Source organism: Mytilus trossulus, chromosome 11 (assembly GCF_036588685.1).
Source record: "Mytilus trossulus isolate FHL-02 chromosome 11, PNRI_Mtr1.1.1.hap1, whole genome shotgun sequence".
Classification (NCBI taxonomy): Eukaryota; Metazoa; Mollusca; class Bivalvia; order Mytilida; family Mytilidae; genus Mytilus; species Mytilus trossulus.
In genome coordinates, this window is record NC_086383.1 from 34,099,609 (window position 1) to 34,171,697 (window position 72,089).

General features: G+C 31.4%; 3 protein-coding genes across 5 annotated transcripts; all 3 read left to right on the forward strand.

Annotated features, from left to right (window-relative positions):
• The first annotated feature begins 5,327 nt into the window (after positions 1-5,327).
• LOC134689982 (CD209 antigen-like protein E) lies at positions 5,328-7,646 on the forward strand. Its single transcript, XM_063549953.1, has 4 exons — positions 5,328-5,763; positions 6,354-6,442; positions 6,905-6,986; positions 7,420-7,646. The coding sequence occupies exons 1-4, from the start codon at positions 5,328-5,330 to the stop codon at positions 7,644-7,646; spliced, it is 834 nt and encodes a 277-aa protein (XP_063406023.1).
• A 10,312-nt stretch (positions 7,647-17,958) lies between these two features.
• LOC134689983 (GRB2-related adapter protein-like) lies at positions 17,959-22,094 on the forward strand. Its single transcript, XM_063549954.1, has 4 exons — positions 17,959-18,026; positions 19,091-19,299; positions 21,209-21,360; positions 21,884-22,094. Exons 2-4 carry the CDS (start codon positions 19,111-19,113, stop codon positions 22,092-22,094), a joined length of 552 nt encoding a protein of 183 aa, XP_063406024.1. The 5' UTR covers positions 17,959-18,026; positions 19,091-19,110.
• Positions 22,095-32,613: 10,519 nt separating this feature from the next.
• On the forward strand, positions 32,614-54,463 carry LOC134691013 (1-phosphatidylinositol 4,5-bisphosphate phosphodiesterase gamma-2-like). Of its 3 annotated transcripts, none has more exons than XM_063551199.1 (4): positions 32,614-32,744; positions 36,274-36,473; positions 42,812-42,963; positions 54,178-54,463. In XM_063551199.1, exons 2-4 carry the CDS (start codon positions 36,285-36,287, stop codon positions 54,371-54,373), a joined length of 537 nt encoding a protein of 178 aa, XP_063407269.1. In that variant the 5' UTR covers positions 32,614-32,744; positions 36,274-36,284; the 3' UTR covers positions 54,374-54,463. The 3 variants fall into 3 exon arrangements, with proteins under 3 accessions (XP_063407269.1, XP_063407270.1, XP_063407268.1); XM_063551200.1 differs by lacking the exon at positions 32,614-32,744 and adding an exon at positions 32,806-33,144; XM_063551198.1 differs by lacking the exon at positions 32,614-32,744 and adding an exon at positions 35,242-35,391.
• The last annotated feature ends 17,626 nt before the right edge of the window (positions 54,464-72,089 follow it).

Genomic DNA, 72,089 nt, shown 5'->3' on the forward strand with positions numbered 1-72,089 from the left:
AGAATCATGCAAAAGGTATTTACCTTATGTAACCAATATGCTTGATATTTGGTTATGTGACACAATTTGAGTAAAAATTAACATATGTTCAACTAGAATTGGTAATGCCTACTATTAATGTCATTCTAAAATTGTTTGTATGTACATTGAACGACAACTTTAAGTGACGTATAAAATGTTCTTACTATTGGAAAATCACAGAGCTACAGTTTTCAAAACGTTCAGAATTGCGAACCAGGTTCAGGTCACACTTATTGTCCAAACAAATATTGTTTATCGTACATTCTTCGCCTATTTTGTGAGCAATATTGAATCTCGTCGTGAATTGACGAAAAACAAGAAAAAAACCCATTTGTTTGATATAAAGGCATTAACTAAAAATATGGGATACACAATGATATTCCTAGTAGGAACACTGGCTGTAGTGAGAAACCAATCACTCTCTCCTCCAAAAAAACCCCCACCCAACCAATAATATGAATGAGGAATTAGTTCGTCCTGCCTTCGGTTTGGATGATACAGTTATGTTTTTTTGACAGATCCCTTTCTCATATACTATAAACAATAAGTCAACTTTATATGGTATAAATAATGTCTGAACGGAATACCATATCTACTTGACAGTGTCCATTGTAACCTTGATGTCATTTTGGAGGTACAGTGGTCAACATTTGATTCGTTATAAGGTCTGTTTCTCTGTTATTATTCACCACAGTGTAACTTTATTGGGTGCATATATTGATTGTATGGTTTTCATGTCTGTATGACAGATAAACTTACTTTAACCTCATTTTCACGGTAGTTTCTCACATACAAAAAATCTTAGATAGTGTATCAGCACTTTGTATGTTAGTATTGTATGATTTTTTTAATCTAAGTTCATTTATATGTTTTGGAGTTATTTTGAATTAGAAAATATGATGTTCTTTTTCACTAAACAAATGCATATTTTGGATAAGTGGACAGCTGAAGAGTACCTTAAGGTGTGTGTTGAAGAACATTTGGAGCCTTCGGCTGTTTTTCTGCTCTTTGTTTAGGTTAATGTTCCCCATTTCCATTCTCATTATTTGTTTTATTTATAACAATAAGAAGTGTTATTGTCAGTTGTTAACTGTAACCAAATTGTCTTGGAACCACATATGGTTGGTAATATTTTATTTTAAATACATTGTACAACATCAGGAAAACACAATGAGTTAGATATATTTTCTTTATATTTTCGGTATTTGATGCTAAAAATGAAAAGAAGAAAATAGGAGCATTAAATGTAACTGTCCAATGCCTGTTAGCTTTAGAAGCTATAGAGAAAAAAATGCAGATCGACGGCACATTTTGAAAATAGAACAATTACTGAGACAACAAAAACAGACATAAAAATTATAAGATTGTCAATGATAGGTGGAAAATAGAAAACTAATCAAAGTAATGATAGGACATTTTGTAAATGTGCTTACCTTATTATTACTTTTGAACAGCTATTCAAAGAGGAAATGTTGATGGTATCGGTTTGCATCAATAGTTTTCTTTTAACTTTGTTTTAAAATTAAGTGTTTAATTTTCGTTGATGCCAAAGAATTTAAAAAAAAAAATTGAATACTTGTATAAGAGGATTTTTCCTTTTATCGTGTGGAGATTTTGAGCGGATGAAAGCCTTTTTCTAATAATTCATCCGATTTTTTAAAACATATAGTCCACTTGTTTTTTTGTCCATCTGATGAGTTAAGCCTTTTTCAACTAATTTGTAGTAGATGTGTTTGTGTTCTGTTAAATTGTTCCTTTTAAAATTGTTTTACGATGATGACTGATGTACCCATATTAAGACTATTTAATGTATTGTGTCTGTTTAATTAACGCATCAATGTAAATATAACGGAATTTGTTGAGACTGTTATTCAAGTGAGAGGGTTAGCGCTACAGAACCAGGTTTAATCCACCATTTTCTACATTTGAAAATGCCTGTACCAAGTCGGGAATATCACAGTTCTTGTCCATTCGTTTTTGATGCGTTTTGTAATTTGATTTTGCCATGTGGTTATGGACTTTCCGAATTGATTTTCCTCTAAGTTCAGTATTTTTGTGATTTTACTTTTTGTATAGTTCGTTCTTATGTTGTATTGTTATACCACTGTCCGAGGTAAGGGGAGGGTTGGTATCCCTCTAACACGTTTAACCCCGCCACATTATAAATGAATGTGCCTGTCCCAAACCAGGAGCCTGTAATTCAGTGGTTATCGTGTGTTTATGTGTTACATATTTGTTTTTCGTTCGTTTTTAAAATATGGCCGTTAGTCTTTTCGTTTGAACTGTTTTACATTGTCATATCGGGCCTCTGATTAAGCTGACTATGAGCTATGGCCTTTGTCCATTGTTGAAGGTCGTACGGTGACCTATAGATGTTAATGTCTGAGTCATTTTGGTCTCTTTTGGACAGTTGTTTCATTGGCAATCATACCACACCTTCTTTTTTTATATTTTAAAAACATGTTCAATAAATCCTTCACATATTGTGGATATATACCCAGTTCACCAATAACTGCCGGATTTGTTGCTCTTTAACTTAATTCAAGTATAAATTTACTAAAGCTTAATTGAGCCTTCTCTACTGCCAATTCTTCGCTAAGTGTATGAAATAGTGACCCAATTGAGTATTTTTAGTTAATGACATCCCATATTTTACGCTGTACATTAAGACATATTTGACTGTCTGGTAAAATACAAGGAGTTTTTTTTTGGTTTGTGATCTGAAAATATTTTTTGAGTTTTGCTCCTTTATGTACATTTCATGTTTCGCATCAGCATGCATTCTGTAAATTATCTAAATGAAACTGAATAAGAGGAAGTATTATTCCGATAAGATCAGGTTTCAAAACACAACTTATTGTAAAACTCACACTGAAAAGTACTTTAAAACAAAGTTGACCAAAAACAGATAAAATAGACACTGACAGTATTTGTGTTACCATGAAATTACCACTGAACGCTACTGATAACATGATTGTCCTCTACAAGCATTATTCTAAATCATGCCAAATTATATGAGTGAATTATCCAAGTCCAAGGTCCCTAGCTCTCCACAAAATTATCAGACTGAAACAAAATATAGAACTTGATCTGTGACTTGTCATGAAGAAATAATATCAGATTATCAATCAATATCTTCAAGCATGACGAAAAGAGCATGAAAAACCCTCTAACATCATATATGATTATATAATTAGAGGATGTAACACAATTATATATATATATGAAAAAGATGTGGTATAATTTTTCTTTTCACTTGATAAAATATATTTACAAATGTAATGTGTAATTCAATGCATCACACAATGGTACATTAGCTGCTGCACCTTATTTTATTCACCTAAATCAATACAGCAATTTTCAAATCCATACATATCTATACAGTCTAGAAAGCCTGTTTTGACCGTTTATCTTCTCGTACTTATCTAAGTATATGAACTTTCATTAAAAATAAGAAAACAAATTTTAGTTGCATAAAAGGAAGTTATGATAACTTGCAAAAATGCCTGACTCCATCATTTCGAAATAATACCAACAGATTTGCCTTAAAAATTTGACTATACAAAAAGCATGTAATTATTATAATATTCTTATACATCATACATGTATCAAATCACCATGCATATGATCAATATGACGGTTTAATGAATGAAAGTGGTTAAATTGCCTCTCTTAATGTGTAATGTTCTATAATACCAATCTTTGGGCAATTAAGGAATTTGAAGTTTGAAGTTATACAAAGATGTTAAATTTGGTCAGTGAAAATCATAAATTGACACATGGATATTTGTTTGTCTTGCTATATATGCATGCATCACTATTTGTGCTGCATTTGTGTCAGTTCTGACTTTAAAACTGCCATATATATCATCACCTATCATTCTATCAAATGATCGAATGACTTAACATTTTAATTTCTATAGATGTACAGTCACATGCTTAATGATCTGCTTATCCATGATGGAAATGTCACGAAAAATTGTCTTGCTTAATGCATTTATTGACATTTCTTTTTTAACTGGATGATAATTGCTACAGCTTATTTGATTAATGAGATAATTTTATTTCACATTTCAAACGAGCAGTCATGGTGTATCAAAACCGGAAGAGAGTATCCGCTTTAGCGTGGTCCTTTAGATAGGATGTACATATTGCAAAACTAATAGTTTTTAAGGGTTTACAAGTATCCTAGAAACTTACTTGGTAAATTTACTAAGCAACTGTTCAGAGGGTAATTTAGGCAGAGGAGTGATGAAGGATATCTTTTGTGGCAAAAATGGGGTTGATTATAACTATAGGACCAAGTCAGAAGTAGGTACCAGTCAGTGCAACCTCTACTTTTATTATCATTTCTTGATCTTGCACTGATAACCAATTAAACTAGCTGTGAAAATGAAATAATTTATCTATTATTGACTTATTTTTTACATAAACGAAATTCATATAAACTGTAACTGTGATTGTGTATCTCAAACTCTGTGTATGATTAAAACAATGTCAGACAGACATTTTTATATTCTTTAGTTGAAAACATAGCAGAAGAATGTCAAATTTGTTTTTCAGTCAGGCAAATCCTAGACAAAATAACTATGACGTCTTGAAAGGCTATTTTTGTGGGGCTTTGCCCTTCACTTTTGCAAAAAAATATTTAAAAGCCTTTCAAGCCATCATTTGCGCTTGATTTCCACAAACCCCAAAATAGTTAAGCAAAGACTAATCAAATGTTCTGGCCTTTCTTTTGGTTTTAATTATTTCAGTATGTTTTTACGCAACATTCATTTAGAAATATTTTTAATAAGCTAAAAAACATTTATACATGTAATCACACGCCAATCACGTACTTTTGTTATGTCATGTGGTAGGAAAGTGCTTCGTATGGTACAAAATGGTTAATTTTCATGGTACGAAATGACAAATTCAAGGTACGAATTTGTTATTTTGGGTGCAAAATGCAATGGTACAAAATAAACGGATAACTTCAAGAGATTTAACAAATCAAGATTTATCCCCCCCCCCCCCCCCCAAAATAAAAACAATTAAAAAAAATATAAAAGTACGCATGAAACACTTAATGGCGAGTCATATTTCATTACGTTTATTTATATAACAATCGATGAAATATTATACTTTTTCTCTTTTACATTCAATAGTAAATACATGAAATAATATATCACATTTCAACACGTGTCACGTATGCATGAAATACGTTTTTATGTCGGTTTCTAGTATCACTTCATTGAATTTTTATTCTCGGAAACTTGTTGAGCATAATCTGATTTTGCACATTCGCCTGCTTACATGACAAAATGATTACTAGTAGTTGCTTCTACATTCTTTTGGTTTGGTCTGCTACTTCTTCATTAGCCACGGAGAAAAACTGTTCGGAAGAATCATCAAACAAATCTACCGAAAGTCCTTGCTTATGGATGATGATAAAACAAATTGTCAGTATAGAAAACCGGTTTAACGAATTCATGAATATCAGTAATCATAATAAAATAGCAATAAACAAAATCGTAGGAAAGCTAGAGAAAGATGAAGACATTAAAACGAAAGTCAAAAGTTTGGAGGATTGCTGTAAAAAACAAAAGGCACAGATAACAAGTTTAGCATCGAATGTTGGTACTCAAAAGAGAGAATGCAGAAGTATTCAAGCTAACCAAGCTGCAATGATCTCTTTACTTAAAGGGAATCAGAATAAAATGATGGGTATGCAGTTGGAAATAAATAACTTGAAGAAAAGTAAGTCTCATTGTCAATTACTTATGCATTATTGTAGAAAATATAGAATCAAATGAAACATATATATTTCTAAATTAATTAAATGATGCAGATGCAAGTAAGGTTAGAACAAATATTATCAATTTCACCGATTTATTGGCTAGGGAATTCAAATTTTGTACATTGTTTTCTATCTGTTAAAACAGACACTTTCACATACAGAAAATCACCCCAAGACAGATCTGCTATAAACGCATCAGCCAAAACCACGAACAGATATTGAGCCGTGACAATTTTAGATTTACTGCGGATTTATCTATTTTCGTAGGTACACATTTTCATAGACAGAGTTAAACTTGCACTCTCGTGAATATTTAATTTTTTTGCTTTGGCAAAGTTCTCAGTTACTACTTTTCGAAATTTATAATTCGTGTATCATTTGAAATTGTGGTTCCTTTTTGCACACAAAACCCACAAAATTGGTATCCAACGAATATTTATGAATCAACAATAACCTCAAATATATTAGTTAGTTAACCAAAAAATGTAACCAGGAAGAAATAATATATTTCAATCACATCCATCTTCAATGTCTAATATTTTGTTTTCAGAAAGTTTTTCATGTCCCGACGACTGGGTGACTTTCTCGGGTCACTGTTATTGGTTCGTGTATAGAAATGTGACATGGAATATTGCAAAGGTAATTCAAACTAGATCTATCACTTTCGGTTAATATGACCTCGTAGAAATTGTTCTTCTTATAATTTAATATCCTTATTGAGCCATAAAGACCAAATTATGCAAAATATGTTCACATACATAATTAAGGTCAATATCACAGTATACAAGCGATTGTAGATTTTTATTTTGATGACACATTCGTTGAAATGTCTAAGATTTTGCAAATACATCAAATTCGAAAAAATCTATGTCTACAACTTGTCTCTGGCTTTAGACAAAAAAAACCCAATTCAATGTAATCAAAATTATATCTGTTCTTCCCCTTTAGTTAAATTGTAGTTTGTTTAAATTATTTTACCGTTACATCTTGACCATGCCTACTTATACCTGCATATTAGGACAACACTAATATACAAATGTCTATGTTGAATCTTTGGAAATTTGAAAAAAGCTTCATCATTTTTTTTATGTTTTCTTGTAGAAAAACTGCCAACAAAAAGGTGGTTATTTGGCAAAGGTTGACAGTGGAGCAGAGAACTCATGGTTAATTTCTAAACTGCAAGGTATTTTCTATTGATTTATTCTTATAGGACGAATGTCACTTTTTGTTTAAGTATAATTTGATAACCTTATATATGGCTTCAAATGTTTTCTTTTGAAGAAATGATATTAGCCTGAGGCCACCAATGTGTCTTTAATATAGCGAGAAAATATTGCATCTGGAGACTGGCTTCAGCTGACTCGTAAACAATGAAAATAGACGTCATACTTATCACGTTAACATATAAATTATTTAGAATTAAAAAACCCAAATATACAAGATTACCTTACTTCAATTTGGACAGGCAGAACATTGTACAGGATGAAACATGTTTTGGGAGGTCTCAACTTTCCCCCTTTACCTGTAGCCAATGCAGAATAAACAAAAAAGACATATTTTTTTATAAATGAAACCTTTTGTTTACTAATTTATATTTGTTTTTTCTTTCTCTCAAGCTGAAGTATGGATAGGCCTGAACGATATCGAGACGGAAGGACAGTGGAGGTGGACGTCTGACAATACTGGAATATCCAGTAGTTACTGGCAGTATCCTGAGCCAAATGGCGAAAGGACAGAAAACTGCGTGAACTTTTGCAAAAAGACATGTCAACAGAAGGCTTATGGATGGAATGATCTCCCATGTGACTATCCAACAGGATATGTCTGTGAAAAACAACCTTAAACTATTACAAATAAAATGCATTTGTTTTTTCTCTCTCAAATTTGCCTTACAATCTACATATCTTGAATTAATACAGTGCATATTCTAATTATCAAACGTATGCTTTGCTCTTCGAGTCTGGTTCCTTAGATATTTACACAATTCATTTTAAAATCATATTCAAATGAAAAACGATTATTTAAAATCATACAACTGTGATTTTTCGTATAAGGTTTTTAGGTTACATACTAAATTTGGATGAACATGATCACGGTGGGTATGGTTGTCCTGCGATAGAACGTTCTGTGCGGGTGATTCGGTCCTGACGGGTGCTGGTGATCAATGAGAAAATGTAAACAAAGACGAAAATTATGATTTTAACGTTTTCACTCATAAAAAAAAGAAGAAAACAGTTGAGATTTTTTAAATTTTGTTTCTAATGGGTTCATATGTAAACCATTAAAAAGTTTACCTTCTAAACCGTTTCAGTAAGCGTAACACAAAAATGCTCATTTTCAGAAAATCTCGACTGAAAAAATAAAACAAAAATGTTCATAGAGTCTGCTTTCCACACGACAAAACTATTTTGTGAAAGAAACATTGCAATTTATTAAAATTTTGCATTTTTTCAATTTATTCATGTTCTGATACTGTGCTGGTAGGTCCAGTTATTGTGCTGGTGGGTCCTGATACGGTGCTGGTGATTTTGAATAAGAAGTTGGTCATATTTGAAACACATGTTACAAAATCAATAAAATTGGGCAGATAATTGTTGTCACTAGGATCTATGACTCCTATTTTAGCTCGTGTGCATCCATTTGGCAGTTAAATATTTGTCTTCAAAGGATCTTAATTTGTATTACATTATTACATAAAAGGGCAACATCTTTCGTCCAATATCAGATAATAATATATAGTATCTAAAATAAGAATAGTTTTATAAAGATATTAAATGCCCCTTACATTGATACTTCAACAATGTTCAAAGCCCATGCCGCATAGACATGTTTGTTAGCGATCTGCATACCCCTCCTGCACTTCCACTCAACCAACCCTCCTCATTTCCTCCTTCATTGTTACAGTGGTGTTCCAACAAAACAGTTAATCACATAAAATAATAACACAAAGACATACATTATTGAACAACGAATGCTTGCAGGTACTGAAAGCTAATTCAAAGCCGCATTTTCGACTAATAGATAAACCATGTTCTCATATATACAAAAATCCCAATCGTGTCGATTAAAAAAGTCTCAAAACTTAAGTTCACATGTTAATGTTTGATGAAGCCGAACTTTAAAAGTGTGAAGTGAATCCTATGCTCACAACAGTTATTGTCATAATTATGTTTACATAAGACTTATAAAGGAATTAAGAAGGTACCAAGACATATTTAACAGTTCAATTTAATGACCTTGAATGGAAGGAAATGGAACGGAAGTTTACATAGGACTAAAAGAAATTGATAGTATTTTTTGGCGAAAGACTTAAACGCTTCTTTGCATTATATAGTACAGCTCTGCTATAAAAGCATGCAAAACAAAACTTTGATTGAGTTGCTTGCTATGTTTGCTTGGGTGTTTTAAAACAATAGGTAAGCGGAGTTTCAATAATACTGGGATTTGATTGGACAAATACAAACTGACAGGAATTGAAGTTAATGTTTATTGTCCAAACAAATTCTAGTATATAGTAAACAGACTACTCACCTGTCGTTTAAAAACATCCAAAGAATCATAGAAAGCAAGTTAATCAATGGTTTGCTTTGCATATATTCATAAAAGAGCTGTAAATTGTAAAAAAAAATCTTGTTGTCGTAGATGGTTAAATCCTCAATACAATTTCAATAAATTTGTTGAAATGAATAAAGGTTTTAAATCAAAATTTCGTGAACTTTTAAGCTTCCACCCTGACGAGGCATGTTAGATGTTCGTATGCTGTGGCACCTGACGCACGAAAACTTTCACATTTCCATCTTCCTTTCTGAAATATTTTACTCAGCTCATTCATACTTGACAGGATTGTTATCCTAGTAAAAGTTGTAACCAATGAATTGAACACAAGTTAAAAATTCCACAATACGTTTTAATTCATTTTATGTGTGAATTTGTTCGAAAAAGTCGAAAAGAAGAGATTTTTTTTAAATGTAATGATTATCTGTCACTTTCTAGATCTATGCTTAGCATTTATTTCAGACGAAATGGACTCCTCACCCTGGTGACCCTGCTTCCTTTCATAACTTTATTCGTATACATATATAAATAGATAAACAAAAGGCTGCAACTGGTATTTTTGTATTTAAAATGATTCGTTGTAACGAGAATATTTGTGGTGAATGGAAACTGTGAGTCAAAATCTTAAATTGCTTATAAATGTTGCTTGCTTTTCGTTATCTGATCTGAATTTTCTGAAATGTGCAAGGTAGATAGACATTTAGATTTTTTTACTCGGTACATTTTGCCCTATTTGCTTGAACATTTGCAGTATTAAAGCCGATTTCAATGAGTGTGTAGACAAAGGGAATATCTTTGGTGATGTTGCTTGCTGAACAGAAAAGTCATTGTTAGGTTATGTAAACTACCCTACTTTAAGAGTAGACTAGTCCGACAAATGACAAATCTTTCTGTCTATAGGACCAGGCTTCTTCGAAAGGAGGATAGTATACCTTACCTAACAATGACTTCACGGTTTAGCTAACAAGCAAGCTAACCATAGATATTACCTTTGCCTACATACTCAATGAAATCGGCTATAACTACAAACTCGAATACATTTTAACAGACAGTGATCATGTTTGTTGATGAGTATTGTTTTTCCTAGATTCACTCTTGAAAAATCATTTGGTAACATTTGGTCACATTATTTCAGAAAAGATCTTTTTGTAATTGCGGACACCAAAACAATAAATGAACCCCACACGACACCTCGACACAGGTGAGCTTATATATTATCTTATAGCAATTTGGATTGATAAGCTGTTGAAATTAAAAGCCAGTGTTTGTGTGTGTGTAGATTTGTATTGTTTTAAACTGTTTGGACCTTTTAAAGTTAAAGGTAGGTGTGTGTTTAATCTAAAATTTTTATTTAAACTGATTTATACTTGTTTTATACTCAATTGGTAGTATGAAGCTACGAGACATTTTAATTTTTGAAATTGAAGGCACAGGCAAACGTTAGGTTGATATACTTTTAAATAGATTTTTAAGGATAATGTACCCTTGTGTTGATCCAATGCTAAACATAATAAAAATCTCTGTACAAAGGTCTGTGAATTTTCTACAAAAATAGTGATTTTATTTTTACCAAATACTCTTTTTCTACTAAATATAATAATGAACTATAAATAATAATGCTTTGCAAGAAGTTTTCCTAGATATATGTACAAAATTAAATCTCTATTATTCATTGTCTGTGCTGTTTTGATACTATTGTAGTTTGCACATTTCGTAATTGACAGGCCACAGAAGGGGTCATAAACCTTACACGAAAAGATAAAATATTAATCTAAGTACTTAATTTGCATCTCTGAACCCCCACCCCCGGCTTGTTTTTTTAGGAGGGTGTCTAAAAATGGTCGATTACAGACTGCCGAGTACGCATTTTACTTTCCAGGCGTGATTACGTTGACGGTTAAATTCCTGAAAACGGATAGATGAAAACAGAAATGTTTGATATATTTTGCTTTAGATTCAATTCTTTTAAATATTGATAAAGGCTACATTTTAATATAATAATAGTACTATGATCTCATAATATAAAAAAATACAGAACAAAATGGATGAAGTGAAATATCTTAGTAAGGAGTCATTACTACAGAGATTGTCAATATTAGAATAAAAGTACATTTTAGTTAGGTAGTTTTTCCATTTATTTATTTTCAATTATAATTAAGGCACATTTGATTTTTATTCATAACAATATTTAAATATAGAGAAGTAAGGCTCATTGCTCACTTCCTCCCCGTTATTCTTTATCAAAAATATTTATTTATTTTGGAATTTTGAAATGAAAAGGCTAAGAAATCTTAGTTTTGTTAGTGTTCTCTAGGTTATCTCGTCTTTATTCTCTGACATATTCTAGTCTGCCCTTTCATAAAATAGTGTATTTTTTTAGTGTTCTATCGAAAAAAAATACCTCATAACCGTTCAGACAAAAAACATATGTTGAAAAAATCTTACAGATACAGCAAGTGATTCTTAATAGCTATAAGATACATTTTTCTTTTAAACTACAACTTTAAAATCTTACGGGAAACTATTCCAAGCTTAAAACTTTCACTGTAACCTCGCTCTAACTTTTCCCCCATTCCCCCTCCCAAAAAAAACCCCGCAATACAATTGTCATTCTTTATAAAGTCAGCACTCAATTGTTTGCAAACAAATGTGTTTTAAGCTGCTAAAGACATATGATTCAAACGCTCAGAAAGTCCTCTGTTCTATATTTTTGCTCTCCATTTTTATGCAAAACCTTTCATATTTTTATTTTATGGACTATTGTTGAAGGTCGTACGATGACGTATGGTTGTTAACACATATTTCCTTTGGTTTCTTATGGAAATTTGTCCATTGACAACAAACATAACACATCATCTACTTTATATAAGTATTATATAAATTACAACGTATTTTGGTAATCTTGCAAAATGATCGTAATCCCAAAAATCGTATACATATTTTCTTATGTTAAAAAGTGGCAAGAAAGGTTCCATTAACAGACCAATACATGAGATTACAGTTATCTTTAAAATTAATAAAAAAAAATAGGGATATTTTTTCTCTCATAATAACAGTAAACAGATTCACAACAATGTCAATTTCAAGAAAGCAGACAAACCTTAATTAACCAATAACTGTTTAGCATCAATGATCTTGAATATATGCCACTTTTAACGAAAACATAAAGGCAGAGAACCAGGACATAGGAGCACAGAACCAGGACCGTTTTTTTTTATCACCAGCACAGCGTCAGGACAATTCCGTTTAACGAACTTGCACGACGTTTGCAATATAATATTGTTGTAATATACTTTACATGGTACTTTTGACGCATCAGAAAAATTAAGCAACATAACAGTCGTTTTATTGCCGTTCTGATACAATGTAAACAAACCCACCAGCACAGAATCAGGACCAACCAACACCTGACAGGACCAAATCACCAGCACAGAACGTTCTCTCGCAGGACAACCATACCCACAGTGATGATTACAACTTTCTTTTTTTTTTTGCAATTCAGAAGCTTTATAAGAAACCAGTACACGATATGATGAAGGGCATGTTTATTCCTTACTCTAAGTAAACTCATTATTGATACCAGGACTAAATTTTGTATATTTAGAGGGGTCAAAATTTGGTTGTCTAATTGATTCATATATTCTACAAATTTAACAGAAATCATCTACATATATACATAATTAAAGATATGACATTAACCATTAAAAATGACTTCTAAATCAGGTCAATAATCATGAAAATTACAAAAAGAGACAATCACGGTGTTAAGAAAAGGACATTGTAAATGTTCTTTAATGAACGACGGCGGGTCATAGTATGGTCATAGTTGAATTAACTAAAAAAAAAATGTTGGCAATTGTATTTCAATATTACAATCCTTATTTGAAGGTTTGGCATGCCACCAGACCAGGTTCAATCCACCATTTATATCTTAAAATGCCCTGTACCAATTCAGGGAATTGGCCATTGTTATATTGTATAAAATTGAAAATGGAAATGGGGAGTGTGTCAAAGAGACAACAACCCGACCATAGAAAAAACAACAGCAGAAGGTCACTAACAGGTCTTCAATGTAGCGAGAAATTCCCGCACACGGAGGCGTCCTTCAGCTGGCCACTAAACAAATTTATATAGTTCAGTGATAATGAACGCCATACTAATTTCCAAATTGTACACAAGAAACTAAAATTAAAATAATACAAGACTAGCAAAGGCTAGAGGCGCAAAAATGCGGCGGGGTTAAACATGTTTATGATATCTCAACCCTCCCCCTTTACCTCTAGCCAATGTAAAATAGTAAAAGCATAGCAATACGCACAGTTAAAATTCAGTTCAAGAGAAGTCCGAGTCTGATGTCAGAAGATGTAACCAAAGAAAATAAACAAAATGACAATAATACATAAATAACAACATACTACTAGCAGTAATCTTACATGTTAGCTTTAGACTTCAATTAAACTGATTGAAAGATTATGATTTCATCATATGAATATCAGGCACAATCCTTCCCGTTAGGGGTTTATTATCATACCATCATAACATATATGAGAAGAATATAACCCGTGTCATGCCAACAACTGGTTTTTTAATAAATGTGTTTAGTTCCGATGCAAAGACCTTATAAGTGAATCAATATTAACGGCAAAATATGCAATCTTTAACGACCTGACAACAGTATCGTAACTATATCCATACTTAATAAGTCTATTTAAAGGTTTTGTTAGTTTCTGAGGTAAATACTGACATTTTTGTGCTTTATACAGAATATTTCCATAACAAATTGGATGTGAAATAACTGAACGTATAAGAAATCTGCACGTAAAGCTATATTTACGGATAATGTCCTTATACCGATGATAAAATTTAATAAGTGTTTTAACTAGTTGGTGATATCGAAAACCCTGGTGTAATAATTTTTCAGTAATACATAAAATCTAAAACATTGTTACATTCACGAGCGAATCGTACAAGTTTAGATATATAAACACCGTAAGATGGTGACAAGGGAACGTCACCATCTAAAAATGGATAATTAACGATAGGAAATGGAAAAATGTAGTTCGTTTCTGTGTGTGTTACATTTTATTTTTGTGTTTCGGTTGTGTCGTAGTTCTCTTTCATTTGATGCGTTTCTCTCAGTTTTAGTTTGTAACTTTGATTTGTTTTATCTCTATCGATTTATGAAGTTCGAACAGCGGTTTACTACTGTTGTCTCTATTTGAAAGTTGAAAAAGACTGGTACTTTACACCAGCTGTTCATCAGAAACGATTGTATCTTTTTCTAATACAGGTTCTATGATGTCCTCCAAACGCTTTTGTGGTACACACACGATGAAGTAAACTCATTATAGATACCAGTACTTCAGCTGGCCCCTAAACCAAAATGAATACAAGTTCAGTGATAATGAACGTCATACTAAACTCCGAAATATACAAAAGAAACTAAAATTTAGAATTTAAAGAAAATTATCGATTTCCATGATTTCATGCAATTGTCAGATTTACACTACCATTTTTTTGTGTTTAAGGAAATGATTGCAATTTAGTTCACGTAACTCTTTGATACTTGATTTTAGTTATTCTAATTTTTTTTATCTATCCAGTTAATCTCATTATCCCTGCATTCATTGAGACAATGTTATATGTATGTCAATGTTCTAGTTAATTGACCTTCAAAAAATGAAACATTTCCTCTTCTAATGCCTTCTTTGCCGTCACTTGCTTAATTGTTTCTCTGAGGATGATCCGTTCAAATGTTTTAACTGTATTTAAACATTATTTAACTCATTTGGATTTCCTCTGAGCTGTTTATACTTTCAGCAACTCATTAATCATGTTAATATTACATTAGTTTTTCTAAAATTATTGCCAATGGAAAAATCTGAAATGAAATTTCATTTTTGTAATAACATATATAATTTGTATACGATTTTTCGTGTCAGAACTCACAATTAAATTGATATTTTATAATGACCATTCATCGTAGAGATATGTATGAAACCTTCACATTATGACGTCGAAAGTTAAACACTCTGTAAAAGACGTTTTCTTGTATTCGTATTTATATCTAAGAAATAGAAGAAAACTTGTTGGATCTAAAATAAAGATTAAGAACAGTATTTTAATGCCAACATTCTTAACAATACACAATAACTGCCAAAGGTTTTAATTTGAATTTGTATTAACCTCGTGATAATTCGTCATCAGACAAAAGTTAAGAGTTCAAATTTTAAGGTGACCATATATTACTTTGTTAGGCCATTTCTTTGTTATTGAGTGTTTTTGATTGTTCCGTTTCGTATACTTTACGAACTGGCGTTAGGCGTTTTTGATAAAATTAAATTAAAAAAGAGCTTCAGACGAATGAAATTCAGGATATGTTTAATTAATTTTGTTAACAGAGCTTTATGACTTTTGCTTTTCGTTAAAAGATAATCAAACAAATATTTGATATACAAAACAAAAATGGTTGTACGTGCCCCTTTTGCTGTTACTGTGCACATAGTAGAGTTACTAATTAGATTTCGATTTTAAAAACGTCGATTGAAATTTTAAAATGACTGCTTTTTGATGACAAAGGGAGGTAAGTTTATTTCAAATGTGTATGTCTGAGGTATTTAAATAGAAAAATCAATGACATTTAAATTGTGTATTATTAAGTTATGTTGTAATGGATACTTTTAAACATCGCATTTTCTAAGTTTGGATTAAATATTACGATTCATGTAAGTACGTATGTTGTTGAGATAAGTGTGTTCTTCTATACAGTATAAGGTAAGGTATAAAAGACGAAGAAATGGTTTCATTCATTAAGCCTGGTTTCATTACATTACAATATTCGTATCGAACACGTTAATGCCAACTGAGGAGTTGTTTACAAAGCATATCAGTACATGCATCTATGTGTAGAAGTGTTTACGTACAGTAGACAACATGCACATGGATGATGTAACATAATAATTCAATTACATTCTTGTTAAATTTATATGAACCAATCTCTAAAATGAAGATATTATAGGTGTCAGGTAAATATGTGAATTTATTACGAAACATAAAACATAATTAGTTATCTTAGTGTAAACAGGGGTGTACAGAATTTTACACCGTTGTTGAAAATTCATACACCCTCAGGCGCAGCCGAATGGGTGTATGAATTTTCAACAACGGTGTAAAATCCGTACACCCCTGATTACACCAAGATAACGAATTTATTTCTTATGAACAATTCCTTTACTCATTTTGAAACCAGGATGTAAAATTGTAAAAATGGTAATGAAAAATTTCCAGCGTAATATTTTTTCAATGTCCATGCTGCTGCACATTGGCATACCTTTTTACTTTATTTTTGGAAACATTCAGAAAATGTTTGTGTTCTTTTGAGTTTTGCAAAAAAAAATATATTTTTTATTTTTTTTATTTTTTTTTAGCATTTTCTTATGATTATTATTTATTTTTTTTATTTTTTTTCCCTTTATTTTGTCCAAATTTTACATTCTAAATTTTTTTGGCAAAATTTCATTTTATTTTTAAATTTGGCAAAATTTTATTTATCCACAGGGTAAACCAGGATGGGGTGATATTTACACCGGGGTAGTCAACCAATCAGATTGCAGTATTTTTGCTGCATAAGAAATAAGATGCATTGTGTGAGACATGGAAGTTTTGTAAAAAGTAGGGACCCTTATTTTCTATTGTATTATTATAATTACAATTTCAATACAGGTGTTTATGTGATTTACGGTATCATGTGTATCCTGGAGATGCATTAGGTTTGATCATTATATTTGCTGATAAGCCGACCTACCACATGACTTGTGAAATGATTATTATGGAAATGTTTTTATAATTCTTTAATTGATCAATTGATTAATTAATTTATAAGCAGAAAGATAAAATTAAACTTTAAGTAGAAAGTATAAATATTATGAATTAGTGTATTATTGTTTATCTCATTAAATGAAAAGGTGTGTAAGAATAGCACATGTCTTCAGAGAACAAAGAATTATCGTGATACCTCGATATAAAGCTGTGCTCTAGTAGAAATACATTGAAGGCTTTATAACATTTATATCATTGTTATTAGATTAGTTTTTATATATTTGTATGTAGCTCTATATCCGTTGATTAGATATTATTTTGAATTATTTTCTTATCTCATTTGGCCCTTATTGACCATCAAGTTCACTTTGAATTGGTATCAATGAAGATTTTCCGAGATAAAAGTAGATTTTTAATGTTCAAATGTACGTAATGAAAAACAAAAACATCATTGATTTAAGGAAATACATAGATTGTTTAATGAAAAAAAGTTTAGTTGATTAAATAAATGTTATGACAAGTTATTTGAATTAATTAATGAAGTTCGTTTAATGCATAAAAAGTATTTTAAGACCCATTAAAGTGATTTCAGAAGTTCAATTGACTCCTATACATAACAGAGTTTAAGAAATGTGTTAAGTAAATTATTCATCACGTACACTCATATGGTTATTAATTATGTCAGATATTATGTTATTTGTGAAACCTATCTTAATCATTATAATTCTGATAAGCCAACATACCACATGTATAGTAAACATTATGAAAATAATTCTTTATTATTACGTACCAACCAAACCCGGGTAACACTTGCGGTTAGTAAAGATAATATAAACCTTTACAGCAGAAGGTAGATGAAATTTACATACATTATTTTCTAGTACATTATCTTATACTACTGTTACTTCAGAAATTATGGCGATTTTTTTGAATGCTCATTATGTGTGAGTATCGCAAGATAAAAAACTCAAATTCTAATATATAATACTTATATATTTTCCAAAATTACAATAGTTAACCTCGCAGTATTTTCCATTCTTCAAAAATCGCAATTGTATTTAATGCACATTCAAAATTGAGATTATTACGATTTTCTTGTATATAAACTGACAATTTTCTATGTATCTTCCTTAGAATATTGATGTCCAAGGACACAGTTATCGTCCTTTTGGTTTTCGTTGTCTTCGTCCTTTGGTTTTCGTTGTTTACGAATATAGTCCCTAGTGTAAACAGCGTATAACTTGCATGTTAATTTGATACACTTTCCCAATGTATTTTTTGATATTAAATGCATGAAATATTAATTAAGTTGGAGGATGTAATTACATGCCAAAAAATTGGGTGCTGAATCTTTATGTTGAGTAGTGAATTGGTCCAGTTCTAAAAGGTCAAATTTTATTACGTCTGAAGCTGTCAAACTGAATTTTACACACACTTAACATAGAATTGTCAATATTTTGAGTTAGAGCTGGTAGAAGTTTCTATAATTTTGATATCATTTGTCTCACTGGTAGTACACTACACTGAAAAAATCTTTTCGAGATAGAGCAGATGCGAATTTATTATCTAAGAGAAATGCACTACAACATAACTGTGTTTTCTGGCCATTAGTGCATATATTATATGAAAAACACACTTACACAATAAAACAATTTAGATCAGCATGGTTGCTGAGTAAATCTTAAAAACAAAAAATTTGTACAGAAACATAAATGATCAGAAATTGATAGTTTTTTTTCAAAGTATGTATGATTCGATGCCGTATGAAGTTTGAAAGATAGATATAATCAATATCTCCAACAGCATAAAAAATGAAACATACATAATGTGAAACAATTGTGTTTTCTGTCTTTCTTATACGATAACAGTATAACTAAACAGTGGTAAACTATGTTTTATTTCATGTCAATTAAGCATTTCAGTAGGTTTTGAATATGGCGGAACCATTCAATGAAAATGAAGCTCAAACTGCTTTCATGTGTCAGTTTTGCGATCAACAGAATGTTAAATGGAAATGCGAGGACTGTGGTGTTTACCTATGTAACGCGTGCAAAGAGAAAATTCATCCAAGACTGAAGTCATCAGATAAGCACAAGATCATATCTATTAGAGAAATTGGAAAGGTAATTATATGAGTTTTCGTCATTTCTATTATTAGCTTATATTTCCTAAACATCTTGGCCAATTTTTTGTTCATGTGGCGCTGCTTATTATAAAAATGGCATTCCTAAAATTTACAGGCATTTACCACATGTATCCGTTTCATTCTATACACCAAGTGTAGTTGACCAACTATTTATAGTATCTTATACCAACTAAGTCACAAAAGCTGAACACTGTTTAACGAACCATAAGTGAGGTCGAGTTCGCATAAATGACCATATGAAGACATTGCAAGGATACAATGTACTAATGACCACCATAAACTTATAACTAAATACAGTTATCTGATAAAATGATCATATGACAGATGAAAATTTTGTAGTACAACGCATCTTTATACAAAGTCAAAGTGTGAATACAGCTATTTCAATATTCAGTAGTTTACTCCTTTGCTGCCGCAACAGTCACCACTGTCTTGTTACATTCTTTTGTTGTCTCAAAGTCTGCGACTTGTTTCACAGGCGAGACATAAAACTTTCATATGGGTTCTAACTGAGACTTTGTTAGTGCTATTTAAAACTAGTACAGTACTACCAATATTAGCTTGAAACTATTTGCTATGTTGTCTGGAAATGTGTTTGTAAAATACACTACACATGATTGTAAAGGTTGCAACGATATACTTGTTTCTTATTGAAATTATGATAACATAACTTAGATCATTTCCTCCCCTCTTCGTCTTTTTGTTCCTTCTGATTTTTAAGGTTTGACATGTGGCCACTTTCAAGAAAAACATGACTACTGCAGACAAAGGCGACCTGTGTATTTCGAAGAGGCACGCGATTCTCTATCCTTTGTTAAAATTTTATTGTTTTTTCCTTCCGTTGTGTTACAAATATACTATTGTTGTTTTTTGCTTCTGTCGTGTGTATTTTGAATTAAAATGTTTGATTGCCACTTTGGTATCTGCATGTTTTATTTAAATGACATTTAACGTTTACCTATTGCAAACTAATTTCGAATTTATCAACCTTAAGCAGATCGAATTTCAATGATACTTGTGACAAATCACTTTTAAATTAATGTTGTATTACTAAATTGTCTGTAAAATGGTATATGTTTGTCATTATGCTATAATAGGAAATACAAAACTCTTTGAAAATGTAACCGTGAAACAACGTGCGCAAACATGTATTTTGTTTTGTGCTATTTGTTCTTTTGAAAATTTCAGTACATACCATTTTTGAGAAAAAAAAAAATAAAAACTTGGTATTACATTTGTTAAAAAGAACATTAAGCCTGATTCCTGTTTCAAACCATAAAAAATTTGAAAAAAAAATAGTTTATCGAATATCATGTCATTAAAAGACTTAACCGTCATATTGTATATTTAGACGATCTCATATTGCTAAAATTACAAACCGTGAATGGGACATTAATTGTCTTGTATAATTTTACTCCCCCACTGTTATATCTATTATTATTCAGAACTGCCGAACTAGACCCTGGACGTTACTAGTCGGTTTAACTGAAAAATAAAATGCAAGAAAATTTGTGTTTTAGTACAGGACATGTATTGCAATATACGTTTACATATATTTTTCCTAATTACTGAAATTCATTCTACAATTGTGTCGTGTATACTGTTCAGAGATCACCCCTAGTTTTTGGTGGGGTTCGTGTTGTTTATTCGTTAGTTGTGTCATGTGTACTATTGTTTTTCTGTTTGTCTTTTTCGTTTTTAGCCATGGCGTTGTCAGGTTGTTTTAGATTTTTGAGTTTGACTGTCCCTTTTGTATCTTTCGTCCCTCCTTTATATACCAGTCTTAAAAGTAACAATCTTCATTCACACTGATTTTGTGTATTGAAAATAACAGGTATATATCTCAACGTCCCTCACATTGAATAGAAATATATCAATTATTGCAGATGCCATGTTTCGACGATGAGCCATGGTATCATGGGAAAATGTCACGTGAAGAAGCATTGGTGTTACTGCAAAAATACAAATACATGGGGGACGGTGCTTTTCTCGTACGAGAAAGTGAAACATCCAGTGGAAAGTATTCATTGGATGTATTGTGAGTATAGATGATGTTTTGGTCTTAAAGGAATATTAGATATATAAAGAAAAAAACTATGTGGACTCAGTATGGAATGGAAAACAATATGTACTTTAACTATATAAATCTATTATACCAATGAGACAACTCTCCATCCAAATAACAATTTAAAAAGTAAACCATTATAGGTTAAAGTACGGCCTTTTCCTGTCGATGGTCGGTAGTTTCTTCCATCGATAAGCCCTGATCGATACACACTCGCCAATAGCGCTGACAGTTTCGTTTATCTTCGATCAATAGTGGGATAATACAGATTAAGTAGATTTTAGAACAACTACGAGCTTTTGTTTATCACAGTATCTGCGAAAACTTTAACTTTAGAATGGTTGAACCGGACCTCTTCAAGTACCAACAAATATCAAATGATAATGAAATGCCCTCGGAAAATATACTTAATTGAAATCATTAAATTGGTCGTAGGTTAATCATCTGGTTTTCGATTTCTGTACAGTTTCATTCTTTTGCATACATTTTTTTTAAGAGTAAATGGGGAACCAGTTCATACAAGGATATTCACAAAAGAGGAGTCCGGACGGTTGAGGTATTTTTCCAGAGATGATGAAATGTTTGATAGTCTTAACGAAGTTATCGAACTTTTAAAACGAAAAAAGCGTAAAACGAAAAACGGTGTTTCTATTAAAGAATTTACACTTGTTGAACCTATTCCGAAAGAAACCATCTGTGACAAATAAAGTAATTTCATAGTTGTTTGTAGCTACATTGTATAAACATTGAACGAAAAATCTATGTTACGTATATAATTTTCTGACGTCAGACACACACATCAATGAATGTGTTTGTAGATAGATGTTTTTGTGTTCTGTTAAATTAATCCTATTAAAATTGTTACACGATGATGACTGCTGTATCCATATTTTGACTATTTTATTCTTAGTGTCTTTTTAGTACACGCATCATTGTAAACATAACGGAATTTGATGAGACTGATATCAAAGTAAAAGGGTTAGCGCTATAAAACCAAGTTTATTTCCACCATTTTCTACATTGGAAAATGCCTGTGTCAAGTCAATAATATGACAGTTCTTGTCCATTTGTTTTTTATGCGTTTTTTTTTTTTATTTTGCTATGTGATTAAAGACTTTCCGAACTTTTGAAAACATTGTCAGTCAACCAAGTTTAATCCATCATTTTCCACATTAAGAAATGCATGTAATTACTATGGAATAGAAAAGCAGATTCCAATTGGTTTAATGTTTTGAAGTTTTAATTAACTTTGTTTAGGGACTTGCAGTTTTGATTTTTCTTTGGAGTTTGTTACTTGCTTATTTTACCCTTTAATTATCTTTGTTTTGATCTCATATTTATACTTCTCCCCTTTAATAAAAGCTTTTCCACGGTTCAATCTCGAATAAAATAAATACAGGTTAATGGGACGTTCTTTTCATTGAATAAATGTTTGGAAGAATGAAAGGAAAATGTACGGTAAGCACAAGAGAACGGCCCCCAATTGTCGTTCAAATTAAAATAACATGTCATAAATTATAATACTACATTTGCAAACATCAATAGATTTGTAAATTTTGGTTGGAAATAATCATGTTTTGTTGCTGTAAACATATCAAGATTTGCGAAAAGGTCGAAACAATGTCAATGAACAAACCTTCTTCTGCATTTCAAACTATGAGCGTACCTACGGCCTACGATCATATTATACCTGACATTCCTGGAATATAAATGATGATTCAGTTCAAATATCTTAGTTATCGTTATGGTTAATTTTTTTTTTAAAGTTGAACAAAAGTCGTCTTGTTTTCATTGAATCATCGAAATATTTGAACGAACTAGGACAGGAGATGATATCCGGTATTCACTGGATCCGACGACAGACTTGTCCTTGTGTGCTATAATGGATAGTTTCTACAGGTTAGAATCAGTGAATATAAATGAAACCAAATTTTTTTAATAACTTGTTCAAACAATTAATATTTTTTTATACTTAATTGTAACTATAATGTTAAGAACACTGTGACAAAGCCATCAACTGTTTTGAACCATAACCATGTATTTTGTAGTGTAAAAACTGTAAAGATATCTTAAACAGGTAATATCAGTAGAATAGTGTATTAAAACAGAAATCCATTTTGAATTAACATTCCTTACTCAACAATTTTATTTATTCAATTTGTAAAAATTACAGTAATAAATATCAAACATACACTATAATTGTGTATCTTGAGTAAAAATTAAGACTTGATGTTGATTGTGTTTTTTTTTTGCAATTGTACACTGCCTTCCCGCCGATTTCTTTCAACGAAACGCGTGCCACATCGTTTTGTTCTTGTCCGAAAAGTATTCTCTTTATTACTTGCCGTAAAAAAATGATGCAAGTGTTTGTCATTAGACGGTCAGAAAACAACACACAATTAATCATATATACTCTTAAAATAGCAGTTCTATTGTAATATTAATTTGGATTTAATTGTTACCTGTAAGTATAATTGTAATCCTAATCGTAGGTGAATGACAATTTCCACAAATGTCTAGTATCGTGCATGTCTTTGTTCATTTTTTTTTTTTATAAAAACACAAAAACAAAACGAAAAAATACATAATGCAAAAGAACACATACATTTACTATGAATAATACATGAAATTTCACGAATCAATCGACAACGGCAGGAAAAATATTTTTTTCGTTTGTAATTGCAAATATCCACATCATAACTACAAATGAACAAAATTGTTCCACATTTCGTTAAATCATGAAAGAAACAGCAGTTTATTCAGTAATAAATCCTTTTTCTTTGTCAGTTTACCTGGCTTCTAAGCAGAACTGAACGGAAGTATTCTTCATACACACTTTTCCGAGCTGAAACTTGTTACATCTTTTTGACATCGATTTATGATATTTTGCATAAAGTGTTTAGTCATTATATATCATTTAAATATCATTATAACCTATGCTAGTGATGTCTAGGTCAAACTAATTGATGTTTCGTCAATCAGTTTTAAATTTAGGTTTTTCCATCTTATCGAAAAAGATGCAGAAAACTGTATTTAAAACTGATTGATATATACTGATAAAAATTAGAACATCTATTTGTGCATGAAAATGACGACAAATATGTTCACATGTACATGTTTGAATTGTTATATGATTTAGATATATTATCTCTCGCTTTTGGACTTTTAATTGTAATTAGGAAACTTTTAATAGTAAATATGTGAACATATTTTTCTTTGTTTAAACAGTGATTATTTTTGTAATGATTAATATTATATAACAATGTTGACTGGAAATATTAAACACCATACGATGAAAGATGTACAACATATTTGCTGAGCTTGGTGGATTGATATCCAAGGAAGTTTGGGACATTCCAATGGGTACCAGTTTTTTTTATCAATAAAATGACCAGATGACTTTGTTTTGTTTTTCTAAAATTTTCATTGCACTTACAGGAATTTCAGCATTTCTTAATATTGCGTGATCGTTTAATTTTCTAAATAGTGCAGAACTGATCTCTCTCTCTCACTCTCTCTCATACTTGTTTTATGTGCTAATACTTATCATAACGGTAACATGAAATTCGAGAAAATGCGCAATTATGGGTTAACGTTTTTTTAATTAAATTAATTTCACCATTTAATTAACGAATCATTCTCAAATCCTTTGGTGTACCTCAACAAATGAATCTGTTTTTATCTTATTTACCTTTACGTAATGTTATAGTGTAGATTCTTTATTGGTCAGTTCATTGATATTGTGTGTAACCAATTCGTCAACAAACGGTAACATGAATTAAGAAACAGGTAAGTACTACAGAAAATGATTGATTATCACACTATAAAGTTTTGTTCGTGAAAGAAAATGTGTTAACGTTTTTTTCTGCAATGCAACAAGAAACAAATATACAAACTTGCTACAGAATAGCTATATAGCCATTCTTTAATTTTATGCGTAGGCTATTTTCATTTCATATTTCTTTATAATATTGAAACCTTTTAATTCAACGATACGACACAGTTTTTCTTCTGTTACCTAATGAACAAGTTTACTGTTGAACATTGATAGATGAAAAAGGCATATTTTTGAAAAAAACGGTTAGAATTGTAATGTGGAGAACAATCTTGATCATAGACACGTCAACATTGAATTGAGAGGAATATTGTAAAAAAGCTGACTAAATATAGTGAAGGCTCTTTAAAAATTATAATTTTGAGCTGATATCGACGGCATAATATTTCAAAGTTCCAATCTTGATTTGAAAGTTGAGGAAGACTGTTTACTATTATTGTGCATCAGTCTTGACCCTTCGTTATAATTTTAGTTGAATTATCAATCACTTTTTAATAATATCTCAAGGGTTCCTCGATGCAGTTTGATACTTGATATTTCTAAATATATTGTATATAATCTTATCGACAACGTCATAAATTATTTAGGCTGTTTGTGTTTAACTCAAAGTACGTTACATTAATTTTGGCACGTTTTTGTAAGTCACAATATTTTTTATTTGTTAAATATATCCATCTATTTCACTGACAGCGTCATTTTAAAAATTATTTACATGTTCTTCTGTAGATTGTTGATACTATACAAACAAGTTCCTTACTTGCTGCTAAAACCCTTATCAAATGTGACTACCATGCTGTGCCTATTATTAGTGTATACAACATCAATGTTTTGTTTAACAAATACATGTGAATACTTGTCATCTCCTTGGATAATAAAAGCTAAAGCTTGTCCACTTTTTAAATCCCTAGTTAGACGATGATTTTGATATTTACTATTTTGTAAAGATCATTCCAAACTTGTACCAGTTTCTGTATTACCATATTGCTTTGCTTTTCCGATGATAATGTTATTGATAATTAAAGCGTTGTTGATTTTGATTAGTACTTGAGCCAAAGATTTTAAATAGCTTTATTTTTTTTTAAATTGGAGATGTATAAGATATGTAGGAAGGGGTTTAATATACCATTACAACAAGGGAAGGCAAGATATCATGACAAATCTGATAAAACATCCTTTCCGGCATATAAATTAAATGCCAACTACTTCTTAGAGTATTACTTCTATGTAAAAGAGTAAGACCAGCTTTAGTATTTGAAATTGAAGATGTATAGAAGGGTGTTCAAAATACCATTGCAGTGTTTGGAATACTTTGGCTAAGTTAGATTTTAAAAACATATTTCCAGCATGTTAAATACATTCTAACTACTCATAATAGTATTATTATTATAGATAGAAGTAAAACAGATTTAATTTTTGAAATTAGATTTGTATAAGAGGGGGTTCCATTTACCATGACAGGGGGTACAAATATAATGGCTAAGTTAAATTTTCCAAACATATTCTCCTGCATGTCAAATACATAGAAACTACTGCTCGGTGTATTTAAACTATTTAAACTATGTTAAACAGCCGAAGAATTGGATTTATTTACAATTTAGTTGTTATGGGGTTTTGGATTTGGGGTTGGGGTTCAATATATGAAGGCAAGGGGTCAATATATTATTGTAAGGGAGTTGTCAAATGTCAATGTCTGAGTAAAAGTTTCAAAAGATCTTTTCCATAATATGTTAGATACATATAAACATAATAAAATACTAATTATTCATTAAAATATTGGAGTATTTTTACTATATAAAATATTTTTTAGAAATTAGAGGTGTTTAAATGGAGGGGGTCGATATACCATGAGTTTTTTGCAGCATGTTAAATAACTCTTTGAGTATTATAACTATGTAAAGAAGTAAGAATAGCAATACATTTTGAAATTGGAGATGTATAGGAGGGGGTTCAATATACAATTACAAAGGGGTCAAAGTACAATGGTTACGTTGTAAGTAAAATTTTCAAACATTTTTTTTCAGCGTGTTTAATGCATGCCACCTACTACTTGGAGTATTGTTACTTTGTAAAGGAGTTGCAGAGGGTCAAAATACAATGGAAATGTAAAATGTCCCAAATATCTTTTCCAGCATAGTAAATACACATGAACTATAACTGCCACTTTATTTGAACTTAAGATAAAGTAGCAAAAAATTGCATCTAAAATTATAACTAAAATATTTCTTAACCAACGACCTATCTTTTTATCCCCATTTTTTAGCGAATAAATATGACCCTATGGAACGCCACAGCTGTCTTATGTAGAACTCTGATATTACTTTATGTTGTTTTATTATTACTTAATGATATTTTGTCTTTACTTAATAAGGTTTTGATATAACGTAATGATGTTTTAATATAACTCAATATGGAATAGTCATTACTTAATGATATTTCGATATTACACGATATGGTTTCGTAATGACTTGATATAGTTTTGTCATTAATCAATATGGTTTTGTCATTACTCGATGTGGTTTCACAATTACTTGATATGGTTGTGTCATTAGTCAATGTGGTTTTAACATTACTTGATGTGTATGTGACTTAACGTAATGTAGTTGTTTCATTACATGATGTGGTTGTGTTATTTCGTAATGATGATTTGTCTATTTTTTATATGGTTTTAACATAACGTAATGATGTTTCAAAGTTTGATGATTTTACACTACTTGATGTGTTTATTTCATTATTTGATGTGGTCTTGTCATTCTTTGATGTGGTCCTGTCATTCTTTGATGTGGTTATCCCATTACTTGATGAGATAAAACCACGTGATCAATTTCGGAAAAACCTGTTCTATTTTTAGATATATTTCCATGTTGTATGTGCCTTGAATGCGGGTGGCCATCCATCTAATTAGTGTTCAAATTGAAGTTCGTGTTACTGTTTGGATTAAACTTTGAGTTAGTTTTCGAATTCAAGTCATGCTTAGAAATAAAGTTCTAGTTAGCGTTTAGTTTCGAGTTTGACTTCGAGTTTGAGTCACATTTGAAGGCAGAATTCTAGTTACATCAACTTTGAATTTGAGTCACTTCTTGAGGAAGAGTTTGAGTATGATTTGAATTTATGTCTTATTTAAATTAATTAAGATTTCGAGTTGAAATTCGAGTTATTTTCTTTATGTCTTTTTGAGTTCGTAATTAAATTGTCTATCGCGGAACAAGGGCTTTTGCTCGGGCTACCGAAAAGAGGGTTCCGGGATATGCGTACTAAATAAACAATGTAGCAGTATACAAAACGCAACATGAATTGAAAAAAGTTAGATGTGGTGTGATTGCCAATGAGACAACTATCCACCAGAGTTTCAATGCAGTGGATGTAAGAAATCATATATAGGCAACTGTACAGCCTTCAACACTTGGTATAGTCATCACAAAAGGCCACCATGCACTATGTGAAAAAAAAATCAAACGTAAAAACTAACGGTCTATTTTACAAAAAAAAAACACCCAAATATGATACATATGTATACAACGACAACAATTGAACTTCATGCTCCTGACTTGGGGCAGGTACATAAAGAAAGTGCACGTGGCAGAATTGAACATGTATGTGACAGAACATCGGACTGTAACAGTAGTGTAACAGCACAACAAGAGAAAACAAATTTAAACTAGACAAAGTGATGCCCCGCACTCCATTCATTTAACCGCTTATACCCCAAAAAGGACAAAGTTCAATTTTTCTTTCAAAAGGGGAAAATAATAAAAAGAAAAACCCTGACCACATGCACACCTTCAATACATGTACAAACAGCTAGCAGAGTGATATATTCCTAGCATTCAAACTGTAGGAGGAGTTATCTGGAAACGCCCTACTTATGCAAGTAAATTTTCCAAAAATGACAAAGTTCAACTTTCTCCCCAAAAGAGCACATATTTATAAAAATTTAACCCTGACCACATGCAGCACACCTTCAATATATGTACAAACGGAGAGTAAAGAGAAAACTTCCTAGGATTCAAAATGTTGGAGGAGTTATGCGGAATAACTTTATATAATGGGACGGAAAGACGAACGGACGGACAGAGGTTAAACACTATGCCCCCAACTTTCAGTTGCGGTAAAGTAGCGGTAGCTTAGAAACCAGTTTCAATTGGCCGACTTAATAGATCGGTATGACTGGGTAATTTAAATCCATCGGGGTGATCTCGGGTTCCCCATGAATGTAAAGAGATTCTGCTCGACGGGTTATTCGCGAAATTGCAAACCGAGTGATTTGGTTTTATTTGGAAGTTCACATTCGAGTAAAAGATGAACGTATTATGGTTACGACAACTGCATGGAACATGTTCGTCGTCACATGTGAAACAGATATTCCAAACATTTTATTTTTCAATTAGTGCAAGAAAGATCAGAGAATTCATTTGATTAAAAGTAAAAGATTGATAGTCATATATCTGTTCAAATAATCATTAGCTTTAGACCTCAATTAAAGTGATTAAATATTATGTATTCATCTTATGATAATCCAATACAAACCGTAAATGGTTTAATATCATACCATCATAAATTATATGAGACGAATATAATCCATACCATGTCAACAACTGGTTTTAGATTTCCGATGCAGATACAATATGAGTGAATCTATATTTTCATCAAAATATTTCATTTTTGATAACCTGAATACTCACTTAATCCCCATATAATACGCTAAAATATAGCATTACAACACACAAAATATTTATTATTTTTCTGAGCAAAAACATCACTATGAGTTTCGTGAATCTATACCTGTATTTTACAAATATTGTAATTAGCCATTAAACATACTTTGCAATGTTCTTGTGACTTGAATAGCTTTGGTCGAATTCATAACGTACCGAAAGGAGAATTAAGCTAGATGAATAGATTGATTGTTGGTCACTTAACGTTCAGTGGACAAAATGATGTAAAGGAAAGAAATGTATGGCTTTAAACCAGTATAAAGTGTTTTATCAGGTTACCCTAGGGGTTTGAAACGGTGCAGTTGGGGTCCGAGGACGTTAATAAGCATTCATTCATTCATTTTAAATAGTATACAAACAACAGAATAAACATACCACAGAATAAACAATGATTAACGGAGAAACACGCAGCACAAAATGACGCATCGGCTCCGTACGAATGAGAAAGTATACCCGATAAATGCTTGAAAATGGAATACTAGTATACAAATACCGAACCATGTCGTCAAATATTGAAAACGGGACTAACAATCGAGAAATCATAACTAAATACATGAACGTTGAATATAGAAAAAACGAGACACGTCGTACAGCTATGCGAATTCACACTGAGCACAACAGTAATATTAGGAAAATATTCACGTTCGGTATTGGGCAGATTAGATGACGTACATGTAGATGGGAAACAAAAATATAAGACGTCGTAATAATGTCGTTAGTTTAGACACAAACATATCATGTTAATCAACCAATTCGTGATGGTATCATAAAATGTACAGAGTGTCATTTTTAATCTTACCTCCTCATAACTCAGTTGGAGCATTTTCTGCGTAAGGAGAACACTCGTGTATATGAAGTCCGTAAAGTGTGAACATTCACGCACATAACGTATCAATGTATATGTATATAACATTCTTTATGAAATTATATTGGACTAAAAGATTGCTTGGCAATTCAGACACACAGCAAATAATCTTCATTTAAGATGTATATGTATGCAAACTTTACCAAAAACATTTTCACTTAGTACCAACTAGGACATATCTACTCCTTATAATGGTGATGCCTTTGAAGGTTGCTACATTGAAATGGACAGTTCACAATTAAAAAGATGAAATTATCTCTTTTGTCGTAAAATTTTGTTTGTCTACCTACTTCATTGTCAATTTAAAATTGCAAGTCAATATATAAAGCAGACTATGCAGTTGTATCTTGTGTATCTTGATAATGCCATTTTTGGAATTGTGTTTGTTTGAAACAGAATTATTTTTCACAAGGCACAATTTATCCCCTCCAACAGACTAGACACTTGTTTCTATGTAGTTTTTTTTATAGTTTGGAATGAGGAATACTTGTGTATGGTGTTAATCATATTGTGATTTTTTTGGCATTTGTTTATACTGTGATCCCTATATTTGGTGTTGTCAATTTGGCGGTGTATTTGACATTGATATAATGCTCACAATTTTTTCTTCTTTTCGGAAAAATCAGTTCTGCATCTTTGATTGAAATTCCAAAGGAACATACAACATACCTTTGCTTATGAAGAATTTCCTCATAGGTAGATATCTTTGGGGTAAATGGTGAGTTTTCTTGTTTATAATAGATATAAAATTCACTTACCAACCAAATGTAATATGCTATGAATGCTGTTGTTTGAGACTTTATCTGCGGAGACAACAACATATTTGTAATGAAGGCAGACATGGACGTCACGCTTTTGTCTAGAAAAAAGACATTAGAAATAAAACAATATAACGATGTGCAATGAATTTAATTGAAATTATCTTCAACGCAAAAAAACATTTAACAATACAACAATCGAAAATGTGTTAATGTCATCCCGATACACGACAAAAGTATAACAAGTCTTTACAATTTCTAATACGATATGTGTCTCACAACATATAAGAAGTAAAATAAAAGAAACCAATCCTGACAAGATCTTTAAGTAATATGACATACTAAAATGCTATATGTTTTACCCGCAAATAACGGGGATTGCTCCTTGTTTTTTTTTTTTTTTTTTATAATTTTTGTCAATTTTATTCAAAATTCATCTATTAAAACATGTCAAGCGCACCAGCTTTCGAACGTCGGAATTTCCTAAACACAAAATGTTAAAATTCTAGAGTAATTCACACATTGTACCACAAAGGATTACTGACTTAATAACACGTGTAATGTTGTTTAGCAGTCATTGTTCTTTGTGTATTGTATCTTTGAATGTCATCTATGGAAAAAACGGTACGAAACAGATGCTATTTATTGTTATTCACTGTACAGATGGAAACAGTTCTAATCTGTACAACAAAGTTAATTTGATAAACATTCAATTGATAGTATCTGGGTTTTGTTGTCTCTACTGTTTTATTTGTATGCATGCTGGTTTTTTTTTTAAGAATCAATGGTAAACACGTTCATTCAAAAATATCTAAAAAAGCAGAGTTTGGACGGTTGAAGCTTTCCCCTCCCTTCCTCCAAAAAAAATATTTGATTTCGCATTAAGATAGCAAAACGCTTTTGTTCTTTCTAGAAATCGAATATAAAAACAAAACACACTCCTTTTTTGTTCAATTACTTTTAAAATGAAATCGAAAAACTCAACTGAAAACACATTTTCGTTGTTTATTATATTTTAACAACGTAAAACGTAAAATTAATTGACGCAAAACTCGTGACCCTTCCCAATTTTGAAAGACATATGATAACTACGACATCAAAAAATGTAACAGACAGGATATACGAAACAAGTAGATACTTCCTCATTTGTAAAGATTAAAAAATACATGTAATTGAAGTTAGTTGTAGTAAGTGATATTTAATTTTAATTTCTATTCTATGGGTTTGCTAAATCTTTACTTTTAATTTTTCAATTTCTGTAAAATTCTAATTCAACGCATGTTTGTTGAAACGTTTTACTTATCAAACAACTGACATGTGTATGGTACATTATGGGGTCATATATTTGTAGAAATAGCATACGAGTTATCAACAAGTGTACCGTTCTTCAGGTATTTTTATCTGAAGAATTAACTGTTTAAATAAAAATGGAAGTAGAGAGATCCTCTGAGATCCGCCATCAATATCTACAGGAGGAAAACAATAAAGTATTAGGCAGTAAATGTCGAATATACCGACTATGAGATGGTGGATATACATGTATATGTTACGAGAAAACGCACGTTTAACGTACATAACGCAATTACGGTAAGATGTCGTCTTAATATCCGCCTGTGTTGTACAAGAACAAACTTTTAAAGATTAGTTCATGATATGACTAGTTGTAAGTTAAAGATAACCGTTGGGGTTTTTGTTATGTTTGAAAATGACAAAGGATTCCACAAGACAGAGTGTTGTAAAATAATCCTGTGATAAGAATGCTAAAGGAGTAAAGTCTTATTTTTCGTTTTTAAAATGCGTATGTTCCTTTTTGTTTTTCATATTTTTATTTATGTTATCCCCAAACACGTCTTAATGAACATGTTCAGTATAACATACGCAGGGTTCATGTAAGCATAAATAAATATTATAATACTTAAAAATTATTTTTACCAAAAAAGACATTTATCATATTTTAAAACCAATAATAGACCTATCCATATTTAAAAATACATGATCATATAACATGTATAACAAAAGGATAAGACGAACAACCAACATATTGTATAGTACAGAACCCCTAAATACCTTTTTTCTCTGAGGAATAAGGAAAAACGTTCTAGCGAAAACAAACAATAGAAAATAACGCATTCTCTAAATTTCCGGATCATGTAAGGGCACAAAGAATATCCTGCGCATGACAACTCTAAAAAGTCATTAAAAAATCTTATCACTACCGTGTATACTTAAATGCACGCCTTTGTTTAATGAACATTTATGAAATCCTTGGAGAATTTTCTCACAATATCACATAGGAACGGACATAAGAGTAGTTAATTGACTTGTGCTATTACAGGTCATACATTTGTAAAAGCATACAAATTTGGTCAATAAATAAAGGTGATCAGATATAAAAATTAAATAATATACATATTTTTAGACTGATGTTTTGTTAGAGAGTTATAATTATATCACATCTCCAGGTTATATGTTATAAACTGTTTACACAATATATACTATCAATTTTGTTTCAATTTGCTCTCGTTTCCCCCCTTTAATAAGATAATAATGACTTCATGGTTAAGTTACGAAGTGAACAAATATAAAATATTATTCGTTAGAAAAACATTGAATGAAATATGACATAATAAAATGAAACAGGAAGTAAACACAGAAGAAGTAGATATTTCTCTTGTAAATATTAAAAGATATACATACAAGATAAGTAAGTTGTAGTAAGTGATATTTGATTACTATGCATTTCCTAAATAATGTATGGTAAATGGTAAGCTTAACTTTTAATTTTTAGTTTTCTGTAAAATTTGTTAACCAACGCAGGTTTGTTTCAGGTGTAATACAACGTCACATCCAGTTGTATACGGAAAAGGGTCGAAAACATTCCCTTGAATTTGACATTTGTGGGTAATTAATCCTATATTTTATTGCAGCAAAACAATGTCTGGGTCATCAACATATATCTATGGTATTTCAGAGCACCATTATTATTTGGAGGGTTTTTATAGAATGTAAAAAATAGAATAAACAATAATGAGATGAAAAATTTATTGGTTTACTTCGATTGATGGTTATGTTCTTATATGCAATGAACCGTTACAATGTGGTATGCGAAATTTTGTCTATAGTACTGGACAGGTTAAAAATTTACTCATGCCAAGTATTTTTTTTAATTGAAACTAAGGTTAACAATGCACAATTTTGCTGAAAGTGCAAATTCAACAAAGACTAATAGGGGAAAATCAATGGTGGTATTAGACCTTTAATATTTTTTTACCAATCGACTGGTATAAATATGGCGCTAATGGGGTCCTGTATGTAAAAATTAGCATATGACCCTTCCACAAGGGTGCGTTCTTCTGGTATTTTAATCTGCAGAATTGATTGTTTGAACACAAATGGTCGTAGAGAGAGCATCTGATATCTGCTAACAACATCAATTTGTAAACATGAGAAAACATTATAATATAATTAGTTATCAAAGGTACCATGATTATAATTTAATACACCAGACGCGCGTTTAAATTTCTTCTACGTTAGACTCGTCAGTGACGCTCAGATCAAACAAGTTATAAAGCCAAACAAGTACAAATTTGACTATAAACGAGAACCCAAATTCCAAACATTTGTGCCAAATACAGTTTAGGTAATTTATGCCTGGGATATGAAAATCCTTAGTTTTTAGAAAGATTCTTACTTTTGTAAACAGGAAATTTATAAAAATGACAACACAATTGATATTCATGACAACACCGAAGTGCTGATTACTGGGCTGGTGATACCTTCGTGAAATATCCACAAGCAGTGGCATTTACCCAGTGGTGTAAATGGTTATAAAAGGTACCAGGATTATAATTTAATACGCCAGACTCGCGTTTTGTCTACATAAGACCCATCAGTGACGCTCAGATCAAAATAGTTATAAAGCCAAACAAGTACAAAGTTGAAGAGCATTGAGGACCCAAAATTCAAAAAAGTTGTGACAAATACCGCGTAGGTAATCTATGACTTGGATAGGAAGTCGAAACAAGTATGGGAGGAAAAAGTTTTGTAGTGGACACTATCACTACCATGCAGTCGTGTTTTACTCTTTTTTCAATTACATTCGTGCAAAACAAATAACAAGGTTAAGTTTATGTAATTTTCAGTATGTTTTTATCAACATGGAATAGGGTTGATGTCAACTACGAAACGTTTTGTCCACTACGAAACGGTTTGTTCTACTACGAAACTCATCAAAATGTCCACTACGTAACATGAGTTGTATCATCATATGTGAAGTACTGTTTAATCTTAATCGATAAAAAAAATGGTTCTCTAATTCAGAAAAAAATGAGATCTTTCTAGTATATAAAGTAAAACAAACTGGAATGTCAATAGGATACATTAAAATGCCATAAGAAGCAGTTTCGTAGTTGACAAATGTCCCCTACGAAACAGTACATAAATTATGAAAAACATATCATTTGGAGGAGTATTTAAGATTGCACGTTTATTTACAAACATGTCTATAATAGAGGTATTCAAAATTTTTCTTAAAATACAATTTTAGACCAGTTGATTTTCCATTTTTTAAGGTCTGAAATTCACACTTTTATTGAAAAACGCCCATATATGGTGGGAATTTGTTATCTTTCCGATTATTGTATTTTTTCAACCTAGCCATATGAGACTATATATAAGTAGACATCGCTATATTTAATATTAGTTTTATCATTTTAGACGGTTTCCATATGGCTGAACAATCCAGTGAAAATGTTTGTCAAACGGCTTTCATGTGTCAGTTTTGTGATCAACAAAATATAAAATGCAAATGCGAGGACTGCGATATATTTCTATGTGATTCGTGTAAAGAAAAAAATCATACAAGACTTAAGTCATCAGATAATCATACGATAGTGTACATTAAAGATATCGGAAAGGTAATGATAATCTTCTTATAATTTACGTTCAGCTGATGAAAATCAATTAAATCTTCCGAAGCCAAAAATTATTTTTTGACAAAAAACATTTCCATATATTGGTTCTCTAATATGACACAGTTTACCACAACAAATAAAGATAAGTAATATAGTAGCTTGTATCTTTTAAAACTAAATGTTACACATTTTTCATAGATGGTGCAAATTAATATGCTTTTTAATAAATGTCTTTATAAAATTGTGTATTGTTGTATACATTTCATTGCAATATTATACATTATAATTATGTTATAATTATTTTGAAGACCCCCAGGAAGATAAGTTTTAACTAATGGGATTATCCTCTTGAAATAAAGATTATTTTACTTATTTATTTAAAGTGTCTGTTAAATGTTAAAAAAAAAATCGTTCCTAAAATCTATTGTTTTCAAATCCTTAAAGAATTCGCTGCTAAAGCTTATTATATGAGTATCTCATTTATAATGTTGACGTATATATTTATGTTGCCATACACACATCATACATTAAGCTATACATATTACAAAATGGTGTGAAAATTCCTTGTATTGAAAAATAGATGTCTCTTTGAATGTACGCGTAAAGCACCGCTTTTTCTCATTATTTTATTGTCAATAGCATGTTCACGCGTATCGATAAATCTTAAGATCATGTACGAAATATTCTGAAAATTAAATTTATTAACGACGGTATTGATTTTATTAACTTATCTAGTATTTTTCAATCTGCAATGCAAGACTGTGTACTTCCTTATTTTTAATATCATAGAACCACCTTTGATTTCGAATACATACCAAATAACCGAAGAAGCTAGTTTTATCCCAAATTTATTATGCCCCATTTATGGGCATACTAAATTCTGGTCTATGCGTCCGTCCGTCCGTCCGTTCGTTCGTTCGTTTGTCGGTTTCTTCGTTCGTTTGTCCGTTCGTCCGTTCGTTCGTCTGTCCCGCTTCAGGTTAAAGTTTTGGGTCGAGGGAGTTTTTGATGAAGTTGAAGTCCATTCAACTTGAAACTTAGTAAAACATGTTCCCTATGATATGATCTTTCTTATTTAATGCCAAATTAGAGATTTTATCCCATTTTCACGGTCCACTGAACATGAAAAATGACAGTGCGGATGAGGCATCCTTGTACTTTGGACACATTCTTGCTAATTATACACCAGTTACATCAGTCGCCATTATAGAAAATAATGCTCCTTCTACTTGAGACTGCGAAACATGAAAATTTGTAAGATGATCTCACTTTATTTTTTGGAACCTCAACTTCGTTCGAGACCTAGAGATAAAATCCTTCTGAATAAATGATAAATATACATTGGTTATAGTGTCACTCGTCAGATTATTAATGACACCCTTCAATCATACTTTTAAATTGGAGTTACCGGCAAAAATCTGGTTCTTGATTTTGATTTAGATCGATGAATAAATACTCTCGAATACCGTATTAAGAAAATAATTTAAAAATCAATAACATTGTTGAATAATATTGTGCTTTGATAGAAAAAGAAAAACACGTAAAATACTCGCAAAAAAAATTGTGTTTGTACAGACACGTTAAGTATCGTTTCATCTCGGCCACTCGTTAGTGTTCTACAGCTGATGTAAAAGTGCCTTTTACTTTTTTCCTAGATAATATGTAAAAATGTATAAAAAATATCATTAAGTTTTATAAAATATATATAAAAAAATAAAAATCAACTATTGAAAGAGTGTACCGTTACTAGTTATTATTGCTTAAAGATATGAAGATTAACGATCCCTGATTCTGAAGATACTAATATTTAGCAGAAGTTCATATTTCGTTCTAACTGTTTTTGACATTATTACACTTACTCCATTTGATGTGTACTAATTGCTACGTCAGTCTTGGTCACATGGTTTATTCATAGTTGCAAGTGCCTCTAAACTGCCTTCAAGAAGTCCAGGTACTCTCTGATCTGTAACTTCTATTTTTAATTAGGTCTTTCCACTTTTCTGTGGAAAGACCTATTGTTTTTCTTCTGATTATTTTTTTTTTTTTTTTTTTTTTTTTCTTCCGCCTAATTTTGTTCTTGCGATAAACATTTGTTTCGCAATATGTCGCTTAGATATTTTGTATATGATATCGAACAGTTAATGCGCTTTTGAAATTTACCCTGCGTAAACAAATACTTTTCTTTGTAGGAGTTATCTCCCCAAACACTGTTTTCCTTGTTAGCGCATCTCCTTCGCAACCGTAAAAGATTATGACAAATTCATTTTACAAAATTGCTCGTTATATCCTTCGCATGATTTGTCCTATTTTGACCGAAGCGATATGACCGCTCCATATGAGAGTTATTTCCCCTTATGCATCTGATATAACTGATATGAAATTCTATCTTATAAACCATAAGTGATAGAGACCTAGGATCTTTTGATTTGAGGTCCTTGGTCCCAAAAAATTAAAATTAGGTCAAGGTCAAAGGTCAAGGTCATATTTTAATATTTGAATTTGGCTTATTTTCACTTATATCCAAAGACTGTATAAGATATCAACAAATTATTTTTACTAAATTGTTAGTTGCGACATGTCGTAAGATTTAAATTTTGATTGCAAGCGTACGTTGAATGTAAAAGGGAGTTTTCTCCCCTCTTGTATAAAAAAATACGCGTTTGGTGATATAACTCATTAACTATATATAATTAAGACCTATGGTCTTTTGATTTGAGGTCCTTGGTTTATGACCTTGAAATTGATCTCAAGGTCATAGCTTAATTTGACGTTCTAGATTTTGACCTTTGCTTTTATTCTATATGTATACATGATAAAGATATACAACTTTTAGAAAAAGGTATCAAACCATTTAACCTTGAAAAAACACAACCGGAAGTGACCTTTTGTAAACCGGAAGTAGCTATTTTTGGTACTTTATTAATATAAAAGTATATAGAACCAGATATTTTTGGAATCGGTTTCAAGTAAATATTTAAATATAATCGGAAGTAACATTTTTCAAACCGAAAGTAACAAATTATCTCCCTTATTTAAAAAAAATGTATGGAAACATTACATTTTTGGAATCAGCTTACTAGGAGCTATCATTTGACAATTGAAATGACATTTTAAACTTAGTTTCACAACTTTTCATATCAAAATATCAATATATTTTGATGGAAAGACCTTCAATTGTTCTCTGAACAATTGGTTTTTAATTTTTATTTGTTTTTTGTTTGCTTTGTGTTTCTCTGATAAGTCAAGCCTTTTAATTGCTTTTTATAGTTTGCTCGCATGTTTTGCTGTTACACAACTTTTGCAGGTTAGGAGAGTTTGTGCAATCGTTTATTGTATTTTTACATAAATCAGGTAGTTAATTTCCTTGTTTGAATTCTTAAGCTTTGTCATACCGAGTGCTTGTAGAGCGTGCTACATGTATAAGGTATGGGATATGCCCATTGTTGAAGGTTTTACAATAACAAACAGTTGCTACATGTAACTACTCATTTGGTAGAAAATTGTCTAATAGGTCATCATACAAATTTTTCTTCATAATATTGAGAACAAAAGACAAAAGAAATAAAGTACAGTCTGCATGAATTTTTTGAATCTGCAAATATGACTCACTGCACATTACTGTTTTGTGCTACGCTTGTTAATTTTCCGTTCAGCAACATTTTTTTAGTATTTCGAAGAAATTTTTACTTTTGTTCTCTAGAGATTACGAAGATGTCCATACAGTTTTATAAGTTTGGTTAATATAAATTATATAATACCAGTTATTAATTTGCATGTGTATATCTTTGCTTCATAACAACTTTTTTGTCTGTTTTATTCGCAATAATTCTTTATTAAAATTAACATTTGTATGAAGCCGTATGGCGACTGGTCAGTCAATTATAATGGCAGTGGAAATTTACTCTTGAAGCGGTAAAGGTAAAACATTAACAGTTTGTTTAATATTGATATATTTGTAAAACTATATCATTTATGTTGTACATTTAACTGCTGTTTCTGTTAATTCAACTATATGTTGCGAACATTGAACTATAAAGATATTTTAGAAATGAAAATTTTAACTACATATTAAAATAAACCTTGTATGTTCATATACACACCTCTTATCATATAAGCAGTTCTAAGTGTACCTTCTTATTCTAAGAATGGCTCATTTCCACAAGCTACTAAGTTTACCCACCAAATTCTCCGGCTAATTCGTTCTTCTTATTGTCACGGTTATTGACATCTTAAAGATATTGTGTTTGTGCAAATATGTGTCTAGGTAACAAAATGGAATACTATAATCGAACATAAATTTCAAGTAGATTTTATGTTTTAAAGGAAATATTTATTTTAAAATATCTATGCAGATTTACTAACTGATTCGAATCTAAATATAAAAAAGAGGAGCTAGTATGATTGCCAATGAGACAACTCTTCACTAGAGACCAAATAACACAGAAATAAACAACTATAGGTCACCGTACGGCCTTCAACAGTGAGCAAAGTCCATACCGCATAAATTTGTAGTCAGCTATAAAGGGCTTCGAAATGCAAATTTTTAAGCAATTAAAACTAGAAAATTAACGGCCTAATTTATGTACAAAAAAATGATCGAAAAACAAATATGTAACACATCAACAAACGACAACCACTAAAATACAGGCTCCTGACTTGGGACAGGAACATACATTCCGAATATGGTGGAGTTAAAATAGTTTGAAGGCGTTAAACCTTCCCTAACCTGGGAGAGTGGTGAAACGGTACAACATAAGAACGAACTATAAAAATCAGTTGAAAAAGGCTTAACTCACCAGATAAATACAAATAGAAAAAAACATCTATCAAAAACACGGAGTGGACGTGGCAGAGTACTTGTACATCCCAACAACAAAAAGTACATATCTGAGAGTACTCGCAGTTCATATATAAACCAATGACCTTTGGTAGAATTGTTAAATAAAAAACGTTTTTGGGTCATATTCATAGATATATATAAAATTAAATAACAAAACTACCGAACTAGCAGGAAAACTGAAATCGGAAGTCCCTTCAAATGGCAAAATCAAAAGCTCAAAAAATCAATCGAATGGAAAACAACTGTCATAGTTTTTTTAACTTGAGATAGGCTCCCGGTGTAATAATAGCAACTTCCGGGTATATGGATTAGCAACACAACGGGCTATAAGGTTTTTAACGACGTGCGTTAGCCAATCAAAATCCTAGTCATATACTAAACTGGGGATAATATAAGTTATAAACATTCATTTCCTTTAATATGATGCCCTCAAATGTCCCTGGTCATTCTGAGGCGAAGCCGAAGTGTGTATTTACGGATATGAAAGTAGATAACGTTTTAATCCGGGTCTTAGCCCGAATTTGGTGATTTCTATGGAAATTAGAGCACGAAGTGTAAGGTGAATGACACTTTTTTTTCATTTAAGGGGGCTCGCGGGTCTAAATCAATTTTTTTATTTAATATAGGATTTCTATATATTTTTCTATAAATTAACTTTATCTTATACCTAATGGAAAAATGAAATAAAAAAATGGGTTCACCGTGCATTTACGCTCACAATCTGCCTTCGAAAAAAGCATACATTTTTGTAAATGTCCTTTTTTTCTGTTGAACTAATAGGAGAAATATTGGTAATATCGAAATAAAAAAAGAACTAAATTACAGAAATTGGTTAAATTTTACAAGTATTCAGTTAATGAACAGCCTATTCGAAAACAACAATAAAAAATATATGTCACCGATGAGTTAAAAAAGATATTTCATTTTTAGAGCCAAAAAATGGCATTTTTGCACCAAAGGGAGATAATTTGGAGCTTTTTCAATGATATCTAAATTTTAAAAGTCACCTGGGGCCAACATGTATTGATATTTTTGAAAAAATATTGTACCATAAGATAAAGTAACAACAAGTTAAGGTAATTAATAAAATTTATAAAGAAAAATGAATGTTTGATTTTTGTCTAAAAATCTTATACCCGCGAGCCTCCTTAAAACATTTTTTCAAATGAAATTAGGAAATTTGACATTTAAAACTCTACATGTATTCAAATATAAGACTTTTTGAATCTAGAGAAGGAAAAACTGAAATATATCAAAGTGATCGCTCGATATCGATGTTACGAGCGTTTTGTCATAGACTGCGTGACTTGCTACCAGCCTCTGGTTTACAGTATATATTGATTTTGCATATAAAGTATTCAAAATCGCTCGTAAATGTTTGTATCATAAATCAGCAGTTTTACATCCATGAAATAATAATCTTAATACACGTGTACTTTGTGTTTAGAAATGACAAGTCAATCAATACCCTATTTTGAGACCATTTCATATATCGTTACAGATTCAATGTTACGACAACGAGCCATGGTATCATGGACAAATGACGCGCATAGAAGCAGAGACGTTACTACAAAAATACAAATACATGGGGGATGGTGCTTTTCTCGTAAGAGAAAGTATAAGATGTAATGGAAAATATTCTATAGATTTCTTGTAAGTATCAAAATTATTGTGTTTTGATCATTTAAAACAATAAGGTCAATAAAAAAAACGGGGAACGATTAGGAAAACTAAAAGATTTATTTAACTTTTACAAATTCATTCCCCAACACATTTTTTTTGTGTTTTGATAAAACACGTCGTTGTATTTTTTTAATTTAGTATAAAACACTCAAAAACGAATGATAAAATTAATTAGGAGCTCTCTTAGTCTTTCAACAAATAGGTATAAAGATTTTGATAATAGATATAGGAAGATGTGGTGTGAGTGCCAATGAGACAACTCTCCGTCCAAATAACAATTTAAAAATTAAACCATTATAGGTTAAAGTTCTCATTTATAGAAGTTCCTGAAATATAAGATACGAACACGATCTGCATTAGTGTTTGACATTGGTACTCGCATTCAATCTTTGTTTTTGTGATTTATTGTTCAACACATGTTAAATAGATTGTGCAATTGTTGTGCTTACATTTAAATAAGAAAGAACTACTGGAAGTATATGTAACATTTTGGACAAGTCCCTTAAGGGCCTTTTTCAGAAAGGACAGAAAAAATCCATTTCCTTAAGAGTGGAATTAATGAAGGATACGCGATAGCAAATTCTTTATCATTTGTTATACCCTTTTATATGCATTAACAATATATTCAAGTACCTTAATTAACCTTTATAAGTTGATGACTTGTCTTATAAATCTATGATAAATTGTTAAGATCAAACACTTCTATTTTGATGATCAACATTAATGTTCTTCTTTATAGCTTTTAGTAATACTAAAATTGTTTCTATTTTTGTGTTGTATAGTTTGTAATTAGCATTACCCAAGAACATGTCTCTCTGTATTATTTATGAAGTTGCTGCTGTCTGAATTTTTTCATGAAATACATCAACTTACATTAGATATCGAATGGTTGCTTTGGGCTTGCTTTTACAAACTGCCAGCTTTCTTTCATGATCAATTGTATAATTATTGTATGGCTATGAATCTGTTTCAACGTTGTTCTAAATTTTAATGTTTTTCTTTTTACGATGAAAATTAGTGATGTTGTATGATTTCCAATCACACAGTTATCCACAGGAAATCAAATAAAGATAATGTAAACAACGAGAAAATCCATAAAGGAAGCTTTAAACGGCCCCGTCATTGCATGATGTTAGACAATTCAAAAGAGATAACCAACTATTGTCGAGACATTCGCGAGTAGAAAAATAAAACACAAATATAAATCGTCGCGAATATGTAAAATTTGGTCTTTCATTTATTTTTTACTTTGAAAATCGCGAAATTAAATCGCTGCGAAATGGACTTGTTAGGGCTAAATACGAAATAAAGTATCCGCGAAAATAAGTTGGTTTACAGTATACAATAATGCTATAATTACATTAACGATACTAATTGTACTAAACCAGATGCGACTTTCGACAATGAATGTCTCTTCAGTGATGCATAAGGCTAATATATGAACATATAATATAAGAACTGATAAAGCCAAAATGAACACATAAATATAGCCAAAGTTGTTCAAGGATGAAAAGCTGAGCATGAGCGAGATGTAGTTCTTAATTGAAATGATGTATAAAATGTTCAACACCGAAGTTTATAGGACTTCGTAACTGTCTCATAGTGTGAATATTTAAAGTGTTTTGTCGCTTTGCCTTTACATCCTGTCATTTCTTCTTTATGTTATGTGCAGATACCTTTATTTCCTGACACTGCATCCCAGTGTTATGTCAAAGGAATTATTGTTTGGTCAAATAACTGTATGATATGTCATTGCTTCACTTCATTGTGTGCAATAGGCATTACATTATGCTGTAACTACTATATATTATTTGATTACCTCCAAACTTTATGATCAACCTCCATTACATTCTTTCATATTTCTCTACGTTGTGTCTATTCTTTCTAGTAAGTCAGGTAATAATTGCGTCCTGTCACAAATGTGATTGCTATGCCGAATGTTCTAAACGTTTTGTTTTGAAACATCTTTGTTCTATGGAAACCTTATGATGTTATAGTCTAACGGCTTCATGTTGTATTTATATATTGTCTCTTAAAATTCAAGAGTCAATCTTAAATTGAGAGTAAATTATATGGCCTTCCAAATACCGTTTCGATGCCTTACATCACTGAATAGATATATATTGTCGAAATCTAGATCTGGTGTACTAAAGAAATATTGACACCGAATGTTTGTGGCACAACATCGTAGCCACTAGTTAACAAACATATTTTTTCTGTGACGTATTAAATTTATATTCAGATCTATTTTGTTACATCTTATGATCAATTCTATTTAGCAATCGTCAATGGCAGTCAGCAGGGTTAATGAACATCAGTTGTTCGACCTGTTAGTCAAATGCGTTTTGTTTAAATATACTTTGTCATGTGTTTGGTCTTTTGGAAAATGTTGTTTGTGCTGTTTTTAGATCCTTCTACAACGAAACTTGTTTGACATGCACACGTATAAAAATTGCGGTTTTTATCCAACGCAATCATAGGTTTGAACGTAGTTTTCAATTTAGACTCGTTGATATTTTTTGTTTGGGCATGTATCATATTTTCCCTCCGGTTTATATGATCCGTTCATCCTATATTGTCTCTTAAAATTCAAGAGTCAATCTTAAATTGAGAGTAAATTATATGGCCTTCCAAATACCGTTTCGATGCCTAACATCACTGAAGAGACATATATTGTCGAACTCTAGATCTGGTGTACTAAAGAAATATTGACACCGAATGTTTGTGGCACAACATCGTAGCCACTAGTTAACAAAAATATTTTTTCTGTGACGTATTAAATTTATATTCAGATGCATTTTGTTACATCTTATGATCAATTTTATTTGGCAATCGTCAATGGCAGTCAGCATGGTTAAAGAACATCAGTTGTTCGACCTGTTAGTCAAATGCGTTTTGTTTAAATATACTTTTTCACGTTTTTGGTCTTTTGGAAAATGTTGTTTGTGCTGTTTTTAGATCCTTCTACAACGAAATTTGTTTGACATGCACACGTATAAAAATTGCGGTTTTTATCCAACGCAATCATAGGTTTGAACGTAGTTTTCAATTTAGACTCGTATATATATATATATGTCTACAGTGAACAAACATAATACCTCATGGTATAGTTCATTTGCGTTTTACCGAACAATTGATACTCTCTGTTAGCATCCATTACGCCATGTGCAAACGCCTTTTACATTATGTTCAAACACCTAATACATTATATGCAAACATTTATAACGTTATGTTCAAACAACTTATACCTTCCTCTTTTATCTTCCGTCCCTCTTTTATACGTTTTGTGCAAACATCGTTTACGTTATGTATAACACCTTTTTCATTACGTGCAAACACCTATTACGTTATGTGCAAATACCTATTACATGTTGTGCAAACACCTATTACGTTATGTGCAAATACCTATTACATTTTGTGCAAAAAACCTGTTACGTTATGTGCAAATACCTATAACATGTTGAACAAACATCTATTACGTTATGCGCAAACATATCAATCATTAATTCGTGTTTATTTGCTGTGGTAATCTGCAATATGCACGATTTGTTTTTCCAAAAAATGGTCGTTATACAATGTTTACAAAAATGCATTATATAAATTTTATAACTTTTGTAAATCTAGGCAAACCCAAAGAAAGACACATCTCAAGAATCATGTCTGTATATTTGTACACTCTTAAAGTAGGACAACATAATTTCCCCTTAAAACTTAATATTCAAATAGCAATTTTATATCAATCAATATCTAGAAATACCATATTTCCAATATTAAATCAACAACATGATGCAAACATACTACCTTAAATAAGGATACAGCGAAGCAGTCCGCAGTTTTTTTCAAAGCTCAAACTTGTAATTTCTTAATTTTCAAAGTGTATATCACTGATCCTTTTTTTTTAATCTGTGTCAAAAAAGTGTTTACGATGTTTGCACAAAACGTATATTTGTTTCAACATAACGTTATACGTGTTTGCACATAATGTATTAGGTTTTTGAACATAATGTATAAGACATTTGCACATGGCGTAATGAATGATGAGAGTATCAATTTTTCGGCAAAACGCATATGAACTATACCATGATGTTTTTTTGTTTTTCGCTGGAGATTTATATGTATAAACACAACATACAGCCGTTAAACTATAACATAATGAGGTTTCCATAGAACAAAGATGTATCAAACAAAACGTTTAAAACATCCGGCATAGCAATCACATTTGTGCCAGGACGCAATTATTACCAGACATACTAAGAGGTAGAATAGACACAGCATAGAGAAAATATTAGGTAATGTAAAGGTGATTGATCATAAAACTTGGAGGTATTCTCATAATATATAGTAGTTAAAGCATGATGTAATGCCTATTGCACACAACAAAGTTTAGCAATGACATATCATTCATTTTTTTGACCAAATAATTAATTCTTTTGATATAACAAAGACATGCAGTGTCAGGAAAGAAAGGCTCTTGTACATGCCATAAAGAAGAAATGACAGAATGTCAAGGCAAAGCAACAATACACATTAAATATTTACACTATAAGACAGTTTCGGCGGTACATAGAATTTTATTAACACAATATCCGTATTGATAAACAATAAATAAAAAAACGATACTAGTAAACTATAGGTATGTTTATGTATTCTTTTAAGATTGCATTGTTAATTTTCGAAAATGATAGTATATATATATATATATATATAAACGAGTCTAAATTGAAAACTACGTTCAAACCTATGACTGCGTTGGATAAAAACCGCAATTTTTATACGTGTGCATGTCAAACAAATTTCGTTGTAGAAGGGTCTAAAAACAGCACAAACAACATTTTCCAAAAGACCAAAAGAGTGAAAAAGTATATTTAAACAAAACGCATTTGACTAACAGGTCGAACAACTGATGTTCTTTAACCCTGCTGACTGCCATTGGCGATTGCCAAATAAAATTGATCACAGGTTGTAACAAAATGGATCTTATTATAAATTTAATACGTCACAGAAAAAAAAATTGTTAACTTGTGGACAGGATGTTGTGCCACAAACATTCGGTGTCAATATTTCTTTAGTACACCATCTCCGGATTTCGACAATAAATGTCTCTTCAGTGATGTTAGGGATCGAAACGGTATTTGGAAGGCCATATTAAAAGCACCCTCATTTTTAGAGAAAGTACCCTCATTTTTAGATTAACTCTTGAATTTTAAGAGTCAATATATAGGATGAACGGATCATATAAACCGGAGGGAAAATATGATACATGCCCAAACAAAAAATATAAACGAGTCTAAATTGAAAACTACGTTCAAACCTATGACTGCGTTGGATATATATATATATATATAAACGCCTAAAAAAGAGTACACAACAACTCCAAATACAATTAAAGGTAACTATAAATGTAATTACTTATAAATATTTCGGATAACATATATCCTTCGTCAGTCAGATTCTGATGTTAAATGAATCATCTTTAAGTCTTCTTAGATTAAACTTTTACTAAATCTTGAAATTCATACAATAAAAAAGTCAAACCGAACATCAGTGAAGACGCTTGTACCATTCTTAAAAATTGTTAAACATGAAATGTCTCTTCAGTGATGTTAGGGATCGAAACGGTATTTGGAAGGCCATATTAAAAGCACCCTCATTTTTAGAGAAAGTACCCTCATTTTTAGATTAACTCTTGAATTTTAAGAGTCAATATATAGGATGAACGGATCATATAAACCGGAGGGAAAATATGATACATGCCCAAACAAAAAATATAAACGAGTCTAAATTGAAAACTACTTTCAAACCTATGACTGCGTTGGATATATTTATATATATATAAACGCCTAAAAAAGAGTACACAACAACTCCAAATACAATTAAAGGTAACTATAAATGTAATTATTTATAAATATTTCGGATAACAGATATCCTTCGTCAGTCAGATTCTGATGTTAAATGAATCATCTTTAAGTCTTCTTAGATTAAACTTTTACTAAATCTTGAAATTCATACAATAAAAAAGTCAAACCGAACATCAGTGAAGACGCTTGTACCATTCTTAAAAATTGTTAAACATGACATATGTTATATGGCTTATTACGACAGAGAGCTCACATATATGCTTTAAATACAAATAATTATAATATGCTATTTGAACTAGCACAATTCTAAAACTTTCTCGGGAACGACAATAATGATGGTATAACATGTATAAGCATGATAACGTCTGTAAAATTACCAAAAAGACAGCACTGAACGATCTTAATATTTGAAATTGAGAGTAAAGTAGCTACAACAGAGTCTGATTATTTAAACATCGCGAACAAACGGCCGTTAAAATGTAATAATATTTTTTGACTAAGTATAACTAGAAGAACGTGGCTAGGTACCTATACATTTCACAAAAAATTAAGCAATTTAAATTGGTATCTTCAACAAATGTATTTGATAAATGAAAAAGGTTAAGAAAAAGAAACAGAGACTGTAATAATAAGTAATATAACCTGAATGTGAAGCACTACACGGAGTCGAACTACATCTTTTAATGTATGCCATTTGGTGCCAAAGTTGTTAATTTTCTTATCCAAAATCTTTCCCGAGCAAGTCTATCCTCCTTAGACCAAGCAGAGTGGTGGTCAATGATTTTAATGGTCAGTCGATTGAGATCTGCCTTAGTGTGGCCAGGGGATCTCAAATGTCGACTGAGAGGGAGGTCTGGCTTGCATTGGTAGTCGCTACGATGACCGTTCATTCGTTTGTGAAACGGCTGTTCTGACTCGCCAACATACTGTTTACCACATTTACACTGTAAGAGATACACAACATTTGAAGTCTTGCAATTAACATTGCAAAATATGATGTATTCTGTGCCAGTGGAGTGACTGTTAAAAGTCTGGGTTTCCAGTATTTGTTTGCAAGTCAGACATCGTTTGTTTCCGCAACCCTTACAATATACCATCGACGAAGAGCCTGCTTGAGAGGATAAATCAGCTCTCACCAGCAAGTCTTTAAGGCTTTTGGGCCTACGGAAAGCCAGTATATAGATTTATATATATATCTATATACAACTCGTCTAAACATCAACCATACAATGTTAGATCTGTAAATTTGCTTTCGCAAATTTTTTGTTCTTCCCTCGCTGGGATTCGAACCCATGCTACTGAGATATCGTGACACCAAATCGCCTGCACTGCAGCCGTCCTGCTAGACCACACGACCACCTGGGCTTCACAAAAATAAAGCTTTCGGTGGCCGTGTGTTACCTTTCCTCGTCAGTTTTAATCTAGCGTCGTACTACAGTACATGATATATAAGGCATGGAGATGTTATTGTTACAGATCAGCTCAATTATTTATAGTAAAGGATCCTACAAATTAATGTAAGATACAGTCACAGAAAATGATTATATTTATAAGTACGTCTGAGTCAGTGACAACTCTACAACAGATGTATCCATCGGATCACCATCAATGATGGTGATACATGGCTGTGTACATTATTCATATACAACTCGTCTAAACATCAACCCAACAATGTTAGATCTGTAAATTTGCTTTCGCATATAAACGAGTCTAAATTGAAAACTACGTTCAAACATATGATTGCGTTGGATAAAAACCGTAATTTTTATACGTGTGCATGTAAAACAAATTTCGTTGTAGAAGGGTCTAATTACAGCACAAACAACATTTTCCAAAAGACCAAAAAGTGAAGAAGTATATTTAAAAAAACCGCATTTGACTAACAATTCGAACAACTGATGTTCTTTAACCCTGCTGACTGCCATTGGCGATTGCCAAATAAAATTGATTACAAGATGTAACAAAATAGGTCTTAATACAAATTTAATACTAAACATAAACCAAAAAACTTGTGGCCAAGATGTTATGCAGCAAACATAAGGTGTCATTATTTTTTTAGTACACCAGATCCGGATTTCGACAATAAATGTCTCTTCAGTGATGTTAGGGATCGAAACGGTATTTGGAAGGCCATATAAAATGTACCCTCATTTTAAGATAGACTCTTGAATTTTAAGAGTCAATATAGGATGAACGGATCATGTAAACTGGAGGGAAAATATGATACAAGCCCAAACGAAAAAATATAAACGAGTCTTAATTGAAAACTTCTATGATTGCGTTGGATAAAAACCGCAATTTTTATACGTGTGCATGTAAAACAAATTTCGTTGTAAAAGGGTCTAAAAACTGCACAAACAACATTTTCAAAAACACAAAAAAAAGTGAAGAAGTATATTTAAACAAAACGCATTTGACTAACAGGTCGAACAACTGATGTTCTTTAACCCTGCTGACTGCCATTGGCGATTGCCAAATAAAATTGATCACAAGATGTAACAAAATAGATCTTAATACAAATTCAATACTAAACATAAACCAAAAAACTTATGGCCAAGATGTTATGCCACAAACATAAGGTCTCATTATTTTTTTAGTACACCAGATCTGGATCTCGACAATACATGTCTCTTCAGTGATGTTAGGGATCGAAACGGTATTTGGAAGGCCATATAAAATGTACCCTCATTTTTTAGATAGACTCTTGAATTTTAAGAGTCAATATAGGATGAACGGATCATGTAAACCGGAGGGAAAATATGATACAAGCCCAAACGAAAAAATATAAACGAGTCTTAATTGAAAACTTCTATGATTGCGTTGGATAAAAACCGCAATTTTTATACGTGTGCATGTAAAACAAATTTCGTTGTAGAAGGGTCTAAAAATTGCACAAACAACATTTTCAAAAACACCAAAAAAGTGAAGAAGTATATTTAAACAAAACGCATTTGACTAACAGGTCGAACAACTGATGTTCTTTAACCCTGCTGACTGCCATTGGCGATTGCCAAATAAAATTGATCACAAGATGTAACAAAATAGATCTTAATACAAATTCAATACTAAACATAAACCAAAAAACTTATGGCCAAGATGTTATGCCACAAACCTAAGGTCTCATTATTTTTTAAGTACACCAGATTCGGATTTCGACAATAAATGTCTCTTCAGTGATGTTAGGGATCGAAACGGTATTTGGAAGACCATATAAAATGTACCCTCATTTTTAGATAGACTCTTGAATTTTAAGAGTCAATATAGGATGAACGGATCATATAAACCGGAAGGAAAATATGATACAAGCCCAAACGAAAAAATATAAACGAGTCTAAATTGAAAACTACGTTCAAACCTATGATTGCGTTGGATAAAAACCGCAATTTGTATACGTGTGCATGTAAAACAAATTTCGTTGTAGAAGGGTCTAAAAACTGCACAAACAACATTTTCCAAAAAGACCAAAAACGTGAAGAAGTATATTTAAACAAAACGCATTTGACTAACAGGTCGAACAACTGATGTTCTTTAACCCTGCTGACTACCATTGGCAATTGCCAAATAAAATTGATCACAAGATGTAACAAAAAAGATCCTAATACAAATTTAATATTAAACATAAACCAGTAAACTTATGGCCAAGATGTTATGCCACAAACATAAGGTGTCAATATTTTTTAGTTCACCAGATCCAGATCTCGACAATATATGTCTCTTCACTGATGTTAGGGATCGAAACGGTGTTTGGAAGGCCATATAAAATATATCCTAATTTTTAGATAGACTCTTGAATTTTAAGAGTCAATATAGGATGAACGGATCGTATAAACCGGAGGGAAAATATGATACAAGCCCAAACGAAAAAATATAAACGAGTCTAAATTGAAAACTACGTTCAAACCTATGATTGCGTTGGATAAAAACCGCAATTTTTATACGTGTGCATGTAAAACAAATTTCGTTGTAGAAGGGTCTAAAAACAGCACAAGCAACATTTTCCAAAAGACCACAAAAGTGAAGAAGTAAATTTTAACAAAACCCATTTGACTAACAGGTCGAACAACTGATGTTTTTAACCCTGCTGACTGCCATTGGCGACTGCCAAATAAAATTGATCACAAGATGTAACAAAATAGATCTTAATACAAATTCAATACTAAACATAAACCAAAAAACTTATGGCCAAGATGTTATGCCACAAACATAAGGTGTCATTATTTGTTTAGTACTCCAGATCCGGATTTCGACAATAAATGTCTCTTCAGTGATGTTAGGGATCGAAACGGTATTTGGAAGGCCATATAAAATGTACCCTCATTTTTAGATAGACTCTTGAATTTTAAGAGTCAATATAGGATGAACGGATCATATAAACCGGAGGGAAAATATGATACAGGCCCAAACGAAAAAAGAAACTTTCGCTTACATTAACCTATCTAGCATTGGTAATGTTTAGCTTACCAACACAACATGTATTCGTCGTTTTTACATATGTTGAGAGTTATCAAAGGTACCAATATTTTAATTTAGTACGCCAGACGCGCGTTTCGTCTACATAAGACTCTTTAGTGACGCTCATGTCAAAATATTTATAAATCCAAACAAGAACGAAGTTAAATAGAACATTGAGGATCCAAAATTCCAAAACCTTGTGCCAAATACGGCTTATGTAATCTATTCATAGGATAAAAAAATCCTTAGTTTTTCGAAAAATTCAAAGTTTTGTAAGCAGGAAATTTATAAAAATGACGACATAATTGATATTTATGTCAACACCGAAGTGCTGACGACTGAGCATGTGATACCCTCGGGATCGAAACGTCCACCAGCAGTGGCATCGACCCACATGTTCTTGTTTTTATTTTGCGATAAAGAGTGTCATAAATGTTTAAAAAATTTAGATTTACAAAAGTATTTGTATGATGCATAATTATGAAATATTTAGAGCTCATATTAAAAAAAACCCATCTGTGAGCAGAGACAAATCTTATTTTTTCAGGGACCAGTTGCAATTTTAGGGGCCTCGTTCAGTGTTTTATATTACCTAACACTTAACTGTACTTTACATATACTAATAAGCTGATGCTTTCATAATGATATTCAGAATAACAACAATAGAGAAAAGATCATTATTACAAAGCGTCACGTTTGTTTAATCATCATACAATAAAAACTTTGAAATGGTTGTTACTGAACATTTTCAGCGCAACACAATATGATAATGAATAAAATGATTGTTATGCCTCATACAATGCTATTGTTGGATAATACATAACTTATTTCAGTATTATATATAAATAATATTCTAAAACATGATACATTTCAGGGTAAATGGTGAACCGGTTCATGCAAGAATACTCACAAAACAGGAGTGCGGTCGGATGAAGTATTTTGATGGAGAAACTTTATGGTTTGATTTTTTGAACGACCTAATCGAATCTCTGAAGCATAGTTCGCATACTTGTCACCAAGGTGTTTTAACTAACAAATTTACACTAACGGAACCTATTCCGAAAGAATAAAATCTGTGATAAAAAGTTTAAACATGTGTTAAAAGGAATCCACGACACACTGATTAAACAAATATTTTGATTAAAATGAGATTTAATCGACTTTTAAAAAGTTTATTTCTCACAGAGAATTTCGTTATGTTTCTGTTTTTTAATAGATAAAAACTGATTATCTGTATTTGAAAACAAAACACTTTATGATATTCTTTCAATGAATCAGTTGCTGTAACTCATGTCAGTACTGCCATTTTTTCTGACTACCAATCCGATGATACCGTCAGGGAAAGATAATCTTTCGGCAGTAGTGTCGACTCGGTTCTATCAAAAATGAAAATAACACGATACAATAGTTGCCCGTTTCATGTAAAAATCCAGTGATAAATCTCATCCGTGATTCCTTGATGAAGGAAAAGCAAACATTTCTGGGTAGGAGATAAGTGAACCATATTTTTGGTAAATATTCAGTAACAGACAACTTTATCGTTTCACATTTAAAAAAAAAAAAGCCAAAAAGACATTCCAAATCAATAAAATTCAAAATATGTGTGTTGAATCATATTTGTCCATGTCTTATGGTATAGAACCACTAATGCATGCCCGGTCGGAAAGAACATACAAGAAAGTAGTACATATTTAAAAAAAAATAGTTCCTACGCATAGCTGTATCTTTGCTAATTGCGGGCATATTATGTTAGTTGTGGTATCAAATAAAAGCTTGGGAACTTGGGATCACTGTAGAACCCTTGTTGAAAGATTTATTTGAATAATAAAGAAGTATATGCAATTTTGATAAAAGGGCACATTTGACCTGTTGGTCAGATCTGGAGTTCCTGTTTTTGTACAATAAAACTTCAGGGAACCAGTACGCTCTAATATGCAATTAAAGGTATATTGAGTTTTCCAGCACAAGTCAGAATAAAGTTCAGTTTTGAAATGAAGTAACTGCCACTTTATTTGAACTTAAGACAAAGAAGCCATTAATGCTTGAAATTGTAGAATTTAACATAAAAAGCAATGGGGCTATGAATTAGTGGTTTTATACCTTATCAGTGGAGCTGAAGTCAACACATTAAAAAAAAACTTAATGAATGTTGAAGTGCATTTAGGAAAAAAACATATGGGACATTATTAGTTTTCGAGTGAGTCGTTTGATTTGTTAAGCAATGTATGCCTTCAAAAAATTTTATATATTATATTTAATATGCTTTGTATTAACATGAAAAATGTACGCTATACGTAATTATGATGACAACCCAAATACAGACATATGATTAATTAATTTTGTTCAAGTTGTTTTTCACAGATGTATCCCATTCGTGAAACACATGACTCATCATTCCAGCCATAATCCTTCTTATGATATCTCTCTTGCAATTCTCTACGCAGTTCTTCTCTGGTTCCGCCATTCAGTTATTAGAAGGCCAGTAACTGAAGGATATTCCAGTATTATCTGAAATCCATCTCCACTGTCCTTCCGACTGTATATAATTCAGACCAATCCATACTTCATTTGAGAGCAATATTAAAACAGAACAAGTGTAAATTACTTTTACAGTCCAAATTCAACTCATCATACATTTTGGTTTTTTAAACTCTTGTAACGTCGTCACAACAAAAGAAAAAAAAAAATCAAAAGATATCGTGACCCATGATCTTGTAACTAGTATTCATGTTATTGAAAACAAGATATCATTTATATCATTAATTTGATATCATTTATAATAAGTTATCAAAGGTACCAAAATTATAATTTAATGCGCCAGACGCGCGTTTCGTTTATAGAAGATTCATCGGGTACGTTCAGATAAAAAAGGATATTAAGCCAAACAAGTACAAATTGAAGAGCCTTATAGATTACTGAATAGGGAAATTGTATAAAATCATTATTATGATAGCAATGCTTGATAAAATCTGTTAAAATAAGAAAGCGTTATATGATAGACAGTAAAAAAATGTTCAACTGTTTCAAAAGGACAAACAAAAACCAATCCGAACATCAACAGGAAATCATTTGTACTAGATTAAGAAATAAAAGACGGAATTATGAAATTTTAATCGTCAAATATGGTACACAGCAATATCATATATCATTGGACATATGTGTTCATTAAGATTCTTCTGGTCGTCAAAAAAAAATATGGTGCAGTTTTTCAGAAATCGTGATCAAAGGTCACATGTCGTTTTCAAGGAAAAACAAAGTTGAATATTTTACTCCAATTTGAATATCCTTTTAACAGTAGAATGATTAAAAAATTGAATATATTTTCTACCTTGTTCAATTTTTCATCAAACAAGTGGAAACCCATCATTAAATGAGATTTCCGAACACACGTATGCGACTTTACGATAAGGGGGGTAGTTTTCAGTTTTAAATGATGTATTTTTTTCAAGTAATAAGAACAAAGTCCATCAAAACTAAAAATAATTTATAGAAAATGATAAACAAATATGTATTTATTAATATAACCATCTAGTATACCTCAATGCAAGTGAAAACTTAAGTTTTGACCATTAACGTTGAACATGTAGAATTCAGTACATGCAAACCAGACAACAAAAATTATTTCAAAACATACTTATAATTGAGTTTTTACAATGTAATGACGATTTCTATGAACTAAATTTGTATTGATAGGAATATACATCATTTAAGATAAACTAAGAACTTTAAAACGATATGTTTTATGATAGAACAGCCTTTTATTCGTTTGAAAATGGAGAAAGTTTCGGTTATTCAATCTAGAACTAAGTGACGCAAGATAATTTTGTTTTCTATGCAGGATAGATTAACATAGCGCTAAATATACGTAACTTTAATCAGTAATTTAGCATCATTGGATATCAATTTCAAACATTTTGCCATTGCAAAACACACTTTGGCCATATCAATGGGGTACTTACAACTGACACATCAGTGCACCTCTAGGAAAAATGTCAAAAGAACACTGTATTGCAAGAAACGTCTTGTCCTGCTGCTTGCAACTCAAAATATCTCTAAACAAAAGTAAAGAAAAACCCTATCTCTGATCCGCATCGACAGTATGCACTAACCGTAGTCTGCGGAACTATTCCGATTGTCGTGGTCGTTATGCACTACAGTCTAGTCTGTTTTATTGATTTGATATCTGAACTAGGGATATCTATGAATAATTAGATGCACCAGTGATGAGTCAAAAACCAAAACCGAAATTAATTTCTTTAAACAGAAATTAATAGAAAGAGGTTATAAAAGCAAAGAATTGAATAACTGGATAGCGAAGGCAACAACAATTAAAAGATCTGCAGCTTTAAAATATAAACAACGCTCCAATAGCAAAACTGCTCCCTTGGTATTTTGTACAAAATACAACCCAATGTTTAAACAATTGAATAGAGTAATTAGAAAACATTGGAATATTATCGAAAGAGATGCAACCGCTAAGAGTCTTTATGAGAGACCCCCCATGATTGCATACAAAAAACACAAAAATCTCAAAGAATACCTGACATCTGCTAAACTGAAAGAAGAGAAATTACTCTAAAAAGTTATAACAAATGCATAATATCATTTCAGATATGTATATAAGACCACCTAGTGTCCGACTCCTTATACCTCGCTGTGTAATAACAATTGATTACTTTATTTCTGCATATAGGAAGAACAATAAAACCTATATACAAGGCTAGAGTCGCTGATGAGGTTACGGCCTCGATCAAATTGAAAAAATACATAATTGATCTAAATAGGTACCCGAAACACTTTGGCTGGTCGAATATATTGGAACGGATTGGGAGTGATCTCGTTTCAATAATACTGTACTTTAATTAACGCATCATTGTAAATGTAACATAATTTGATGAGACTGTCATCAAAGTGAGAGGATTAGCGCTATAAAACCAGGTTTAATCCACCATTTTCTACATTTGAAAATGTCTGTACCAAGTCAGGAATATGACAGTTCTTGTCCATTCGTTTTTGATGTGTTTTGTTATTTGAGTTTGCCATGTGATTATGGACTTTCCGAATTGACTTATCTCTAAGTTCAGTATTTTTGTGATTTTACTTTTTACTAGTAATAGAGTACAAAAACCAGGACACAGTCAATGTTGGTCAGGTCAGGGTTTTACCCCAAAACATATATATATTTCCTGTAATTTTTAATGATATAAAATAACACAGAAATCTGTTGTTGGTCAGGTCATTGTCAACGTTTGAAAGGTTTTCTGAATTTTTATTTTTGCTCTATGTTTTCATTAATTTATATATAAAATGATCAAATTTTATTATATTTAAAATTTAACATAAGTCCTTTAATAAATATAAAAGTTATTAGCATTTTCAATTGGTCCTGTTTATTGTCAGCCTTGGTCAGGTCACGTTTAATGAAGGTTAAAAAAAAGTTTTCTATATTTTTTCTTATATTTATGATTTGAATCTGGGACTATAATACTAAGTTAGTATCATAGTTCCAGATTGTATGGTCTAAATTTATAACAATACGAATTTGACATAAATCCTTTGGGAAATAAAAGTTATTTGCGTTTTCGTTTTGGTCCAGTCATTAGTGTCACCCATCAAAGGGAGATAATTCGTATTGTGAGGAATTTTGCACAATGAAAATTTTTTAGAAATAAATTTCACATGTTTCTAGGTAAACTACCCATAACTTTTTTTGATTGTTGACTAAACCAAGACTAAAATTAATTGTTCTTGTGGTTCTTTATAATAGATGTAGCTGCATAATTTCACAACACTTCACCAAATATTGAATTTTTCGGGAAAATCCCAACTTTCTCTGCTGTTTTCATGGTAACCAACCAATATATATATAAATATATATCTCGGTTGTTGGCATTATTTTTCTAACTAGTCTTATAGGATCTACATATCAGCCAATTTTCAGAAAGATCGGTGAATATGTGTGCCGAAAAAGTTAAAGTTGTTACAGAGAATGGGTATTAATTGATATACAATTGATTTACCTTAAGAGTGTGTGTTATACACCCATGCTTTAAACATGTTAAAAGAAATATAACTTGTTGAAAAAAACGACTCTTGAGGTGTGCCTACATATATATTGTCAGAAGTTATAAAATATGGATAATGCATTTTTGTAAACATTGTATAGCTATGAACATTATTTAGCAAAGCAAATCGTGCATCATGTAGATCACCAAAGCAAATAAACACGTATCGATAATAATTGATATTTCAATATTGAGTTTATCCGTTAAATATATGCATAATGAAAACGAAACATGAACTAATGACAATAGATCGGGAATGAAATACACATAGTTAGTTTTCCGGCATTTGATGTCTTCTCCTGAGACGAGAAAAGTCTGTTATTCTTTATCTCATTGAAGTCAATAGGTGTTGCAGCCAATCAGAATCTATATGTGATTAATTCCAAATTGCACGTATGTTGACTTAAAGCAATAGCTCTGCACCGTGACGCGAAGCAAATACAAGGACTATTTTGAAGAAATTGTATATTTTAAACAAAAAGTGTTTTACTGAAACAGTAGAAATTGGAGGACGAAAAAAGTCACAATGGTAATATCACTCTTTAAATATATTATGAGAATAATTTCAGGACCAATATATTGACAACGAGGCATAGTATTATGGAAAAATTACGCGTCAATAGTCAGTGAAATTACTTCAAAAATTGAAACAAATGGGGAATGGTGTCTTTCTTGTAAGAGATAATCATTCAAATATTGGAAGCTATTCCTTAGATGTAGTGTAAGTAACAATTGAGATTTGTGTATTGTGAACACGTATAAGCAGAGATGAAACATCACAAACGAAGATTAATCTGAAGGAAAACAAATACTCAACTTAACAGATATTAAAGTACAAGCTAAAATAGGGAATATAGATATAGGCATGATATCTTATACTTGTAATAGTACAGAATTAAAGTATGGTGAACATGTTACCTGATGCAAATGACGATACCATAATGATTTACTTATAATTTTCATAATAGCTGATCATTGTTCTGAATTATTGATTTAAATGAATATAGGATTATAAGGGACATGAGTGTTTTTTAATTTGTAATCGGCTTTGAAGTAACATTCAGTAATTGTCCCAATTTAGAAGGAAGTCTGTTATCAGGGAGCTGGTTTAATTTTACCACAAATGATTAGCAGTTGTCGTTTATTTATCCCGTCATTGTGTTTTTGTGCTTTGGTCAATTATCATCTTAAAAACGTGTTATAGTACTTTTTTATTTGTCTTTAAGAATATAACTGTTTAGTATGGCGACCGGTTAATGCCATTTCGCGGTTTCGTGTTTTCGTGTTGTCGGTTATTTACACGAATCTGTTCTATGGGAAGAACGTTATTAGTATATAGGATATGATACAATATTGAAATGTTCACAAGGAATGACCATTTTATTAGATATGTTTTTTTAAAGATGTACTCAAAAGGACATGTTATTAATGTATGTGCCTGTCCCAAGTCAGGAGCCTTTAATTCAGTGCTTGTCGTTTGTTTATGTGTGACATATTTGTTTTTCGTTCAATCTTTTATATAAATAAGGCCATTAGTTTTCTCGTTTGAATTGTTTTACATTGTCATATCGGGGCCTTTCTAGCTGACTATGCGGTATGGGCCATACGGTAACCTATAGTTGTTTATGTCTGTGACATTTTGGTCTCTTGTGGACAGTTGTCTCATTGGCAATCATACCACATTTTCTTTTTTATATGTTAGCAGTTTCCGTTTATTCTTTTTTTGATATTATTTCTTTATTTAAAAAGAAAATCTGCATTTAATGGAGGATATTTAAGGAAATAGATACGTGAACTTATTTTTTTTTAATACACAAGCAAACTTGCCACATATGTTCTTAAATATAGAAACTAAATAAAAAGGTTCCGTAGTCCCTGGCACATATTTCATCTATCAAATGTTATATAGTCCAAGGACATATCTCTTGAAAATGGCAATCAGCAACCATTTAAATACTTGTCCAAAAAATTGTTAATATTCAACTGTAGTGTATGTTTGATAAAATTCTAGAAAGAATTGTCCCCTTGAGAGTGCTAGGAAGACTGAACTGATGGACAAACAATTGCGCATTTTTTTTTATGTTCGCGCAATATCTTATAAGTCGGGGATAAAAAAGCTTAAATTAAACAAAAAAAGACTATTATGCCTGATAAAAACAGTCACAAAAGCGGTAGGGCTGATAACAATGCTGCTCAACCACTTTAATTTATCCTTAAACTTTAATATAGACATGTATCTCTTGAATTTACAAAATTTATTTGCTTTGGCGAATGGGTTGTGGTCGTTTTTGAGGTTTAAGTCACACCCTTACTCAATCAATTGATAAAACATACATATAAACTGAAAACAGTATTTTCAGATGATTATTTTGTGCATCACAATCATTTGCACTTGCAGTATTCTGTACAGAAATATCTTCCTGACAACAAAAAATGATCTTATTTTCCTAAATAATAGTAAGATGCAACAACAAACATAAACACAAGGAAGTTGTCACATTTGATTTCCATATAATAGCGAGCATATGGGAATCATATAAAAAGGGCATCATGAGAATCATATGTAAGTGTTCATCGGAAAGTTATATGGTTCTCGAATGAGAATCTTCTGTGTCCAGTTTGCCTGTGCATTAATATAAGATATAAAGCACATATATTTTTCTTTACGAATTCTTCTATAAAATGCAATTTTTTTTTTCAATATTGAAATAATATTTTAAAATTAACGGAAACTGCTTAAATGTCCTTTTTGATGCAACCGTAAAAGAAAAATCTAATGAAATAATACTACCTTGTAGTTTTTGTCAATTTCCTATATAGTAAAAAATTTCTTCCTACGGAAAAGGTCAATGTAAAGAAGAATCTTACAAATAATAAAAAGTGAAAACGCGAAAATGCAAAAACGCGAAAACACAAAAAAGGGTAATTGAAAACTCAAAAACGCGAAGTCGAAAACTGGAAATCGGAAAGAAAAACATATTTAGCCTATTCGAGTTTCATATTTCGCCTATTCGCCTTTTCGGGTTTTCGACATGATCGTGTTTTCGCGTTTTCGACATCGAAATTGTGCGTTTTCGTTGTAAAGAATATGAAGGGTGAAAAACGCGAGAACGCAAAATGGCGAACATCGTTTAGTGACATCCATTTGACGTGGATCTGTATGCATACATCCCGTCGTTGTGTTACATGTATTGTGCTTTGGTAAATAAGATATTCTTGTCTTTCATTTTTGCTAGTTTGCTTTTCTATATGTCTTTTTTTGTGTTTCTTTGCTGCATATTTGTATGCTTTCATAGTGATTAAGATTGTTACACAATATATATAGACTGCTGTGTCCTTAATTTTGACATTTTGTCATTAGTATGTCTGTTAGATTTATTCACACATCGTTGTCAATATAATGGATTTGTATGCGACTGATATATAAGTGAGAGGTTAAGCTAGCTATCAATACCAGGTTCAATCCACCATTTTCCGCATATTTTTCCTTTTTATTGCTCGTATTTGAATTTCTTTTATTGTTTTGTACAGTTAGTTTTGTGTTGTTCTATTGTCTCAGGTCTTGGAGGGTTTGTGTCTTCAAATATATTTAACCCAACATTATTCTGTGTATGCCTGTCCAAAGTGTGGATGGTTGAGTGGTTGAATTATGTTATATATATTTATAATTACTGTATATCATATTTGTTTTGCGTTCTTTTTTAACGTATGCTATACCGTCAATTTCTAGTTTGAATTGTTTTTCTATTTCATTTGGAGCCTTTTAAAGCAGCATAGGTCTTGTTCATTGATAAAGATTAATTATTGACCTATTGCTATTAAATTCTACGTCTTGCGGTTTCTGGTAGAGAGTTTTTTTATTGGCAATCGTGTTTTTTTCTACTAATACTTTACCAATCATACAATGTGATGTGACATTTACAAATTATCGTATGTGTTAACCAAACGAAACTGAAACAACAAATTAAAGCTCTACCACTAGAATCTTCAAAACATCAAGAGATATCAAAGATAAAATTGTTCACATGGACTTGTGTTGGGTTAAACTAATTTTTGTGAAAATATCAAACCCCTCTTGTCTTAGAAACTGAAAAAGTACACAAAACAACAAACAGGTAAATTCAAAAGCCTGAATGCACTTAGTTTTTATGCTTATTGTATAGCATACAGTGAAAAACAAATCTAATTCGTTTTCTACATATATGCATTTGTATGTATTGTATATTTTATAGAACGAGTGATGCACTTGGTCATTTTAAGATAGAAAAGAGAAGAGAATGCGGACAACTAAAGTTTTCCATTGATACGAAGAAATGGTTTGATAGTCTGAAAGACCTTGTTGACTTTTACAAACGCAATTGTATTACAGTAACCAGAAGCGGTGTTGAATATATATTAGCTGTACCTGTTCCGATAGAACCCTTTCATGTAAAACACAGATGACATTCTCAAGGTTTTTGACTGGTGATAACAAGTCAGAGTTAAAGTAAGAACGAATATTGTATTATTTCAAAAAGACAATTTTTAGACTCTTTTCTAATTGATAATAAACTACATAGTTGTTCGCAGTGCTGTCGTACAATATTTTTTTAATTTTTTCTATGTACTTGATTCTGTTGAATTTAAATTAAATTGGGATGTTGTATAAAAGGGGTCAGTGTAACCAAACCGTAAGTGAAACAGAAAAATATGACACCATGACAAAAGAAAAACAGAATTGTAGGGCAAACAACAGTCTACAAATCACAACCAGAACATTGGAGTCCACCATGGACTCCGTGTAAAATTAGATATAGACTCATATTATCCAAAAGGATAAGCAGTGATACAGTCAGTTTGCTCTGGTAAATAACATTACAATAATAACATGGAGAATTTGCATTCGAGGAAAATATAACCAGATTGTGAAAACGACAGATGGGATATATCTGTTCCCATTTGTGATAAAGATATTCTGTACTTGTAATTCAAATATTGATGGTGTCCGTTTAAGTGAGGAAGGGATAACTTGAACTGGACCATGTAGAAACCTTGGTTGATTGGCTTCATTGTAAACAAAAACCCTCTTTAAAAAAATATAATTGGAAACACTAGTCATTGAATATCTGATTTATATCAACAAGGATATCTGTTATACTTTGAACAGTGACATTGGCATGTTGGTACATACAACCACACACGCCATCATTATACATTGTTGCTATTGGGGCGATTTGTGGTAGTTCCAATCACGTGTAAGGAAAACCTGCAATATCGGAGCTAACAAATTTAAAGACGCGTTCATAATTTGATTAAATGTTATGCCGTTTGTTTTACGGCAGAATAAGGTTATGAGTATGTTTTAATCAGATTTATACATTACAAAGATCCCGTGGAAGTCAATGAACTTGTCTGCCTACAGTAAATTATGTCATTTGATTCCATGAGTTTTAAGATAAATGGAAAAGTTGGATATACATGATTTTAACTTTTTATGATTTTGGTACTATAGAAGCTTATGTTATTGTATAGACACCCGTCTGTTGTTGCATTTTTGCTCAATTAACTTTCGATAAATTGCTGTATAATTGATGTATATAAAAATACAATGTAATTGGAATCATACAAGATATAGGATTTTTCGTTCTAGAAAACTGTATTACCTGGTCGATAACTCCATGATCGATACAAACGGTGTGGAAAACGGATATATTCGGTGAAACGTTTGGAAAACAAAGGAGCATAGTCAAGTTAACATTGGAGAGAGACAATAATAATCAAAACCAATGTGTAAACAAAGACTCATAAAACCAAAAGACATTTACATCAACAGTTATAAATAATAAACAAGAAACAACACGAACTCCAATAAAAAACGGGAGTGAAATCAGGTGCTTCGGAAGGGTACGCATTTTCTGCACCGTGTACGGCACCCGTCGTGTTATTGGAAAAATAATCTAAATAAAAATCAAAATGCATATCGGGAAATTTCAATTCTTATTTGAAAGTTGAGGAACACTGTTCTAATGTATGACTGTCAATAAGTCCAAATCGTCCGTTACAGTTTATAATTGCATTTAAATGACCTCGAAACAATTTGTCACAAATGTTCCTCGATGGAATGTTATACATCTGCATTCTTTTGTTATATTCTCATGATTAATTCGAAATCATTATGTTTAATTTAGTTTCACTCAAAATACGTTTCAATAACCTTTGTAGGTGGCTGTAAGTCATTTTTTCTTCTTCTATATGTACATGCAATACACATCCAACATTTTTGACGAACAGCGTCATTATGAAATGTGATAATTCGACTGCAAATCAAACATAAATTCCATCTGACAGATACACACACATCAGATAAAACGTTTTCATAATTCCAACTTCAACTTTAATCGGCCTAAATGAATACAAACAAATGTTTTACATATTTCCCTTATTCGATTTTGTGAGCCTTTTATACCAGTTGTCTTTATAAACTGTGCAAACGATTTCTCGTGAGAACAATTATAAATGATGATTTTACCCTACTATGCCTATTCCGACTTTTGTTACACTATACATGTATATATATGTTCATTTGTCGCCTGATCTGATAAAAGAACCATTTTTTTTTGTACCCGAACTAACACGTACATTTTCTAGTGTTTTGGACATTGGAGTGTTGTATTGGTTTTTGAATCGCTGTCTTACTTTATCGTTTCTCATTCTTGATATAGCGAAGCTGCTTTTTCAGGAATAATTAAACCAATGGTTTTGAGTGGTAAAAGTTTCAGTCATATTTTAGATATTTTCCGATACGATAACGATTCATTTGTCCATCATTGGATATTAACCATAAACATGGTTTCCTTATCGTATGGACAGTCCCGTTCAATATTCCTGATTTATGACAGAGCATTATCAGACTTATAAATGGATTTTTTAAAATAGGCAAAATGACAGTTTACACAACTAGTGAATCTTTAGCTGTTAATTATTCTAGATAATGAGTTCATGTTGCTAAGTTTTGAGTTTCCAATGTGTTTTTTTCGTAAACTGTTGTTGGTTTTTGGTCTTTTGATTTTATCCTTTAACAACGCATAGGCAATCAGTATTTCACGTTATTTAAAGTCCAGACTGACAGTGTTATGTTAAGTTAAAACAATTCTGTAATATATTTATACAATGTAATATTTGTAATTATACATGTTATATACACTTTTCTTTCCGTGTTGGCTTGTTATATACTATCATTGGTCCTTTGAAAGAAAATTGACATTTAAAATAACCTGTTCATAATTTCCTTTTACATGTACGATGATTAAAATTGCTTTGTAAACTTTTGATGATACACAAAAAAGTTATCAATAAAAAATAAAATAGGAGGTCTAAAACATTACCTTGGACGCAACATAGAAGACAAAGAGACAAACAATAGAACGTTAATACTGTAAGCAAGGTAAACAAAATGATTAAACCAAAGGGAGTTAAACATTTTGCTCTAGAAGGTTTAGATTCTCTTTTATTTTTTTGAAACCAGTTCGATTATGAAGCAAACTCAAACAGAGTTTAAGAGAATAAGGTTTACAATCGGTAGTTGAAAATGTACAAAATATGTTGAAAAGTAAAACAATGAAAGCAATTATTGCGCCTGCAGTGCTCCAACACTCAGATAATTCTTCCACATGCTAGTGATTTTCAAATCAAACGTTTAAGACCACTTGTTCACTGGGGTGCCTTAAAATTGAAAGAAAATTTAATCATATGTGAATTCTTTCTCCAATATCATATAAAAAAGAAGTTGATGTATGATTGCCAATGAGACAACTCTCAACAAGAGACTAAAATGACACAGAAATTAACAAATATAGTCACCATATGACCTTCAAGAATAGGCAAAGCCAAACTGCATAGTCAGCTATAAAAGGCTCCGAAATGAAAATGCAAAATAATTCAAACGAGAAAATGAACGGCCTTATTTATTTAAAAAAAATGAACGAAAAACAAATATGTAACACTTAAAAGAACGACAACCACTGAATTACAGGCTCCTGACTTGGGACAGGCACATACATACATACTGCTGCGGGGTTAAACATGTTAGCAGGATCCCAACCCTTCCCCTAACCTGGTACAGTGGTATAACAGTACAACATAAGAACGAACTATAACAATCAGTTGAAAAAGGCTTAACTCATCAGATAAACATAAATACAAGTGGACGTGGCCGGGTACTTATACATCCCAACAACAAAAAGACACTATACAGATCTCAGAGTACTCGCAGTTAATTGACAGCTAGTTCAAAGCGACTAACCAGTAATAACAAAAGTATGCATCTAAGACTAAATTATTAATCCGTAAACATCCAACATCCAATGGATTTAGTGTAAAGACGTCATAAGCAGTAAAAGAAAAACGTGATTTTGTGCAATGCCAAGATACAGGTATCGACAGATTGTAGACCCATGAATGTGTATATGTTATATATATTAACTTACTGATAACACAATCAATATTTATACCAATAAAAAACATATCCATTGATCTTATAACAGTGTTGAATTGGTAACCTTTTAAAATAAGTTTATTTAAAGGAGCGATAAATTTACAAGGATTATTTCTAAATTTCAGGGCACGGTTAACAACATTTACTTATTTTTAGTTAATACTTATTCATTACATGTAATGAAATCGAGTGGACACAAAGACATGACTCACGAAAACCTCATTTTAACAAATAGTGTGACTATTAAGTCTTGTTGTCGTATGAAATTTATTTATTTTATTGTATCATTTATAATGAATTTAGAACATATCTACTAGAATTACGTGCAAACCTTTTATTTAGCGTAAATTGATTTCCATTAAAGAGTCATTTACACATTAAGTGAAATACAATAAAATATATGTCATTGAATTCTTTATATATCTTATTTTAATTAAATAAATGTGTCAGGATGGTCCTAGAACCATCGTAGTTAGGACTGTCCTGGCATGCCTAAAATAGCTTTGTTTTACATCCTACGACATGTCTCAGGCACGTCCTAAGACCATCCTAAATAATGGCATAAGGCCTATCTTAGGACATATCATAGGATATTTCATTGACACGGCCCCAGTTCTTCCTCTTTGGTTTAAATTCCAAAGGAACATCTTTTGTAAGTGTCGTGAGGGTATATGTTGAGTTTCCAAGTAAATTGACAAATTCTAATGTATTTAACCAGCAGTTATTGTAATGATATTTACAACCAAAATTTATGTATTGTGGCGCTTTTTCTGCGGGGAAAACAGCACATTTGTCATGGAGGTACGACAAGTGTTTTGCAACATTTGGGTCTTTAAAAAAAAATTACTAGATCTAGATCGTGATATAAAACACATATTCTGATTACTTCAAATCATGTACATGCAAGTATAAACGTATTATGAGTTTAAATTATTTTTTCACAAATATTCAATGACGGTGACTTTTATGAATTTATTGTGAGTAAAACTGCCAGACACTCTGCAACGTTTTCGCGGGAAGATACACATTCATATATGAACTCAGTTTCCTTACTTAGTAGAAGAAGATGAAAAAGATTTATTGTCAATATCGTGCAATACATTCAATAATAAACTTACTTTGCACTTCCAGCTGTTGTAAACAAGGACACCTGTCGGGGATCACTATATAAAACTGACATAACAGATCCTTGCAACTTTGCAAGAATTCCCTCCTTTTGAATTTTGACTTTGCTAAAAGTTTGCGACATCTCTTTTTGTGTGGCAATGAATGTATCAGAACAATTAGTTATGAAAGGTACTAGGATTATAATTTAGTATGCCAGACGCGTGTTTCGTCTACATAAGACTCATCAGTGACGCTCATATCAAAATATTTATAAACCCAAACAAGTACAAAGTTGAAGAGCATTAAGGATAAAATATTCCAAAAATGCACCCCTGTTTCTAAGGTCATATACAACTTTAAGACTGGAAAACCAGCTGTCAAAGTCACATGCTGGTGGTTTCTAAAGTTGGGCCTCATCAGATGCATACCAACTTTGTTTCTAGAAATATATAAAATGCATGGCATTGCATTGAATACACTGCATCGTTTATTATAGATACACGTGACAACGAATCTGAATCCGTTATATAAAATACGAAATAAGTAATAATTCATGTCGATAGTCATTATCTTTATAATACATCAAAGGCCTGCTACGAAAATGTTTGTTTATGGTTTTATGATTATATTTCTTTTTACAATATAAATGTAGTTCAAAGTGGTCACAATGCTCATGTGTTCTATTCTATATTGCGTTTGAGGTAACGGTATGTCAAAGTTTGAGAAACCTAAATTGAACTGATATATTTTATTAACTGAACACGACCCTTATCAATTTTCTAGTGTACATGAAAAAATGTTGACTAATGTTACATTGTTTGATGCTTAATATAAACAATAAGACGAAACTCAAGTTAATGATTTCCAGACTTGAATTATCCGTCGGAAATGAAGCAATATAAAAATATAGTAAAATAATTTCAACAGCATACATTTGTCCATCAGAATAACGAGGTGCATTTGATTTGCCTTTTTACATTTGTAATTGATGTATGTATCCACTGCCCGATTCAGCAAGAAACCATGCTTTGACACTCCATATGTTTGCCTTTAAATTAGCAATGCATTTCTTTAAAAGGTGTCTTCCTGTGAAATAAATCATTTTTTCAAACATTTTGCAAAAGACTGAAATGATTTAATAAGCTGGGAACACATACATTGTAGATAATTTATTGATACAATACTGTGAATAAAGTGAAGCAATAATGATGTAAATTATTAACACTTTAATATCTGACAAATCCTGAAGACATTGGTGAACAGTTTACTAGAAACATTCCAAAATTCAAAAAGAACATCATCATGAATAATTATTCTTACCTGTAATTTTCCTTAATAGTTCCTTTCAAAAATCCTATAAGATTAGAAACTTTACAACCAGCTTGGATTCTCTTGACTGCTAAACCATTGTCCATGTTGTCCTTACAAGGCAAACACCCTAAAATTTCCTGAAATCTATTTCTGAACATAGTCTGGGAAAATTTTGGAGTGTATGTCATTAAAGACAATAACAATCAAAACCAAGGAGTAAACAAAGACTCATAAAACCAAAGCACATTTACATCAACAGTTATAAACAATAAATAAGAAACAACACGAACTCCACTAAAACCGGGAGTGAAATCAGGTGCTCCAGAAGGGTAAGCATTTCCTGCACCGTATACGGCACCCGTCGTGTTATTTCTTTGGTCAGTTCGGTAATGATCGAAGGTTATTATGACTGCGGAAGAATATCAGATATAATTTCTGACCCACTTTTGTCGTAATGGCCATTAAAGTCATGATTGCGACCGTAAATTTTCTTTGAGAGTGATGACCCTAATTTGATTGATTCATAACCCTGTCTTAGCAACTTTTGAGAAAGCAGTATTCCTCGTTCAACAAAATCAATGTACTTTGAGCTAGCTCTATAGTAACGTATCAATTGTGACACATATACTCCATATGCCGGTGCCGCGGGGATGTTGCTAAACAGAAATGGAAAGTTGACTATAGGAAAACTAAAAGCATCGCGTTTGTCATAAATTTTGGTATTCAACCTACCATCAGTAGTGAGTTGGAGAAAAAGGTATAAATATGAAGCAGATTTATCTGTGTCGGTAGTATCTTCAATTTCAAGTTCACTTGGATATATTGAATGTAAGTGATCACTGACTCTATTATTATTAAGAGACAGTACATCGATTTATCAAGGCATTGCAACATTATACATCGTATACTCAAAGATGTTTATCTATAATACTGACCATGGTTCATTAATGAAGTTTTTTCCATATTTGTTTGCCCAATATGAAGCATAGGAAGGCTTCTTTGCAATTCCTAAGGCTGACATTAATCCCAAAAAGCATTGATTTCTTGCTTGGAAACTTGTTTCCAGTGGTTCCTTCTTGCTTGTGGAGTTGGATCATTAGCATGCTATATGGTTCTAGCATACATATTTGTTTCTTCCACGATTATATCAAACAAACTGCTGTCATATTCATTAACGAATATCTCATTATATTCACAAGCAGTAACATTTGCGTCAAATCCAACATTACCATGATCTGGAACGAAAGGCGGCTATCTGTTTGACTTTAGCTTTATAACAGTACACCACGGTCTATTTCGGATGTTACCATGTCTGTCGATTTCATTGTCTAAATCTTCAACATTCGTGTCATAAAAGTCAGACATATAAAAAGTTATGAAAGGTTCCAGAATTATAATTTAATACGCCAGACGTGCATTTTGTCTACATACGACTCACCAGTGACGCTCGAATAAAGAGCAAGAGCATGAGGTCCCATAACTAAAAAAAAATGTTTTGCCAAATACGGATTAGGAAATATAGTGTTATAGATATCAGTCTCATTTTTCCCGTCTTCTGTTAACAAAATTTTTCAGAGACTGCACACCTAATTTTCACCGTGATTATAAAGTCATGACGTCATTATCTTAACGTGAATTTAAATAAACCATGGTCAGTATTATAGATATACATATTTGAGTATACGATATATAATGTTGCAATGTCTTGATTGAACACCCGCATGACATGTACGTCGTTTACACTATAAAGATACATATTTCGCCATAGCATCAAAAGGGTTAATACAAAAATAAATAAAGAAGAAAACACTTTTCGCTGTTTTTTTATTT

What these genes read in the sequence shown, in the direction of transcription:
- LOC134689982 (XM_063549953.1), top strand. Translation starts at nt 5,328, where the DNA reads ATGATTACTAGTAGTTGCTTCTACATTCTTTTGGTTTGGTCTGCTACT. An exon ending in TGACATGGAATATTGCAAAG is followed by an intron (nt 6,443 to 6,904) that starts GTAATTCAAACT and finishes GTTTTCTTGTAG; the next exon opens with AAAAACTGCCAACAAAAAGG. An exon ending in GTTAATTTCTAAACTGCAAG is followed by an intron (nt 6,987 to 7,419) that starts GTATTTTCTATT and finishes CTTTCTCTCAAG; the next exon opens with CTGAAGTATGGATAGGCCTG.
- LOC134691013 (XM_063551198.1), top strand. An exon ending in ACATTAAAGATATCGGAAAG is followed by an intron (nt 36,474 to 42,811) that starts GTAATGATAATC and finishes ATATCGTTACAG; the next exon opens with ATTCAATGTTACGACAACGA. An exon ending in AAATATTCTATAGATTTCTT is followed by an intron (nt 42,964 to 54,177) that starts GTAAGTATCAAA and finishes GATACATTTCAG; the next exon opens with GGTAAATGGTGAACCGGTTC.
- LOC134689983 (XM_063549954.1), top strand. Translation starts at nt 19,111, where the DNA reads ATGGCGGAACCATTCAATGAAAATGAAGCTCAAACTGCTTTCATGTGT. An exon ending in CTATTAGAGAAATTGGAAAG is followed by an intron (nt 19,300 to 21,208) that starts GTAATTATATGA and finishes CAATTATTGCAG; the next exon opens with ATGCCATGTTTCGACGATGA. An exon ending in AAGTATTCATTGGATGTATT is followed by an intron (nt 21,361 to 21,883) that starts GTGAGTATAGAT and finishes ATTTTTTTTAAG; the next exon opens with AGTAAATGGGGAACCAGTTC.